Source organism: Lolium rigidum, chromosome 7 (assembly GCF_022539505.1).
Source record: "Lolium rigidum isolate FL_2022 chromosome 7, APGP_CSIRO_Lrig_0.1, whole genome shotgun sequence".
In the NCBI taxonomy this organism is placed as follows: Eukaryota; Viridiplantae; Streptophyta; class Magnoliopsida; order Poales; family Poaceae; genus Lolium; species Lolium rigidum.
In genome coordinates this window covers 295,927,168-295,999,256 of record NC_061514.1, presented here as the reverse complement: position 1 = coordinate 295,999,256, position 72,089 = coordinate 295,927,168, and the positions used below count along the sequence as shown (strand labels likewise).

The 72,089-nt window shown below is 45.0% G+C and overlaps 1 long non-coding RNA gene and 1 other non-coding gene across 2 annotated transcripts; both read left to right on the top strand.

Moving 5' to 3' along the window:
* The first annotated feature begins 49,059 nt into the window (after positions 1-49,059).
* On the top strand, positions 49,060-49,637 carry LOC124670424. The gene is made up of 3 exons (XR_006992521.1): positions 49,060-49,188; positions 49,418-49,513; positions 49,605-49,637. It is a non-coding gene; the product is annotated as an uncharacterized LOC124670424 (long non-coding RNA).
* On the top strand, positions 49,607-49,709 carry LOC124679998. The gene has a single exon (XR_006995405.1). It is a non-coding gene; the product is annotated as a small nucleolar RNA snoR103 (small nucleolar RNA).
* The last annotated feature ends 22,380 nt before the right edge of the window (positions 49,710-72,089 follow it).

Sequence of the window (72,089 nt, the reverse complement as noted above, 5' to 3'; positions counted from 1 at the left end):
ATAAATGGGTACGTATGGTAACTATATATAGACCACACAAACATGAGCCACTTTCGAAAAAGAAAGCATGGATGCATGTATTAAGCACATACTAGTTTGTGGACGTGACATGACACGTTCTCTCCACATGTATTTTCCATGGTGCAAGGCCTAACTTGCACGGATCCAGTCTCGGTAACGTTTCAACATGATCGATAGGCTGGGGAGGGGAAGTCCATCGCATGTTACCCACCAGTTCTGTGCACATGCAAGGATTGCAATGCATGTTTGCATGGTCCATCACAATCACACATATTGGTTCACATGGGGTACATGCATGAACAAATTACATACAGCTAAACTTTTGTTGGATAATTTGCACGTGGCAATCCATCGGGTGAATAATTTTCCACATAACTTCTATATTGTTGAAGAAAAATAAATATTTCTACGAACAATTACACTGCTCGACCACCCTAACATAGTAAGCTGCATCCAGTGGCGGAGCCACCTCCCGGCCCAGCCGCCCGGGCTCAGGCTAGGAATTTCACGTAACGTGTAGCAAAACTTGATAGCTTCACCGATGCTTTTCATGCGCAAATGCTACTTAGCTTGTTGTCTTTGCATTTTTTCCAGGGTCGGCTAGCTTCGCCACTGCGAAACTGTGAACTTCACCTTAAGACCCCCCCCCGCCACCCGCACACACACACCACCACCACCACCATATTAACAAAATGCGGGTGGTGACTGGCCATGGTTCTGTCGTCGTGGCGAACGAGCAGATGCCATAGGATGGCTTAGATTGGGGCCGAATGGACGCTAGAGGATTCGGGGGAGGGTTTGTGACTAGATGGGATGAACTTCTGGATGCTTTCCTCAAGAACACAACCAAAGGCCGGTATGCAAGAAGAGAGACAAGAGGAAGAACTCTTCACTAGATCGCTTGCTTCATTGATCTCAACATGGTTACAATTGCCTGAATACAAGTTCTATCGTCTAATCTCCTCTGTGGACACGCGCCTATATGAGGCAGTACCCCCTCTCCTTATATAGGGGAGAGGGTGGCTTACAGAACAAGAAACCCTAATGGCATCTTTGACTGGACAAACTACTTTACAAAGCTACTTTAATCACAGATGACGCCGGAGTCTTCTTTAATCGGGACGCCGACGTCCTCCGGCTTCTTTCAGCGTCATCTCTCTCTTTGGCGCCAGGGCTCTGATTAAAGCCGCTTTGCTTAGCTCATCCTTGTCTTCTTGCTCTGAAGAGAATCTTTGACCAGTCCTGCCGACAGGCCCTTCTCTCCGGTATCTTCTTTACCGGGTTCCGGCATACCCCCTTGGGGATACCGGCTTAGCTTCACTTAGCCCAAACTCCTACCTTTGTTTCCGGTAAGAATATTAAACCGGTATCTCGATGGCTCAAACCATCCGGTTTGGCATGCCTTTGGCATACCGGGGTTATCCCCCCAACATTAGTCCCCGAAGCTGGTATAGTCTGGCGGATTCTATCCTACAGACCATGCCAGGTTTTCATCTTTTTAGGATACCGGTTTAATCTCTCCGGCTTTGAGCTTGGATCCGGCATCTTTGCCCTTTTTTGTCTTCTCTCTCTTTGCAAGGCATCTCCCGGCATCTCTTTTCTCCGGTATCATTCGCATTTACTCTTTCCTCGGTGAAGTCGAGAATATTTCGGGCCCCGCGCCTGTCAGTGACATGCGCACTGTTAACTGTCGCGCCGGTGTCGCTTGTCACTTCGCTTCGACTCCCGCGCGCTCATTAAATGCACCACTGCGGATCCCACTAGCCACTTTGGATCCTGTGTGTGCCTCCGTGTGGCTTCTCACCTTCTCGCGTGTACTTCCTCGCCACGTGCCGGCCCGTGGTGCGAACCGTCGCGGGCCGCGAGGCGAACCGCCGCGGCCTGGCGGTTCTCGGCCCACCTCCTCTCTTCTTTATAAGGACAACTGCCCTTTCTTCTTCCTCTTCTCGCATTCCCCAACCTTCGCGCATAGTGCTCCTCGCCTCTGCGCCTTCGCCGCTCTTCGTCCGCCGTCGTTTGCTCGAGCTCCGTCGCCAGGCGAACTCACGCCGCGTTTCCGCCGGACCTTGTCGTGCGGAAATCTTCCGCTGCACCTTCGTCGCGCCCGCTGCATTCTTGCTTCTTCGCGTCCTTCTCCGCCTCGCCGTCGACGGTGCTCGTCGGCGACTGTAGGTCCGCTCCTTCACCGGCGAACGTCTTCCCCAGCGACTGCGCCGCTCGAGGTTAGTGCCAATCTCACTTTGCTTGCCATTTGCTTGCTTTCTAGATCTTGGGTCGATGGTGTTCTTATTTCCTCTTTTTCTTTGATTTTCTTCTTACTCGTAGATCTTCGCGCGGGGTTCAAGTGTGGGATTTCTGTTTTTTCGCCTCCCCAACCAATGTCTGGCGAGGAATCTTCCTCTGCTTCTTCTTCTTCCCTCTCCGTTAACCGTCGTAGACAATCTCCCGGCGAATCTACAGCTTCAGATCCGATGGATACCGATTCCGGCAATCAGCAGGGATCCGGTAGCCGTCAAGAGTCCGGTGGCCATCTAGAATCCGGTAGCTTTAGCCAAGCATCCGGTAGCCACTTAGAAACGAGTAGCTCTAGCGATTCATCCGGTGGAGAGCCCTCCCCCATCACTCGTGGAGCCTGGATGGGCTCCAATGTTACTGAATATGAGATCGATTGGTTATACCGGTCCCGCAGGATTCCGGAAGGAGTAACCTGCCGGATTCCCGGTGACGAAATTGAACCGGAGCCCCAGCCGGGTGAACATGTTGTTTTCCTTGCTCATTTTGAGCGTGGCTTCGGCCTTCCTGCCTCTCCTTTTTTCCGGGAGTTCTTAAATTTCTATGAACTCCAACCTCACCACCTTCCTGGCAATGCCATCTTTTACCTTTCCTGCTTCGCCACCTTCATGGAGGCCTACATTGGCATTCGTCCCACTCGTGAGACGTTTGCCCGCTTCTTTGCTCTGCGGATTAATTCCGTTCAGGGCAAGGAAATTCCTAAACCCAAGCCGCCCGTGGAGTGCGGGTCTTGCATCGTCGGCTCCCGCCAAGGGAGCACTTTCTTTAAGTTCGCCGGCCTCGAGTCCTGCCGCGCCTGGCAAGGAACTTTTTTCTATGTGAAGAACAATGGCCGCGCCAATCTCATCGATCTTCCGCCGTTCCAAGTGGGGCCTCCCAGTAGAGCCAATTGGAGCTATAACCCGAAGACGGATCATGCCGAAACCAACCGGGTGGTACGCTTCATGGCCTCTTTGAAGAAGGAGACCAACATCTGCTCGGATGATATCATCCGCACCTTTATTTCGCGCCGGGTGCTTCCTCTGAAGCGCCGTGTGCATAGGATGAGCGAGATGTACGGTCCTGGCGATCCCACCAAGATCACAGGCCGTCCCCTTAGCAAGAAGGATGTCGTCCGCAAGGCTAAGCAGATCTGCCAAACTGCTATGCCGTTTGAATGGGAATGGGGCCTCCTTCCCCTCAGCACTACTAACCCTCCGACCCAAGAAGTAAGAGATTACGCAATTGGGGTTAGTTTTGCCGGTAACTTTTTGCTCTTGTTAACCCTCTTTTTTCGTGTTTCAGGCCAAGGACCGCTTCCCCCTCATCCAAGCAGAGCGGCGTGGGATCTGCGTGAAGCGCGCCCTTGACTCCTTCGACCCAGATCCCTACATTCGTTGGAAGGATCTGAAGATGGGCAAGACTCCGGCTGCGCGCCTTGGCCGGTCTCCACCGAAGCCAACCGGGTCCTCCGATGACCTGTCCATGCTTGAGGTATTTTCTTTTCCGGTTTCTCATACTTCTCCGTTATTGCTTTCTTGCGAATTTTTTCTTAGCTATGTTTAACTTATAGATCCACGAGCACGCGCCGCCCTTGCGCGCTGAGGCCGGCCATGAGTTTGTGGACAAACTCATGGCCCAGGGCCAAAAGAACAAGCTGCCGGCATCTGACGCCGGTTCCAGCCAGGCCCCTCCCTCCAAGCGCTTCCGGACTGAGCCCTTGGGGGAGAAGGAAGTGGGCGTGCGCCGCTATGGGCGCAAGCAGATGCCGACTGCCTCCGGGTAAGTTTCTTACTTTCTTGCCTCTTTTTGCCAAGTTCTTTTTCCGGTTGCTTTTCTCCAGCTAACTTTCTTTCTTTCTCTCAGCCCCGCGCTCAAGCTTGGCTCAAGGCCATCGGGCTCTGAAGGTTCCGCAAGGACCTCAACCCCTCCTCCTCGCTCAAGCCCGGCACCATCTGGTGCCGGCAACACCTCTGCCTCCCTTCGGGGGCACAACAAGTTCGGGGCGTGCGGCCCCTTCATCATCAGATCACCGCACGGAGGAGGATCTTTCCTTCCTCCCAGAGAACCAGGATACCGGCGCCAGCAACATCGGCGCCGAGGAAAAAGCTACCGGGCGGGCGGAGCCTTCGGCTCCTCCCGTCCTCGAAAAGAAGACAACTTCCGCGCCGGAAACTTCCGCGCCGGAAGGTTCCAACCCGGGTGACGCGCCTAGCGCTCCCCCTTCTCCACGAACCATTCTAATGCCACCTCCAGATGCTCCTCGCACCAAGCCCTCCGGTGGCTGCTCCAACCTGCGCCGCCGCCCAAGATCTCCAAGCTCATCAAGGGGAAGGCGACGGCCTCCAGCCGCCCCTTCCGGCGGCCGCAGCCCTCGGTGCCGCACGTCTCCAAGGCCGCCAGGGATACCGCCACGAAGGCCACCGGCCTGCTTGGCCGTATCACCGAGTTCCAGCCGCGAGGGCCGGGACCTGGGGCATCTTCTGCCCTACGCCCAGAAGTGGAACGCCGCAGATATGACTCCGGCGACCCGCGGTTTGGGCAAGGACAGGCTGCCGGCGCCTGACCCTGTTGGGGACCGGTCTTCCGAGGAGCACTTCATGCAGCTTCGCAGCGCCGTGAAGGAGCTTGACAGCGCGTGGTACGATGCCACGAACAATTTGATGGTACGCTTTACTAACTCTTTTCAACTTTTACCGGTTTCCTTGCTTCCGGATTTTTTCTATCTTTTCTTTAGTTTCATGCCGGTTTCTCTCTTGTCTATCTTCCCAGTCCCCGAGTTTTGTGGTGAGAGCGCAGCTTTTAGCACAAAACATTAACTTAAAAACTTAGCGTGAAACCGGCACTGCCAGTCCCCGAGTTTTGGGTTAAGAACTTTGTTCTTAGGGCAAAACTGAGCTTAAAACGCGCGAAACTAGCACTGCCAGTCCCCGAGTTTCGGGTTAAGAACCTTGTTCTTAGCGCAAAACTTAGCTTAAAACGCGCGAAACTAGCACTGCCAGTCCCCGAGTTTCGGGTTAAGAACCTTGTTCTTAGCGCAAAACTTAGCTAACCTCTTTTTCTTGAATAGCTCACGGCTGACGCTCGGAAGGCCCTCTTTGAGGAGCTCCTATGGGAACACCGGGACCTCGCTGAGGCACATGACAAGCGCCAAGGTAATTTTTTGTACCACCGGCATCTTTTTACCGGAAACCTTTTTTCCTTCTAACATTTATAACTTTTGCTTAACAGTGATCCCGGAGGCTTCCATTGAGGCTCTCAAGGAGTAGCTCGCTGCCGCCCAACGTACAATTTTTTCCTTTCTCCTGTTAACTTGGTTTTCTTTTCATCTTTACCAGCACAATCTTGTTAACACCTTCTTTCTCGGGTTGCAGGGGAGAAGGACCAGCTCATCCGGCGGCATCAGGAGGAGCTGAGCGTCCAGAAGACCAGCTACCAGGAGCTCAAGTCCCAGCTCATCCAGCTGGGGCTTGATCATGCTAAGGCCCTCAAAGCTGCCGACACTGATGCAGCGGCCAAGATGAATGAAGCTCTTGAAGATGCCGGCAACGCCAACTCGGTGTTGCTAGCTGAGCTGGAGGAGCTGGCCAAAGCCCAGAAGGCTGCCGAGGGGAAAGCTGCACGGCTGGAGGAGGAGCAGAAGGAGTGCAACAGGCTAGTGTTGCAAACCGACACACTTGCCTATCGTAAGTCCTTTCCCTTTGCGCTTTCTGACTACTGCACATAAGCCTTTTTTCTTCCGATCACATTTTCTTTTTGGTATCTTTCCTTCCGGTTGTATTTTCTTTCGGATTCCTCTCCTTAGCCTTTTTCTTTCTTTGCACAGGCCTCTTTCCGGATTCTCAGAAGTATGCTGTCAAGAAAGTTGACGAGCGCCGCACTGCCCAGGGCCAAGCGAATCTTGCCGTGCCATGGACCCCCTATGACCATCTGGTCGCGCTGAACGCGCGGGTGTCTCACATGCGCGCCATAGATCGCAACTTATCTGACATTCCTGATGTAGAGGATGTGTCAGATCGCAACTTATCTGACACATGGCCTGGCGAGGAGGTGCCGGATACTTTCTCACTCATCAGCGACCGTCTCAAGGGCGTCGGCAAGAGGATCCGTGAGTGGCAGTGCTCTGCTGCCCGCGCCGGAGCAGACTCTGCCCTCCGCGTTGCTTGCTCCTGGTAACCGGAGCTGAACCTGGATGCCCTCACCGGAGTGCGCGAAGGCGCGGAAACCGATCTGGACCCGATTCTCACCGCTAAGCGGCAGGATCGCGCGTACCATATCGCGGAGTACGCCGACATGCACACCTTCATCCCTCCCCCTCCTGACGTCAAAGATTATCTCGACGAGGAGGAGGATGAAGCCGAGGAGGAGCCTCTGGGCGACGCTGGTGCTGGCGATGCCCCTCCTGAAGCCCCCGCTGCCTGACTATCTACCTGTCTGAAGATTTACTTGTGCCATGCTGTTTGGTCACCACAACTTCAAGAGTAGAAAGGACGCGACAGAGCTACGTTCCATGGACGCTTGCTTTCCTCTCCGGACCTGTCCGCCTTTCCTTTTTTCCACTCCTGTGCATCGATCAAGTAGTATGCATCATTGTGAAGCACCTTGCTTACAATGAAGGGACCTTCCCATGGTGGTAAGAGCTTATGCCGGCCTTCGCGTGCGCTGCACTAGGCGTAGCACCAGATCTCCTTCCCGGAAAACTCTCGGGTTAACCTTCCGGCTATGATAGCGTCTGAGGTTTTGCTGGTAAATGGCTGTTCTTGCCAAAGCCAGCTCTCTTGCTTCTTCTAGCAAGTCCACATCATTTTTTCTGGCCTCTTTGACCTCTTGCTCCGTATAGAGCTATACCCTCGGTGAATCATGAATGATGTCAGTTGGTATGACCGCTTCTGCTCCATAAACCATGAAGAATGGAGTGTATCCGGTAGACCGGTTTGGAGTTGTTCTTATACTCCACAGTACTGATGGTAGCTCATCGAGCCAACACCCCGGTGATTTTTTGCCATGGACCCCCTATGACCATCTGGTCGCGCTGAACGCGCGGGTGTCTCACATGCGCGCCATAGATCGCAACTAAGAGTTGAAGCAAAAGAGAGCATCAAGAAGCAAATTCAAAACAAATTTAAGCCTAACCCACTTTCTATGAAAAGGAATCTTGTAAATAAACAAGTCATGTACGCATAATGCAACAAGCATAGGAAAACTAGACAAGCGCAACTTCAAGATTTTCAGCATATAGAGAGGTGTTTTAATAACATGAAAATTTCTACAACCATATTTTCCTCTCTCATAATAATTTCCAGTGGCATCATGAACAAACTCAACAATATAAGTATCACATAAAGCATTCTTATTCACATGCATAAAAGTATCATTACTCTCCACATAAGCATAATCAGTTTTATTAGTTGTAGTGGGAGCAAATTCAACAAAGTAGCTATCATTATTATTCTCATCATCAAATATAGGAGGCGTAGTATAATCATAATTAAATTTACTCTCCATAGTAGGTGGCACCAAAATACCAGTATCATTATAATCATCATAAATAGGAGGCATATCATAATCAACATAAACTTTCTCCTCAATACCCGGAGGGCTAAAGAGATCATTCTCATCAAAACCGACCTCCCCAAGCTTAGAATTTTCTATATCATTATCAACAATGGTGTTCAAAGCGTTCATACTAATATTACTACCAGCATGCAAATAAGATTCCATAGGTTTTTTAATTTTCGCATTAAACCATTCATGTCTTGACTCACGAAATAGTACAAAAAGCTCACAGATGTTTTCCATTATGCCTTACTAGTGTTTAACAAGAAACAAAAAGATGCAATTGCAGGATCTAAAGGAAATAGCTTCGAGCACTCACACAATGGCGCCAGAAAAGTACTTTTACCTGGGACCGGAGTATTAGCTTCGAGCACTCACACAACCTCTCCTTATCTTTATTTTATTGCATTGTTGTGCCAAGTAAAGTCTTTGATAGTAGGGTTGATACTAGATTTGGATTACTGCGCAGAAACAGATTTCTTTCTGTCACAAATTTGGGTATGATTCTCTGGTAACTCAGAAAAATCTGCCAATTTACATGCGTGATCCCCAGATATATACGCAACTTTCATTCAATTTGAGAATTTTCATCTGAGCAAGTCTGGTGCCTCTTTAAAATTCGTCTTTACGGACTGTTCTGTTTTGACAGATTCTGCCTTTTATTTCGCATTGCCCCTTTTGCTGTGTTGGATGGATTTCTTTGTTCCATTAACTTCAAGTAGCTTTGAGAAATGTCCAGAAGTGTTTAAAATGATTGTGTCACCACTGGATATGTGAATTTTTGATTATGCACTAACCCTCTAATGAGTTTGTTTCGAGTTTGGTGTGGAGGAAGTTTTCAAGGGTCAAGAGAGGAGGATGATACAATATGATCAAGAAGAGTGAAAATTCTAAGCTTGGGGATGCCCCCGTGGTTCATCCCTGCATATTTCAAGAAGACTCAAGCATCTAAGCTTGGGGATGCCCAAGGCATCCCCTTCTTCATCGACAAATTATCAGGTTTCTTCTCTTGAAACTATATTTTTATTCGGTCACAACTTATGTACTTTACTTGGAGCGTCTGTTTGTTTTTGTTTTTGTTTTTTGTTTGAATAAAATATGATCCATCATGCTTGTGTGGGAGAGAGACACGCTCCGCTGGTTCATATGAACACATGTGTTCTTAGCTTTTAATGTTCATGGCGAAGGTTGAAACCGCTTCGTTCATTGTTATTTGGTTGGAAACAAAAAATGCTGCATGTGGTAAATGGTATAATGTCTTGAATAATGTGATACTTGGCAATTGTTGTGCTCATATAGATCATGTTTAAGCTCTTGCATCATGTACCTTGTACCCATTAATGAATAACTACATAGAGCTTGTTAAAATTTGGTTTGCATGATTAGTTTCTCTAGAGTCTAGATATTTTCTGGTTAAGGTGTTTGAACAACAAGGAGACAATATAAAGTCTTATAATGCTTGCAATATGTTCATATGTAAGTTTTGCTGCACCGTTTTATACTTGAGTTTGCTTCAAACAACCTTGCTATCCTAGCCTTGTATTGAGAGGAATTCTTCTCGTGCATCCAAATCCTTGAGCCAAATACTATGCCATTTGTGTCCACCATACCTACCTACTACATGGTATTTTTCTGCCATTCCAAGTAAATACTTCATGTGCTACCTTTAAACAATTCAAAACTTTATTACTCCTTATTTGTGTCAATGTTTTATAGCTCATGAGGAAGTATGTGGTGTTTTATCTTTCAACCTTGTCATTTACTCTTGACAGACTTTCACCAATGGACTAGTGGCTCATCCGCTTATCCAATAATTTTGCAAAAAGAGCTGGCAATGGGGTGCCCAGCCCTGATTAATTAACTTGCATTAATAATTCTCTTCACATGTTTTGCTCTGATTCATCAGTAAGCAACTTAATTTTGCAAATAGACACTCCTTCATGGTATGTGAATGTTGGAAGGCACCCGAGGATTCGGTTAGCCATGGCTTGTGTAAGCAAAAGGTTGGAAGGAGTGTCATCTATAAATAATGAAACTAAAATACATGTGTAAACAAAAGAGAAGAGGGATGATTTACCTTGCTGGTAGAGATAACGTCCTTCATGGGAGCCGCTCTTGAAAGTCTGGTTGATGAGGTAGTTAGAGTGCCTACTACCATTCGTTGACAACAACAAACACCTCTCAAAATTTTACTTTTATGCTCTCTATATGATTTCAAAACTTAAAAAGCTCTAGCACATGATTTAATCCCTGCTTCCCTCTGTGAAGGGCCATTCTTTTACTTTATGTTGAGTCAGTTTACCTATTCCTTCTTGTAGGGATTCGTTGCATAGAAAACAAAAAATTTCCTACCGCGAGAACGCAATCCAAGCCAAGATGTAATCTAGAAGACGGGAGCAACGAGGGGATGATCGAGACTCACCCTTGAAGATTTCCAAAGCCTACAAGAGTAAGGTCTTGTTGCTGCGGTAGACGATCACTTGCCGCTTGCAAAAGCGCGTAGAAGATCTTGATCACGGTGCCACAATCGGGCAGCACCTCCGTACTCGGTCACACGTTCGGTGTTGATGAAGACGACGTCCTTCTCCCCGTTCCAGCGGGCAGCGGAAGTAGTAGCTCCTCTTGAATCCGGCAGCACGACGGCGTGGTGGCGATAGTGGTGGAGAAACCCGGCGGAGCTTCGCTAAGCGTGCGGGAAGTGGTGGAGGAGAGAGGGCCGCTAGGGTTTGGGAGAGGGGGGCGCCGGCCATTATGGGGTGCGGCCACCTTGTGGTGTTTGGGGTGGCCGGCCCCCTCCCCTTGGACCTCATTATATAGGTGGAACACCCAAGAGTTGGTCTACAAGTCTTCGAACAAGACCCCAAACCAAAACCTTCCATATGACATGAAACCTACCCAAGCTAGGACTCCCACTAGAGGTGGGATTCCCACCTTCCCTTGGGAGGGGTGGCCGGCCACCTTAGGTGGAGTCCACACTGGGACTCCACCCCTAGGGTTGGCTGGCCATGGTGGTGGAGTCCCTTCGGGACTCCGCCTTCCAAGTGACTTTCTTCCGGAATATTCTAGAACCTTCTAGAACCTTCCATAAATGCACCGGATCATTTTCAAACTTATAAAATGACTTCCTATATATGAATCTTATTCTCCGGACCATTCCGAACTCCTCGTGATGTCCGGGATCTCATCCGGGACTTCGAACAAATCTTCGAACTCCATTCCATATTCAAGTTCTACCATTTCAACATCAAACCTTAAGTGTGTCACCCTACGGTTCGTGAACTATGCGGACATGGTTGAGTACTCTCTCCGACCAATAACCAATAGCGGAATCTGGAGATCCATAATGGCTCCCACATATTCAACGATGACTTTAGTGATCGAATGAACCATTCACATACGATACCAATTCCCTTTGTCACGCGATATTTTACTTGTCCGAGGTTTGATCATCGGTATCACTCTATACCTTGTTTAACCTCGTCTCTGACAAGTACTCTTTACTCGTACCGTGGTATGTGGTCTCTTATGAAATTATTCATATGCTTGCAAGACATTAGACGACATTCCACCGAGAGGGCCCGAGTATATCTATCCGTCATCGGGATGGACAAATCCCCTTGTTGATCCATATGCCTCAACTCATACTTTCCGGATACTTAATCCCACCTTTATAACCACCCATTTACGCAGTGGCGTTTGATGTAATCAAAGTACCTTTCCAGTATAAGTGATTTATATGATCTCATGGTCATAAGGACTAGGTAACTATGTATCGAAAGGTTATAGCAAATAACTTAATGACGTGATCTTATGCTACGCTTTAATTGGGTGTGTCCATTACATCATTCATATAATGATATAACCTTGTTATTAATAACATTCAATGTTCATGATTATGAAACTAATCATCCATTAATCAACAAGCTAGTTAAGAGGCATACTAGGGACTCTTTGTTGTTTACATATCACACATGTATCAATGTTTCGGTTAATACAATTATAGCATGGTGTATAAACATTTATCATAAACATAAAGATATATAATAACCACTTTTATTATTGCCTCTTGGGCATATCTCCAACAGTCTCCCACTTGCACTAGAGTCAATAATCTAGTTTACATTTGTAAAGATATAACACCTTGGCCTTCTGGTGTTTTATCATGTTTTGCTCACGGGAGAGGTTTTAGTCAACGGATCTGACATGCTCAGAACCGTATGTATTTTGTAATTCATTTGCTTCTCAATGCATCACTCATTTCCAAATGAGTCGGCATTAAATATGTTTGATCTTCTGGTGGAACCTTAATTCCGCGGTCTGAAATATGTCACTAATATTGTCACACACAATATAGCTTCAAAGTTCTGACTCTGTCGGAACTACACCAAGTTCTCAAAGAACCTCTTGATTTTAACATCCTTTGTCATTGTCAAAACAATGACATACTCTGCCTTCTTTTGTAGAATCCGTCACAATATTTAGAACTCTTCTAAATCTAGCATAGACAACTTCTATCTTATTGTGCTACCTTTTAATCAACACTTAGCCTAATTGAGATTGAAATTTATTTTTATATGCGACCAAACTAATATCGGTGCAACACATTACATCGATTTGTTTGTCATTACACCATATAAAATTATATACATATATATAGGAAGCCAGAATGGGGCACCATGGTGCCCATGCTCCATGCCTCTCCACCGTGAGATTGCATTTAGATATGTGCAGGTCGGACTCCCCTAGGAGCTATTGGGTCTACCCGTTAGCATTTTTGATTAGGAAACATCTGATGACTTCCTAATTAATGGATATGGAAACTGCTAATGAATTTGACCATCAACAATTCAATGAGATGCATGGTGCATGGCCGTTCACGCTAGACATTTAATCTCCATTGATTCTTGCCTTGCATGGAATATTTGCAACCTAGGTATGTCGTGCACGTGAGCTGAACTGGTATGTCTTTTCTACTTATTTCAGCAGTAGTGCATGGATCAAATTTTTGAGCAAATTGGGTTACAAGATTACAGGTTCTGGGTATGTGATATTTCTTGAACGTATGATACCCAGAATTTCGTGGTTACGAAATATACCTAAAAAAATCTTGGGTATGTACATACCTAGAAATTATAATTCGTCCAATCAAAAAAAAAGGCCGTACACACACCCTAAATATCTTAGGTATGCAATTGCCTCAAAAATATAGTTTAACTTACCCGTGAATAACTTAGGTATTTAGGCACCCATGAATTTCTTAGTGTGTACAATCCCTGGAAATGCAATTTAACATACACTGAAAATATAACAGGTATGTACCCAGAATATCTCATGTACCCGGTGAAAATTGTTTGGTATATGAAACCCGATGAAAATTGTTGGTTATACAATAGACGGTGAAAAAATTGGGAATATCATACCAGGTGAAAATAGTTGGTTATACGATACCCGGTGAAAATTGCCGGGTATATGATACCTAGTAAAAATTGTCGACCGGTGGAAAATCTTCGGGTATATACCTGGTGAAAATGTTAGTTATATGATACCCGGTGAAAATTGTTGGGTATAGGATACTGATACGTCTCCGACGTATCGATAATTTCTTATGTTCCATGCCACATTATTGATGATATCTACATGTTTTATGCATACTTTATGTCATTATTATGCGTTTTCCGGAACTAACCTATTGACGAGATGCCGAAGGGCCAGTTCCTGTTATCTGCTGTTTTTGGTTTCAGAAATCCTAGTAAGAAAATATTCTCGGAATCGGACGAAATCAACGCCGAAGATCTTAGAATCCCCGGAAGCATCCAGAACACCCGAGAGCCGCCAGAGGGGGGCCACAGGGGCCCCAGATGATAGGCCGGCGCGGCCCAGGCCCTGGCCGCGCCGCCCTATGGTGTCATCGCCTCGTCGCCCCTCCGACTCCGCCTCTTCGCCTATAAAAAGGTCCCTGACCTAAAACATCAATACGAAAAAGCCACGGTACGAGAAACCTTCCAGAGCCGCCGCCATCGCGAAGCCAAGATCTGGGGGACAGGAGTCTCTGTTCCGGCACGCCGCCGGGACGGGGAAGTGCCCCCGGAAGGCTTCTCCATCATCACCACCGCCATCTTCATCAACGCTGCTGTCTCCCATGAGGAGGGAGTAGTTCTCCATCGAGGCTCGGGGCTGTACCGGTAGCTATGTGGTTCATCTCTCTCCTATGTACTTCAATACAATAATCTCATGAGCTGCCTTACATGATTGAGATTCATATGATGATGCTTGTAATCTAGATGTCGTTATGCTAGTCAAGTGAATTTTACTTATGTGATCTCCGGAGACTCCTTGTCCCACGTGTGTAAAGGTGACGAGTGTGTGCACCGTGTGGGTCTCTTAGGCTATATTTCACAGAATACTTATTCACTGTTATGAGTGGCATAGTGAAGTGCTTATTTATATCTCTTTATGATTGCAATGTGTTTTGTATCACAATATATCTACATGCTACTCTAGTGATGTTATTAAAGTAGTTTTATTCCTCCTGCACGGTGTAATGGTGACAGTGTGTGCATCTGTGTTAGTACTTGGCGTAGGCTATGATTATGATCTCTTGTAGATTATGAAGTTAACTATTGCTATGATGGTATTGATGTGATCTATGCCTCCTTTCGTAGCGTGAAGGTGACGAGTGTGCATGCTACGTTAGTACTTGGTTTAGTTGTGTTGATCTGTCATGCACTCTAAGGTTATTTAAATATGAACATTGAATTGTGGAGCTTGTTAACTCCGGCATTGAGGGTTCGTGTAATCCTACGCAATGGTGTTCATCATCCACCAAGAGAGTGTAGAGTATGCATTTATCTATTCTGTTATGTGATCAAAGTTGAGAGTATCCACTAGTGAAAGTATGATCCCTAGGCCTTGTTCCTAAATACTGCTATCGCTGCTTATTCTTCGTTTTCTCGTGTTTCTACTGCTCTGCAATATTACCACCATCAACTACACGCCAGCAAGCACTTTTCTGGCACCGTTGCTACTGCTACTATTTATTCATACCACCTGTATTTCACTATCTCTTCGCCGAACTAGTGCACCTATTAGGTGTGTTGGGGACACAAGAGACTTCTTGCTTTGTGGTTGCAGGGTTGCATGAGAGGGATATCTTTGACCTCTTCCTCCTCGAGTTCGATAAACCTTGGGTGATCCACTTAAGGGAAACTTGCTGCTGTTCTACAAACCTCTCGCTCTTGGAGGCCCAACACTGTCTACATGAAAAGGAGGGGCGTAGACATCAAGCTATTTTCACGGCGCCGTTGTCAGGGAGGAAAGGTAAAAGGCACTCATACTCCGGTTCCAGGTAACAGTACTTTTCTGGCGCCATTGTGTTTGTGCTCGAAGCTATTTCCTTTAGATCCTGCAATTGCATCTTTTTTGTTTCTTGTTTACACTAGTTAGGCATAATGGAAAACAACAAAAATATGAGAGATCTTTATGAACTTTATCTTGAATTAGGACATGATGTGTTTGAAGAGAGAATTAAAAAACCCATGGAACTTTATATGCATGCTAATGGGAATGTTATTAATATGAATGTTTTGAACACTATTGTTGCTAATGCTATGGAAAATTCTAAGCTTGGGGAAGCTGGCTTTGATGAGCATGATCTTTTTAGTCCCCCAAGCATTGAGGAGGAAATTTACTTTGATGATACTTTACCTCCTATTTATGATGATTATAATGATAGTAATCTTTTGGTACCACCTGTTATGGAGGATAAATTTGATTATGATTACAATATGCCTCCTACACTTGATGAGAAGAATAATGATAGCTACTTTGTTGAATTTGCTCCCACTATTACTAATAAAATTGATTATGCTTATGTTGGGAGTAGTAATAATTTTATGCATGAGACTCATGATAAGAATGTTTTATGTGATAGTTATATTGTTGAGTTTGCTCATGATACTACTGAAAGTTATTATGAGAGAGGAAAATATGGTTGTAGAAATTTTCATGTTATTAAAATGCCTCTCTATGTGCTGAAATTTTTGAAGCTACACTTGTTTTATCTTCCTGTGCTTGTCACTTTGCTCTTCATGAACTTGTTTATTTACAAGATTCCTATGCATAGGAAGCATGTTAGACTTAAATGTGTTTTGAATTTGCCTCTTGATGCTCTCTTTTGCTTCAAATACTATTTCTTGCGAGTGCATCATTAAAACTGCTGAGCCCATCTTAATGGCTAAAAAGAAAGAACTTCTTGGGAGATAACCCATGTGTTATTTTGCTACAGTACTTTGTTTTATATTTGTGTCTTGGAAGTTGTTTACTACTGTAGCAACCTCTCCTTATCTTAGTTTTGTGTTTTGTTGTGCCAAGTAAAGTCGTTGATAGTAAGGTTCATACTAGATTTGGATTACTGCGCAGAAACAGATTTCTTTGCTGTCACGAATCTGGGCAAAATTATCTGCAGGTAACTCAGAAAATTATGCCAATTTACGTGAGTGATCCTCAGATATGTACGCAACTTTCATTCAATTTGAGAATTTTCATTTGAGCAAGTCTGGTGCCTCAATAAAATTCGTCAATACGAACTATTCTGTTTTGACAGATTCTGCCTTTTATTTCGCATTGCCAGTTTTGTTATGTTCGATGGATATTTCGATTCCATTGACTTTCAGTAGCTTTGTGCAATGTCCAGAAGTGTTAAGATTGATTGTGTCACCTCTGAACATGTGAGTTTTTGATTATGCACTAACCCTCTAATGAGTTTGTTTCGAGTTTGGTGTGGAGGAAGTTTTCAAGGGTCAAGAGAGGAGGATGATACACTATGATCAAGAAGAGTGAAAAGTCTAAGCTTGGGGATGCCCCGGTGGTTCATCCCTGCATATTTCAAGAAGACTCAAGCATCTAAGCTTGGGGATGCCCAAGGCATCCCCTTCTTCATCGACAAATTATCAGGTTCCTTCTCTTGAAACTATATTTTTATTCGGTCACATCTTATGTGCTTTACTTGGAGCGTCTGTTTGTTTGTTTCTATTTTTGTTTTTGTTTGAATAAATGCTTGTGTGGGAGAGAGACACGCTCCGCTAGTTCGTATGAACACATGTGTTCTTAGCTTTTAATGTTCATGGCGAAGGTTGAAACTGCTTCGTTAATTGTTATATGGTTGGAAACGGAAAATGCTACATGTAGTAATTGGTAGAATGTCTTGGATAATTTGATACTTGGCAATTGTTGTGCTCATGTTTAAGCTCTTGCATCATATACTTTGCACCTATTAATGAAGAAATACATAGAGCTTGCTAAAATTTGGTTTGCATAATTGGTCTCTCTAAGGTCTAGATAATTTCTAGTATTGAGTTTGAACAACAAGGAAGACGGTGTAGAGTCTTATAATGTTTACAATATGTCTTTTATGTGAGTTTTGCTGCACCGGTTCATCCTTGTGTTTGTTTCAAATAGCCTTGCTAGCCTAAACCTTGTATCGAGAGGGAGTACTTCTCATGCATCCAAATACTTGAGCCAACCACTATGCCTCTTGTGTCCACCATACCTACCTACTACATGGTATTTCTCCGCCATTCCAAAGTAAATTGCTTGAGTGCTACCTTTAAACAATTCAAAATTTATCACCTCTAATTTGTGTCAATGTTTTATAGCTCATGAGGAAGTATGTGGTGTTTATCTTTCAATCTTGTTGGGCAACTTTCACCAATGGACTAGTGGCTTCATCCGTTTATCCAATAATTTTGCAAAAAGAGTCGGCAATGGGATTCCCGGTCCCAAATTAATTAACAAAAATAGACACTCCTCCATGGTATGTGATTGTTGGACGGCACCCGAAGGATTCGGTTAGCCATGGCTTGTGTAAGCAAAGGTTGGGAGGAGTGTCATCATAATAAAACTAAAATAAAAAGGCACTCCTTCATGGTATGAGATTGTTGGCAGGCACCCGAGGATTCGGTTAGCCATGGTTTGTGAAAGAAAGGTTGGAAGGAGTGCCACACAAAAATAAAAATAAAATGGGAGCCGCTCTTTGAAGGTTTGTCTGGCAAGGGGGATTGAGTGCCCACTACCATTCGTTGACAACAACAAACACCTCTCAAAATTTTACTTTTATGCTCTCTTTATATTTTCAAAATCAAAGCTCTAGCACAAATATAGCAATCGATGCTTTCCTCTTTGAAGGACCATTCTTTTACTTTTATTGTTGAGTCAGTTCACCTATCTCTCCACCTCAAGAAGCAAACACTTGTGTGAACTGTGCATTGATTCCTACATACTTGCATATTGCACTTGTTATATTGCTTTGCATTGACAACTATCCATGAGATATACATGTTACAAGTTGAAAGCAACCGCTGAAACTTCATCTTCCTTTGTGTTGCTTCAATGCCTTTACTATGAATTATTGCTTTATGAGTTAACTCTTATGCAAGACTTATTGATGCTTGTCTTGAAAGTACTATTCATGAAAAGTCTTTGCTATATGATTCATTTGTTTACTTATGTCATTTACCATTGTCTTGGATTGCTGCATTCATTACATGTATTTACAATAGTATGATCAAGTTTATGATGGCATGTCACTCCAGAAATTATCTTTGTTATCGTTTACCTGCTCGGGACGAGCAGAAACTAAGCTTGGGGATGCTGATATGTCTCCGACGTATCAATAATTTCTTATGTTCCATGCCACATTATTGATGATATCTACATGTTTTATGCATACTTTATGTCATTATTATGCGTTTTCCGGAACTAACCTATTGACGAGATGCCGAAGGGCCAGTTCCTGTTTTCTGCTGTTTTTGGTTTCAGAAATCCTAGTAAGGAAATATTCTCGGAATCGGACGAAATCAACGCCGAAGATTTTAGAATCCCCGGAAGCATCCAGAACACCCGAGAGCCGCCAGAGGGGGGCCACAGGGGCCCCAGATGATAGGCCGGCGCGGCCCAGGCCCTGGCCGCGCCGCCCTATGGTGTCGTCGCCTCGTCGCCCCTCCGACTCCGCCTCTTCGCCTATAAAAAGGTCCCTGACCTAAAACATCGATACGAAAAAGCCACGGTACGAGAAACCTTCCAGAGCCGCCGCCATCGCGAAGCCAAGATCCGGGGGACAGGAGTCTCCGTTCCGGCACGCCGCCGGGACGGGGAAGTGCCCCGGAAGGCTTCTCCATCATCACCACCGCCATCTTCATCAACGCTGCTTGTCTCCCATGAGGAGGGAGTAGTTCTCCATCGAGGCTCGGGGCTGTACCGGTAGCTATGTGGTTCATCTCTCTCCTATGTACTTCAATACAATAATTTCATGAGCTGCCTTACATGATTGAGATTCATATGATGATGCTTATAATCTAGATGTCGTTATGCTAGTCAAGTGAATTTTACTTATGTGATCTCCGGAGACTCCTTGTCACACGTGTGTAAAGGTGACGAGTGTGTGCACCGTGTGGGTCTCTTAGGCTATATTTCACGAATACTTATTCACCGTTATGAGTGGCATAATGAAGTGCTTATTTATATCTCTTTATGATTGCAATGTGTTTTGTATCACAATATATCTACATGCTACTCTAGTGATGTTATTAAAGTAGTTTTATTCCTCCCGCACGGTGTAATGGTGACAAGTGTGTGCATCCGTGTTAGTACTTGGCGTAGGCTATGATTATGATCTCTTGTAGATTATGAAGTTAACTATTGCTATGATGGTATTGATGTGATCTATGCCTCCTTTCGTAGCGTGAAGGTGACAGTGTGCATGCTACGTTAGTACTTGGTTTAGTTGTGTTGATCTATCATGCACTCTAAGGTTATTTAAATATGAACATTGAATTGTGGAGCTTGTTAACTCCGGCATTGAGGGTTCGTGTAATCCTACGCAATGGTGTTCATCATCCAACAAGAGAGTGTAGAGTATGCATTTATCTATTCTGTTATGTGATCGAAGTTGAGAGTGTCCACTAGTGAAAGTATGATCCCTAGGCCTTGTTCCTAAATACTGCTACCGCTGCTTGTTTACTGTTTTACTGTGTTTCTACTGCCTGCAATATTACCACCATCAACTACACGCCAGCAAGCACTTTTCTGGCACCGTTGCTACTTCTACTATTTATTCATACCACCTGTATTTCACTATCTCTTCGCCGAACTAGTGCACCTATTAGGTGTGTTGGGGACACAAGAGACTTCTTGCTTTGTGGTTGCAGGGTTGCATGAGAGGGATATCTTTGACCTCTTCCTCCCTGAGTTCGATAAACCTTGGGTGATCCACTTAAGGGAAACTTGCTGCTGTTCTACAAACCTCTGCTCTTGGAGGCCCAACACTGTCTACAGGAAAAGGAGGGGGCGTAGACATCAGATACCCGGTGAAAATTGTTGGGTATACGATACCCGGTGAAAATTGTTGGGTATACGATACCCGGTGAAAAATTGTTGGGTATACGATACCACGTGAAAATAGCTGGTTATATGATACCAGGTGAAAATAATTGGGTACACGATACCCGGTGAAAATCGTTGGGTATATGACACCACCACGACCGCACCGCCTAGGTCGCTGGATCTACAACGCTCTAGGTCACCACACCGCGAGCTAACTCCCCAACCGTCGCCCGACCGCTGCAACCCTTCGCCATGACGGGTGCCGTGACTAGGCGTGTCAAGTTGCGCCGACCTGCCCCGCTACCGTCCAGGAAATTACATTGTTGACCCAACACTGCCTCCACGACCAACCCAAGAGGAGAGTCCGGTCGCCAATAGATTGACAGGCTTTGCTCGTGCGCCCTCTGCGGCGAGGTAGTGGATGGGGTGGAGGGGGCATCAAAGATGGCACCGACTAGGGGCTATATATATTGATTAGGTTCCCCATAGGTGTGCATGTATGTGTAATTGTTTTTAAGGTATGATACCTAACAATTGTATGGGTATATCATACCAGGTGAAAATATTTGGTTATACGATACCCGATGAAAATTGTCGGGTATATGATACCCAATGAAAATTGTCGACCGATTTAAAATCTTTGGGTATATACTTGGTGAAAATGTTAGGTATATGATACCCGGTGAAATTTTTTGGGTATACGATACCCGACGAAAAATTATTAGGTATACGATACCATGTGAAAATAGCTGGTTATATAATACCAGGTGAAAATAATTGGGTATACGATACCCGGTGAAAATCGTCGGGTATATGACACCACCGCGGCCGCACCGCCTAGGTCGATGGATCTACAACGCTCCAGGTCGCCCACACCGCGAGCTAACTCCCCAACCATTGCCCAACCGATGCAACCCTTCGCCATGGAGCGTGCCATGACTAGGCGTGTCAAGTTGCGCCGCTCTCTGACCTGCCCCGCTACCGGCCAGAAAATTACATTCTTGACCCAACACTGCCTCCGCGACCAACCCAAGAGGAGAGTCCGGTCACCAATAGATTGACGGGCTTTGCCCGTTTGCCCGCTACAGCGATGTAGAGGAGGGGGTGGAGAGGGGGATCAAAGTCGGCACTAGCTAGGGGCTATATTGATTAGGTTCCCCATAGGTATGCATGTATGTGTAATTGTTTTTAAGGTATGATACCTAACAATTATATGGGTATGTGGGTATGATAACAAAGGTATATACATAAATAATGCATGGATGGTACCTAACAATTGTATGGGTATGTGAATTTACCAGGTATATATGTACCTGAACTTTTTTTAAATGTATGTTTGAATTTTACGGGTATATGGGGTATGTACATACCTTTTTTTTGGCGGGCAAGGGTATGTACATACCTAGGAATTTATTTTAACACGGTTGAAAATTTCTTGGGAATCAAATACGTGAAAATTTAATTCATCATTCCCATGTGAATCTCAGACACATACAAACCTGATTTTAAAAAGATATGTGCATAAAATTTCTGGGTATGTGAAAATTCTTCTCTGTTTCATACATTTTTCTTCCTTAGATGCCATACCGTGAAATCCTCTGGTATGTACGCAGAAACGTAATCTAACATACCTGCAAATATCTTAGGTATACACGTTTCCAAAGTTTTGACCGCGTGCTCATACACTCCATCTCCTCTCGTAGATCGAATATTATTTTTGGAGTATCATACCTTTTAAATTCTTTTTTAAATGTCATACCTTGAAAATTTGTCTTACCCGATTCTTGGGTATGTACATAGCCTTTTTTTTGCGGGGAAGGGTATGTACATACCTAGAAATTTATTTTATCATGGTTGAAAAGTTCTTAGGTATACAAATACGTGAAAATTTAATTCATCGTACCCATAATAATATCAAGTACATACAAACCTGTTTTTTTAAAAGATATGTGCACAAAATTTCTCGGCATTTGAAAATTCTTCTCGGTGTCATAATTTTTCCTTCTTTATATGCCATACCTTGAAAATCCACTCGTATATTCACAGAAATCGTAATCTAACTTACTCAAATATATTAGGTCTACACATTTTCAAAGTTTTGAGGGTGTACTCATACACTCTATCTTCTCTTGTAGATCAAATATTATTTCATTCATATGTCGCCGTACTGACAGTAATATTACATCCCATTTACATATGAGTGAAAGTAGCATTTCGTATTGCACTCGAAAGTGCAAGCTGCAAGTATGGACAAGGAAAAGGATATTTATCGAATCACAGAATCAGACATCTCCTTGCATGCGCTTCCCCCATCGCAGGAGTAACTTACTTCGGAGCAAAATTTGGAGATAAGCCATTTGCTGGTAGATCTATCACCAAAAAACAATACGAAAATCAAGTTGCGATGAAAATAATAAGAATGGACAGATACCTAAGCTACTGAAAAAAGAAGCTTCAGAAATGAGCAAAGAAAAGTGTACGAAATCATTCAGAGAAATTATTCACGATCATTCACGATCATATGGTCTTCAAAGAAATTAACAAAGCAATATGTACCTTGCTGTAACCATTTGAATTAATCCAAATTTACATACATACGCGAAAGATCTGTACATTCAAACGAAAAACTTGGTGGAGAGCACAACAAAAATTGCAAGTTTCAGTTTTCAGATTTCTTTGCACAAACAATACATACCTCGCTCATCTTGTATGAAGGAAAAAAAATCTACAATCAGCCGTTCAGATTGATGACCAACAACGTATACCAGCATGTAGAGGTAGAAACTACGTTGATCGACCGGCCGGCCGTGACGTCCGCCAGGCCGGCGGCGTACGCTCTTCATCTCAGACCTCTACGCATATGCACACAAGCAAAAGTGGAATTGTGGGAGACCAAATAAAAGGAGGCAGCATGATGGTTTGATTAGGAAAGTATTCAAACTTTGATACAAGTTTCCATTCATGGGATGGCGTGGGTAAAGAAAAAAATAAGAAAACATATCAAATCTTTGTCTGCTCTTTCCTCAAATGGAACGTTCTAACGGGTTTGACCCGAATTCTATAGAAAAAATCCGAATTCATTTGTACATTTTCTGATTGAATCGAACGGCTCTGGGTCTTGGAGTCCAGGCTCCTTGGTGCCCCTCTTATTTTACCTATATATATATATATATATATATATATATATATCCTTGGATCTTCTAAAGTACTCAAGGATATTCCTACTGTTTGTCCAATAATCATCACATGAATTATTCTGGTATATGCTCCTAACTCTTTAGAGCACAGGACATCTGATTTTGTACATATTCTTCGTGATCTAAAATCACTCATGTGTTTTTACTCATCGAGTGTCAAATACACTCAAGTCTTGTTAAACCTTCATACGAAAATAACACCTTCTTAATATTTCTATATTGAACTACTTCAGTATCCATTTTATGTACTTTGACTTAAACCTATTTATGTGTTTTAATCTATCTTCATAGATCTTGACACTAAATATGTTTCAGTCCATATCCTTTCATTAAAGTTAATTTTCAATGAAACCTTTTAATCAAGTATATAATTACATCATTTATAACCAACTATATGTCATCTACATAAAGTATTATAAATATGTCTTAGCGCTCCCACTTAATTTCTTGCAAATGCAAGCCTCTTCATCGTCTCTGATGAAATCAAAAACTCTTTGACTATTTCATCTGGTGAAGATTCCAACTCCGCGATACTCACTTCATCCAATTGAAGTTTGTATACCTATCTAGTATTTCACGGACTAGCAAAACTCTTGGTTTGTATCTTGTATACACCTTTAATACACACTTCTGTTAAGTAATGTATTTTGCCATCCTACTAGCATATCTCATAAAAGAAATATCTAGTGATTACTAGAATTATCCACATAGACTATAAGCATTGCTACGGAAGATCTAATCTTATCGCAGTCAACTCTTTAAACATTGTCGTAAACAACTTTTCAATAAGTCGAGTTTCTTCAAGGATATTACATCCAAGTCCATCAATTTCATAGATCCATTTACTTTCAAAAAGTATTCATCTATCTTGGATTTCATGGCGTATAGCCATTTTAACGGAGTCAGGGCCCATCATAACTTCTTTGTTTGTAGTTGGTTTATCATTGTTCAAAATCAATCCTTTGTCAACAAATCATTTATTTGATCACAAAGTAAACCATACCTCCAAGGTTCAATATGTACTTCGATCTCCATGGCTAAAACACTTTGTAGTCATGGGAGCCATGATTGTCGTGGCCGCTTCCGGAACCATTTCCGATGTTGCGCTATTCTGATCATTATGCTCAGGTTCATAAACTTTATCAAGTTCTATTGTCCTCCCACTCAAATACTTCGCTAGAAACAATTTCTCGGAAATAAGAAACATTGACAAACATTTTTGTCTTTGTCTCGTGGGAAGAATTCCCAATCAATTTATGGGATAACCAACAAAGACATTTATCCGATTTTGGTTGTAAACTTATTTACTTATGCTATGCATATCAAAATTTAAGAAAAGACTATCAGGCTTCATACCCATGCCATAACTTGTATGGTGTTATTTCAACGGATCATGATGATGCTCTATTCATTGTAAAAGCGGTAGTCTCTAAAGCATAATCTACAAAAATATAATGGCATCAATATTTTATCATTGACCCAACAAGATTTGGATACATCTCTTGGATACTTCATCATCACTATGATACTCTAAGAAACGTGAGTTGTAGAACAATTTCATAACTCTCTTAGATGTTCGCTAAAACTCGTAATTCAAATATTTCTACCATGATTCAATCATAGATATTTGACGTTTCTATTACGATGATTTCCACTTCATGCTGAAATTTATTTGAATCCATTCAAATGTTTCAAACTTCTTCCTTATCGAATATATCCACATATATATAATCAATTCATTGTTGGAAGTTTTCATGAAGTAGAAGAATCTCCTGCACACAACTATGTCCAGTGAACCACATATATCATTATGTATGTTTTCACTAAGTTAGTTGCCCGTTCAACTCTTGGCCTATGAACGGTATTTTAGTCATTCTCTTTTAGAAAAGATCAAGCGCCAAACGATTCAAAAAATCAAATGACTCCAAAAATCCATTTGCATGGAGTTCATTCATGCGTTCCTTTCTAACATGACCTAAATGGCGGTTCCACAAATAAGTGGAATTCAAATCATTTGCCTTATGGCATTTTAGCATCAGTATTATGTGTGTGTGTTTCACCATTAAGATTTATAATAACTTATCCATCGTACATGGAGTAATGTCATAATTTGAACAACTCATTGTTTTTATTTGACCAGAGCAAAATAACAATTATTAAGTTCTTTATTATAAATTCTAAGGGCTAGATAGAATGCCAACGATGAACATAATAACACTTTATTTTTGTTCCGGACGTGCATTCCTATCATATTCCATGTCGAGTCACTTAGGCCATTGTATTCTTGTATTGCGTTGTTTTGTATGACACTTCATACCAACCAATATGGTACAAATACCCAAGAATTTCATTGTGTGACCAAACGAGGAATACATCCATAACATGTATATCATTTATATACACCTGAGCTAGACTTTCTAGTCTTTTCTTTGTTTTTGCCAATAATCTTTTGTAGTTTCTCTTTTAGCTTTCCTCATTATTCAGAAAAACACTTCAACATCAATAACTTCTAGGTTTGTTGGTCAAATACCAATAACCTTGAGGTTCTTATTTTGAAGTTGATCATCATATGACAAGTGTTCCGGATTTCACTATTAGTAACCTTGTAATATGATGAACAATTTCACTCATAATTTTATCCATTGTATCATGATGACTTTCTGAGACCATGTCTGTACATGCTAGGCTCATAAAGTTTAATCTTAGTATTCGCATGTGCAAATCTGGCTTGCACCCGTTGTATGCACACGTAGAATCTATAACACCCGACAATCACGTGATGCTTCGATACGACGAGTCTTAGCAACGGTGCATACTAAGGATGATAACTTCATGGATATGCGAATATTATTAGTGCCCCAATAGTTGGAGGATTGTGACGCCTGGCGTCTTCAACCTTCATACATTCCCATAAAACTTATGAGTTTATGTAGTCTCACCAAATTATATTCTATCATCTTGCAATAAGGTCTTAGATATCACACATATCTCATACCTTGATTATTTCTGAAAACTAAATTTTCAGCTCCTTACTTTTCAAACAGATTTGAAACGAAGACAAGATAACTTTAGGTATTAATTGAAAACATAGCTCTTTGAATCAACAATGTGAGGTTTACTAAAAGTTTGCAATAGGACTTAAACAATTCTTGATTCTTAACAATACGGTACCAATCCGTAAAGTTTCTTGTCAGATTTTAACAGTATTTCTATCTCAATTACAAGACTAGTGCATAGTAGTAAACGGATGCCAATACTACAAAATTAATTCAAAATACTACTCAGACTAAGTTTATGATAATTAGTTCATGTTTTAATCTAATTACTAATGAACTCCCACTTAATACAACATCCCTCATAGTTGTTAAGTGGTACACGATCCAAATCCACTACACCAAAATCGATCATCACGTGAGATGATGTAGCTTCAATGGTGAACATCAACATGTTGATGATATCATCCATATGACTCGTGTTCAACCTTTCGGTTTCCGTTGTCCCGAGGCCATGTCTGTACATGCTAGGCTCGTCAAGCAAACCCAAGTATTCCGCGTGTGCAACATTGCTTACACCCGTTGTTTGTGAACGTTGAGTCTATCACATCCGATCATCACGAGATGCTTCGAAATGACGAATTGTTACAACGGTGCATACGAGGGGATAACACTTTATTATCTTGATATTAATGTGAGGGATCATCTTATAATGCTACCGTCGCGTTCTAAGCAAAATAAGATGCATAAAGGATTAACATCACATGCAATTCATATGTGATATGATATGGCCTTTTAGTCCTTGCGCCTTTTGATCTTCATCTCCAAAGCACGGACATGATCTCCATCATCAACGGGCATGATCTCCATCATCGTCGGCGTAGCGTCAAGGTCCATGGCGCCGTCTTCATGGTTGTTCACCTCATGTAGCAACTATTACAACTACTTTGAAATACTACTCAACATGAAATTTAAAGACAACCATAAGGCTCCTGCCGGTTGCCACAATACAATAATGATCATCTCATACATATTCATCATCACATTATGGCCATATCACATCACCAAACCCTGCAAAAACAAGTTAGACGTCTCTAATTTGGTTTGCATATTTTACGTGGTTTAGGGTTTTCGAGAGAGATCTAATCTACCTACGAACATGAACCACAAGCTGTGATACTAATGTTGTCAATAGAAGAGTAAATTGAATCTTCACTATAGTAGGAGAGACAGACACCCGCAAAGCCTCTTATGCAATACAAGTTGCATGTCGAACGAGGAACAAGTCTCATGAACGCGGTCATGTAAAGTTAGTCCGAGCCGCTTCATCCCACTATGCCACAAAGATGCAAAGTACTCAAACTAAAGACAACAAGAGCATCAACGCCCACAAAACCATTGTGTTCTACTCGTGCAACCATCTATGCATAGACACGGCTGCGATACCACTCGTAGGGATTCGTTGCATAGAAAACAAAAAATTTCCTACCGCGAGAACGCAATCCAAGCCAAGATGCAATCTAGAAGACGGGAGCAACGAGGGGATGATCGAGACTCACCCTTGAAGATTTCCAAAGCCTACAAGAGTAGGCTCTTCTTGCTGCGGTAGACGATCACTTGCCGCTTGCAAAAGCGCATAGAAGATCTTGATCACGGTGCCACAATCGGGCAGCACCTCCGTACTCGGTCACACGTTCGGTGTTGATGAAGACGACGTCCTTCTCCCCGTTCCAGCGGGCAGCGGAAGTAGTAGCTCCTCTTGAATCCGGCAGCACGACGGAGTGGTGGCGATAGTGGTGGAGAAACCCGGCGGAGCTTCGCTAAGCATGCGGGAAGTGGTGGAGGAGAGAGGGCCGCTAGGGTTTGGGAGAGGGGGGCGCCGGCCACTATGGGGTGCGGCCACCTTGTGGTGTTTGGGGTGGCCGACCCCCTCCCCTTGGACCTCATTATATAGGTGGAACACCCAAGAGTTGGTCTACAAGTCTTCGAATAAGACCCCAAACCAAAACCTTCCATATGACATGAAACCTACCCAAGCTAAGACTCCCACTAGAGGTGGGATTCCCACCTTCCCTTGGGAGGGGGTGGCCGGCCACCTTAGGTGCAGTCCACCTGGGACTCCACCCCCTAGGGTTGGCCGGCCATGGTGGTGGAGTCCCTTCGGGACTCCGCCTTCCAAAGTGACTTTCTTCCGGAATATTCTAGAACCTTCTAGAACCTTCCATAAATGCACCGGATTATTTTCAAACTTATAAAATGACTTCCTATATATGAATCTTATTCTCCGGACCATTCCGGAACTCCTCGTGATGTCCGGGATCTCATCCGGGACTTTGAACAAATCTTCGAACTCCATTCCATATTCAAGTTCTACCATTTCAACATCAAACCTTAAGTGTGTCACCCTACGGTTCGTGAACTATGCGGACATGGTTGAGTACTCTCTCCGACCAATAACCAATAGCGGGATCTGGAGATCCATAATGGCTCCCACATATTCAACGATGACTTTAGTGATCGAATGAACCATTCACATACGATACCAATTCCCATTGTCACGCGATATTTTACTTGTCCGAGGTTTGATCATCGGTATCACTCTATACCTTGTTTAACCTCGTCTCCTGACAAGTACTCTTTACTCGTACCGTGGTATGTGGTCTCTTATGAACTTATTCATATGCTTGCAAGACATTAGACGACATTCCACCGAGAGGGCCCAGAGTATATCTATCCATCATCGGGATGGACAAATCCCACTTGTTGATCCATATGCCTCAACTCATACTTTCCGGATACTTAATCCCACCTTTATAACCACCCATTTACGCAGTGGCGTTTGATGTAATCAAAGTACCTTTCTAGTATAAGTGATTTATATGATCTCATGGTCATAAGGACTAGGTAACTATGTATCGAAAGCTTATAGCAAATAACTTAATGACGTGATCTTATGCTACGCTTTAATTGGGTGTGTCCATTACATCATTCATATAATGATATAACCTTGTTATTAATAACATCCAATGTTCATGATTATGAAACTAATCATCCATTAATCAACAAGCTAGTTAAGAGGCATACTAGGGACTCTTTGTTGTTTACATATCACACATGTATCAATGTTTCGGTTAATACAATTATAGCATGGTATATAAACATTTATCATAAACATAAAGATATATAATAACCACTTTTATTATTGCCTCTTGGGCATATCTCCAACACTTCTATCTTAGAAGCAAACACTTGTGTAAACTGTGTGCATTGATTCTTACATGTTTACTTATTGCACTTGTTATATTGCTTTATGTTGACAACTATCCATGAGATATACATGTTACAAGTTGAAAGCAATTGCTGAAACTTAATCATCCTTTGTGTTGCTTCAATGCCTTTTACTAAGAATCTATTGCTTTATGAGTAACTCTTATGCAAGTCTTATTGATGCTTGTCTTGAAAGTATTATTCATGAAAAGTCTTTGTTATATGGTTCAGATGTTTACTCATTGTCTTTACCATTGCTTTGAATCGCTGCATTCATCTCATATGCTTTACAATAGTATTGATCAAGATTATGATAGCATGTCACTTCAGAAATTATCCTTGTTATCGTTTATCTACCCGAGGGCGAGTAGGAACTAAGCTTGGGGATGCTTGATACGTCCCAAACGTATCTATAATTTCTTATGCTCCATGCTACTTTTATGACAATACTCACATGTTTTATATGCACTTTATATCATATTATGGCATTTATTGGACTAACCTATTAACAAGATGCCACGAGTGCCGGTTTCGTTTATTATGTCTCGTTTATTGCAGAAAAGGCCCAAAAACCAAAGTGCTCGGAAAAATCCAGAAAAATCACGAAAATTCTATTTCACCGGAAGACTCACGGAGCCAGAAGGGCCGGGCCAGAGGAGGCCCAGGGCCTCCTCACAATAGGCCGGCGCGGCCTGGAGGGTGGTCACCCCACCCTATTGTGCGGAGCCACCGCAGCCCTTCCGACGCCGCCTCTTCGCCTATATTATCCCTCGAGACCTAAAAACTCGACACGGATTGACGAAACTCCAGAAAGACTCCAGGGACGCCGCCGCCATCGCGAAACTCCAATTCGGGGGACAGAAGTCTCTGTTCCGGCACGCCGCCGGGACGGGGAATTGGCCCCGGAGTCGTCTCCACCGCCATCTCCACCGCCATCTTCACCGTCATCGCTGTCTCCATGATGAGGAGGGAGTAATTCACCCCGGGCTGAGGGCTCTGCTGTAGCTATGTGGTTCATCTCTCTCTTTGTGATCTAGTTGAATATCATCTATGTGCTACTCTAGTGATATTATTAAAGTAGACTATTCCTCCTCCATGATGTAATGGTGACGAGTGTGTGCATCGTGTAGTACTTGGCGTAGTTTATGATTGTGATCTCTTGTAGATTATGAAGTTAACTATTACTATGATGGTATTGATGCAATCTATTCCCCCTTTCATAGTTTGTCGGTGACGGTGTGCATGCTATGTTAGTACTCGGTGTAATTGCATTAGTCTATCATGCACTCTAAGGTTATTTAAATATGAATATCGAATGTTGTGGAGTTTGTTAACTCCGGCATTGAGGTGCTCTTGTAGCCCTACACAATTAGTGGTGTTCATCATCCAACAAGAGAGTGTAGAGTGGTTTTATTATGTGATCAATGTTGAGAGTGTCCACTAGTGAAAGTATGATCCCTAGGCCTTGTTTCCAAACATCGAATCTCCGTTTACTTACTGTTCTGTTGCATGTTTACTTGCTGCCATATTTTATTCAGATTGTTATTACCACTCATATCCATCCATATCACTTGTATTTCACTATCTCTTCGCCGAACTAGTGCACCTATACATCGACAAGTGTATTAGGTGTGTTGGGGACACAACGAGACTTCTTGTATCGTGATTGCAGGGTTGCTTGAGAGGGATATCTTTGACCTCTTCCTCCCTGAGTTCGATAAACCTTGGGTGATCCACTTAAGGGAAACTTGCTGCTGTTCTACAAACCTCTGCTCTTGGAGGCCCAACACTGTCTACAAGAATAGAAGCACCCGTAGACATCAGTCGCTTCCAAACAGTGTAGGAACGCTGCGATGTAGCCGCTATGATGAACTGGCCAATTTGTGATCTTCCTCTGCCGCTGCCTATCAAGCCTGCAAGAATCAAGAAGTTAGATTCTACCTCTTCTATCAAGAATCTTCCATCGCATGATTCCAGAAGTTTACCTATGAAGCGCCTTGTCCGTGTCTTGCCACTGAGGTGGGCACTCCTGATACAGTCCAAACTGTCTCATTGTTGGCGTCCGAAACCCACCGGCGAGCAACGGCTGGCAACACGAAGAGCCGGGAACAACCTAGGGCTGCGGCTGGCCCTGGTCCCTCCGAGCGACGGCCCGCAAAGCTCCTGGTACACACGTCCCGATGCTTGGTGCAGGGCGTGCCACCTGATCTATACCTGATCGGGAAGGTGATGGATTTGCTTCGCCTAGTTTCCTGCATGGCATACACGTAAACATTAAATACGAGCCTCGATCGGCTCTCGGGTTGTCTCGTGAATCGGCTCAAGGAGCCGATCCACCCATGACTCGTATGGGGTTTACGATTGCATGGTGGTCCTGCTTGATCAATATGTAGCTAAAACGACCTACAACGATTTAGGGTTCTCACCACATAATCGGAACATCCTACGCGTGATTGAGCACTGGCAGCCACGCACGGTGATAATAAACCAACCCTAGACAAGGCCTAAAAACCAACATTAAGTTGATCCCCGAAACATCTTGTCTAGGGTTAGCAAACTACACCCTACGTGCTACTGGATCATTCAATCCGTTTGTAAGGCCTAACTATGCAGATATTAAACTAATCCTTGAGGAATCAAGGAGCAATCATAACGGATTGGATCTACTAAACAAAGATCAAGCTAGGTGCCGCCCTTACACCTAAGATAGGTGTAAGGGCGGCTAGACGTCTAAGGGTTGCATGGACGAAAGCATGTATCGTGGTAAAATAATGCTAACCCTAACACATCTATGATAACTACGTTGCTCGCCATCAAAAAGGCTTCAGCACGAGCAACGCATGAACAACGAATAAACGTATCTCGCCTAGATCGCAAGATGCGATCTAGGCAGCATGATGCTTACCCGGAAGAAACCCTCGAAACAAGGGTCGGCGATGCGCCAAGATTGGTTTGTGATGAACGTTATTGTTGTTTTTCTCAATAACCCTAGATACATATTTATAGTCCGTAGACTTTCTAACGTGGGAATAATCCCAACCGTGCACGAGCCAAATTCTATCTAACCGACACGTATCCTACTATATTTACAGATACAAGGGCAAACTAGCCCAAACTTCGTGTACAAGGCCGGTTCACGTATTTCTTCCATGTATATTTCTTCAAGCCCAATCTTGATCGCGGCCCACCTCTGATCCGGTCAAATTCTGGTGATAACACATGCCCCCCTGGTTTTGGAATTGATAATTCCAAAATCACTCTGTTTTTTTCTTCGTCGGGTCATGTCATGGCAGAGCAAAACCGTCGCAGTATCCTTCATCATGATGCCTCGCCTTCTCAACTTCTCCGCGTGATTTGACCATTTTTTTTTCTCTTTGGGCACCACCTCCTCGGAAACTGCTGTGGCATTGAATCTCCACTATATCCCCTTTATTTAACCGCGCCGAACAGTTCGCCTCCTCATCCCCTTGCTATGTTCTGGCCATCGGCACCCAAAAAATTCCCCATCTCCCGTAGCCATGTCTTCCTCTTCTTCCTCCTCCGTCTCGTCGGATCTTTCTTCCTAGTCCTACTCCTCTTCGTCCTCCTCCAGCTCGTCGGTATTCTCCGATTCTTCCTCATCTCGTGAGCCGACGCCGGAGTGGGGCTCGCTGGCGGCGCATGACATCCTTGCCGCATCGGAGTGGGACAAGGAGGACCACGAGCCCTACGTCTGGTCCGAGGACGACAAGTCCCTGACCAGCGGCGACGACGACCTTCAGTTCCACGCCAATGGGGAGCTGGAAGCGACGAGCGAGGACGACTCGTTCTCCTGGGACGGCTACTCTTCCTCCGAAGAGGAGGAAGAAGAAGACGACGATGACTCCCTCGAGGACTATCCGCCGGCGAAGCGCTTCCGCGCCAGATCGGATGATGACGACGACGACGACAACGAGGAGGAGGAGGCTCCCATAGAGGGCTATGGGAGCAGCGACGAGGAGCTCGCCGGCAGCAGCGCCGACGAGAGCTCCGACGACGAGGGCAGCGACGGCCCGTAGAGTAGGGTCTACTAGTATAGGTCTAGTAATAGTAGTAGATCGGCCAACAGGCCCTTCTTTTGTTCTTCCTCCCCTGAGCAATCGGCTCTTTCTTTGTAAGAAATCCTTTATTAATGAAGAAATATTCCCCAATTAATTTTGCTTCTTTGTCGATTTTGCCGATTGTCAAACGAAGTCGATGCACAAAGAACCGATGGCAGGGCATCGGCTTATGCCATAAACATGCTTTAAGGCCATAACAGTTGCCTATTCACACGGTCGACAGATCCAATTCATGTCCACACCATCTCCCGATCTCAAACGCGCAGATTCAGCAAATCCAACGGGAGAATCATCTCATATGCCATGAGCTCTAGCATGAAACCAATCTGTTAACCTGCTCAATTTTCCTTTTGAGCTCGTTCTGCCTAGCGTTGATGACTACGCATCGGCTTTTTCATTATTCTAAAGTCGATGTCCATGCATCGGCTGTACTGGTATCCATATTTCTCAAGTCGATGTCTGCGCATCGGCTATGATTTGTATACAAAAAAAAAAATTTACTGGCCGATTTCATGAATCGGCCCCCAAATTTCATCGTTCGTCCTCCCACATGCTTGGGAAATATTTCTTGAGATGTTGGCCGTTGACAGCTACTGGGAACTTAGCGCCGTCCAGTTGCTCTAGCATGTATGCATTACCCTTCAATGCCTGGACGACTTTATATGGACCGTGCCAATTAGGAGACCATTTACCATACGCTTTATCCTTGGTTCCTAATGGCAACACAGACTTCCCATACTAGATCACCAACTTGAAACTCCTTTGGTCTCACCTTCTTATTGTATGCACGAGCTACCCTAGCTTTATTCTCTTTAATCTTTTCCAACGACCAAAGTCTAAGTTCCGTTGCATCCTCAATAGTGTCTAATCAGCCAACCTCGGAATGGCCAAGGCTTGATGATGGGATTCATTGCTGATGCGGGTACCATCTGAATCTTCCCGAACATCTGACACGCTTGGCATCCCTTGTAGTACTTGAAGCAATCTTCAAGCATAGTGGGCCAATAAAACCCTGATCGCCTAATCAGCCACTTCATCTTATGAGCCGATTGGTGAGTTCCACAGGCGCCTTCGTGCACCTCATGTAAGAGCCGATTAGACTCAGTTGGTCCCAGGCACTTGAGTAGTAACCCTTCCAACGTCCTGTAGAACATGTCATCTCCTATAAGGACATATTTCATAGCCTTGTATCTTATCCGTTTAGGTGCCCCCCGAGCCGAATCCTTCAAGTAATTGAAGATATCGGCTCTCCAGTCATCCTGTTCCAGGAAATGCACCTGAACTTCTGACCCATCTGGTATGTCCTTGTACCCTGACGCCATTTGCGCGAGATCATTGGCATTGGTATTCTGAGATCTTGGGACCCAATTGAAATTGATGTACCGAAAATGTGTCATCAGCTCACGACATTCCATCCAATATGGGAAGAGCGACTCACTCTCGCACTTGTATTCGTCCGTGAGCTGGGAAATCACCAACTTCGAGTCTCCAAAAAGCTCCACCGCTACGCCCGGCTTCCAGCAGCAACTCCGGTCCCTTGCGTACTGCCTCATACTCAGCGACATTGTTTGTGCAAGGGGTAGATAGTCTGATGGAGAAGGAGTATGTTGCCCCCCGAGGCGACACGAGCAGAATGCCGATGCCACAACCATCGTCACAAGCCGACCCATCGAAGAACATAGCCCATGCACGTATAGATAGTGCTGCTATATTAGTACTGATCCGTTCAGCTATGAGATCGGCCAACGCTTGTCCCTTGAGCTGCTTTTGCGAGCTGATACCGGAGATCAAACTCCGATAACGCAAACATCCACTTACCAAGTCGGCCTTTCAAAACAGGAGCCGACAGCATGTGCTTGACAACATCTGACTTGCATATGACGATGATTTCTGCTGTCAAAAGGATGTGATGGAGCTTGGTGCAGGTGAAGAACAGGCAGAGGCATAACTTCTCGACCTCAGGATATCTTGTCTCCGCATCCAACATCCTTCTCGCTGAGGTAGAATACAACCTTTTCAACGCCCTCGTAGAGTTGCACCACCACTGAAGCAATGGACGTGTCAGCTACTGATAGGTAGATATAGAACGGCCTGTCCTGCTGAGGCGGAACTAGCACAGGCGGTGTTGTTAGATACCGCTTAATCTCATCAAACGCCTGCTGTTGTTCTGCCCCCCAGTGAAACTCGTCATCAGATTTAATCTTGACCAACGCCATGAACGGCTCAATTCGTCCTGAGAGATTAGAGATGAATCGCCGGACGAAATTGATCTTGCCGATCAGACGTTGGAGCTCCTTCTTCGTGGTAGGCGGCTGCATGGTACGTACTGCCTCCTGACTTTTCAGGCCGATCTCAATTCCTCGTTCATGAACAAGAAAACCTAGGAACTGACCGGCCGTCACACCAAAGGCACACTTCTTTGGATTCATTCTGAGTCCGAACTTCCGAGTTCGGTCTAGGATGCGTCGTAAATCATCCAAGTGTCCTTCCATGGAGACAGACTTGACCACCATGTCATCGATGTAGATTTCCACCAACTTGCCGATCAGATCATGAAAAATATAATTCATGGCTCGTTGGTACGTTGCACCGGCATTCTTCAAACCAAAAGTCATGACCACATATTCAAACAAGCCCACTGATCCTGGTACTCGGAATGCAGTCTTGTGTATATCTTCTGGGGCCATGAAAATCTGGTTGTAGCCGGAATTGCCATCCATGAAACTCAACACCTTGTGGCCAGCAGCTGCGTTGATCAATGTTTCTGCCACAGGCATTGGATATTCATCCTTTGGCGTGGCTCTGTTGAGATCTCGGAAATCTATAGCCACACGCCATCGGCCGTCCTTTTTCTCCACATGTACAATACTGGAGATCCATTCAGCATACCTGCATGGCCTGATGAACCCGGTGGCTAACATTTTCTCGATCTCTTTCTTGACTTCTTCGAGAATTTCGGCCTTCATCTGACGTGCTCGTTGTTGGAATGGCCGAAATCCTTTCTTGAGAGGGAGCCGATGCTCAATGATGCTCCTGTCTAACCCGAGGCATCTCTGTGTAATCCCATGCAAAGCAATCCGGGTACTATTTTAATAGAGCTATCATCCGGCTCCCGAGATGGGGATCTAACTTCTTGCTGATGAAAGTTGGTCGTGGCTTATCCCCAGGACCAATGTCGACTTCTTCTAGCTCATCAGCCGATGTAAACCCATACCCTAGCTTTCCGTCACCTGTTAGATCGACGCTGAACACAGGCAAAACGCATGCAAGGATAATATGGGCCGATTGCTAGAATCGGCCCCCAACTTGATCGCATTGCTCAAAAGAGGTTTACATCTTGTTCGTGCTTCACTATGACTACGTGACATGCTTGAGACAAGATCATTACTTTTTATTTTTTGGGGCCGATCACAAGGATCGGCCTTCCCATGTGCGTTCATAGACTTTGCTCTTGTTACACGGTCAGGCCAGTGGATAAGACCAGCCTCACCCCATTTTTTGACACGTCGATGTACTCGCAGTCGTCCAAAGTGATGCCTGAGAGTGGCTCTTGGCCTTCCGTCTCCCAAACGTTCATGCCAGCCGTTGAAATCTCGGCTGTATCGTCTGCATGGACGACTTCTACTTCATCTCCATCCCACTGTATTAGGCATTGGTGCATCGTAGATGGAATGCAACAGTTGGCGTGGATCCAATCCCTCCCTAGCAGGACAGCGTAAGTGCTCTTGCTATCGACAATGAAGAATGTCGTAGGGATGGTTTTCCTCCCTACGGTCAGATCCACATTCAGAACACCTTGTGCATCAGATGCTTGGCCGTTGAAATCGCTCAGTGTAACGTTGGTCTTGATCAGATCCGAGCTAGAGCGTCCCAACCGATGTAGCATGGAGTATGGCATGATGTTGACCGCCGCTCCGGTGTCCACCAGCATCCTATTGACAGGCTGCCCATTGATATAACCTCGTAAGTACAGGGCCTTCAGGTGTCTGTAGCTTCTTTCACGTGGCTTCTCAAAGATAACCGGCCGTGGGCCGCAGTCAAGTTGTGCCACAGGCGCTTCGTCTAATCCTGGAGCACAAAACTCCGCTGGAAGAATGAACACCATGTTTGTACTAGCCGATGTCTCATCATCGGCTTTCCTTTGCTTGGGGCGCCACTCCATCTTTTGTGGTCGACCCTCTTCATCCAGGGTTCGTTGAATTTTCGCGGCCAGATCAGGCCGCGCCTTCCTTAGCGTGTGCAGGTATAACCTTTCGGCTTCCTCCAAGCCACGCAGTCGCTGAACCCTACGCTTTTGGGAACGGCTGAGTCCATCAGGGCACCACCTTGGCCGATGGTACTTGTCCTCTTCTTCTTCGTAGTCATCTTCTAACTCCTCGAGGTCTTCTTCCCGAGAGGACTCAGTTTGCTTGTTCCTAGATGGGAGAGGTCCTAGACGTTTGAACACTGACACGTCTGTTGCACCCTTCTTCTTCTGTCTACATTCACGGGCAGTTGCCGATTGTAGGCAATCGGCTCATTCCTGAATCCCAGCAGTGCTTGAAGAAAGGACAGTCCCAGTGCTTGTCCATGTCGTCTTGTTCTCTTGACCTTTCCTTGGCACGGTGCTCGTATCTCTCCTCATCGCGATCATGCCGACGATGTCTCCTGGCGTCCCTGCTAGCTAGACGATCCCTTTCATCGTCGCTGTTGTACCGCCGGCGCTGGTCGTACTGACTTACATATTTGTTGAGGAGATGATCAGAGAGAGGTCGTTGATACCGCACATTCTTCACTTCTCCCTCAGTGATGTAGCGTTTGCCATCGTGCCGGAGCCGATCGCGTGGAACGGCTTCCTCCTTATCCTTGCTACGAGAGCGGCTGCCCTCGCCTTTGTTCTTACCAGAGTGGTGCCCAGGCTCGACCATGTTAATGCTTAACGAGAAACCTGGTTGGCACCCCTCGGGGTAAGTGTATTCCACCGTGTTAACGGCGGGGAAGGGGTGTGTGTCGACTTTCATGGCGTGCGATTGAAAATTAGACGTCCTTGTTCTATCGCCATTTGGATCTGCCGACGCCACACCCTGCGGTCGTTGGTGGTATGGGAGAACGTGTTATGCCATTTGCAGTATGGCTTTCCGTTCAGCTCCTGTACCGTGGGGATTTTGAGGCCTTCGGGTAACTTCAGTTGCTTCTCCTTAAGTAAGAGGTCGAAAATTTGCTCAGCTTTAGTTACGTCAAAATCAAACCCTCTGGGCGGACCTTGTGGCTTAACCCACTTGCAGGACACGGGGGTTGCCCCCCGAGTCCATTCAGCCACTGCTACCTCTTGATCTCCCGCAGACCCTTCATCTTCCTCTGTCTCAACCAGGACTACTGCACGCTTGAATTTGTCCTGGTACAGCTCTGGGTGGCGCTGTTCATATAATGACAGTTTCTGAACCATGTGTGCCAGTGAAGGGTAGTCTGCCTGGGAAGCCATATCCTTGATAGGTGATGCGAGACCCACCACCGCCAACTTAACCGCTTCTTTTTCAGTCAAACGAGCCGAATAGCATCGGTTCCTAATGACATGGGCATACCCTTCGGGTACCCATTATTAGTATACCTGGCTCGGCCCAATATGGAGAAGACCAAATATGGAGAAGGCCCAACAAGGCAACCCGAAGAAGTAGTCGACTAGGATTCTTGTAAAACCCTAGGTTGGTTGCATATATAAAGCTAGCCAGGGCACCCGAAATAAGGAGGCCGACAGATAGACAGAATATAGACAACATAGCTCCGCTACGACGGCACCCTGTAAACACATCTATGATCATATATTGGATTGCTAGCAGCACGTAGGGATCCTCCACCGAGGGGACCCGAAGCTGGGTACGTCGTGTGCCTAATCTCGTCCCCGGAATCTCCATCGTCGCTCTCTCCCGAAACCCTAGTCTACAATACGTAGGCATTGATAAGTTAATACCTTGTCAATTGGCGCCGACCGTGGGGATTCGCGACGCTGGATTTCGTCATCCGGGCGGGATCCTACATCATCAACAAACAGCAAAATCAGATCTAGCCAACTCATCCGATTCATCCATGATACGGCTGATCCAGGCAATCAACAAAGCAGCGGCTGCGGAAACAAGATTGAACAAAAAATTGGAAAAGTATGCGCATAAACTAAAGTGCTACGTATTCGGGCTGTGATACGGTCCAGCAAGATTGGAGAAGAAAAAAGGTCTCAAGAAGAAAAAGCGATCTGTCAATGATCAGGAAAAAAGAATCAAGTACTAGTACTTCACGTCAGGGAAAAAGAAGAGGAATCGCGTTCTGGCTAGATCGCTTCTGGCCGCAACATGATTGATGGATCGACGCGTCAAGTTCGAAGAAAAAGTGTCCAAGCAAAATAAGCGATCTACGCTACACGGAAGATACCACGCGATATTAGGCAAACACCTAGTACTGCTTGCGTACGAATATTCATGGCAGGATTAAGCGCATATGGAAATAGAAAGCCATGACATACTGGGAGCTAATTCATTGTTGATGGCTACTTCACCGCGGACTATACCGAAAATTCCTCCGTTGACTTCTTTCGGCCACATGCCGCTCCACATCCGGCGCAAAGACTATCAGGTGCTATATTTTCAATTAATTACCGTTCATAGAATTTATTTCGCAAAATATTTTTCGGCTCGTACTATTATTTGCGCGCAGAATTTTACGCCACAATATAACTGCGGATGGAAACAAAGTTTCGACTACTCTGCTCGAACGACCGTGCAAGCCATCGTGTACTGATTGCACTTGGGACTTACCTAAACTTGGACCCGACATTGTGGACTCGATTTATTCGGGTGCTCACCCAGCACAAATTGTCCATATCAATTGCGTCCTCTTCATCGGCCACGACAGTCAGACACCGCATGGACTATCTTTGGTGGCGAAACTATTTCGACTGCGCCCTCTTCATCGACTACTTCCGGCCAGGCGCAGCGCGACTACATCGACTATGTCCGCTACATGACTTACTTCCACATCGGCTTCGCCGCGCCCGATAAAAAGCTAAGTGTTCCTCTTCCGAGAGTCAATTATTATTTACGATCGCCACACCCGAATACTTGAATACTCGGGTGTTGCACCATTACATTATTACAGAAAATTCACCCAACTGGGGCTACACTATTTCTTCGTTACCACATATATACTCGGTTACTTGGTGAATTTCTTTTCCTTCGGCTCTGGATATATTTTCTCCGGTTCAGTGGAATTACTTTCTTCGACTTAGTGGATTTATCTTCTTCGGCACAGTGGATTTATTTTCTTCGGCTTACTTGATTTATCTTCTTCGGGTTATTATTGGTTCACTCTTATACAATATTACCCGATGCGTTTCCGGGTCAATGGATTCATCTTCTATGGTTAATACTGGAATTATTTTCTTCGGTTCAGCGGATTCATCTTCTATGATTATTACTGGATTCTTCGGGCCAATGGATTCATCCTCTATGATATCGGCGGATTTCTCTTCAATATATACTCTATATTTAATGGCGTAATCTTCAATATGGATTCATCCCAAATACTTCATATGGGATTCATCTTCGTATATTATTGTCTATAGCTTCATCTTAAATGGCTTCACCAAATATGACGCCGTGACTCCATCAATTTATTTCGACATCATGGCTAAATACTTGGGGGCTTGATAGTGACTTTTCCCTGGGTTATAATTGTGGTACCGTGTCTAAGCAACAATCATGACATCACCCCAGCAGTGCTCGGGGGCTCGGCTATCTCTTCATCAACAATTTGGTGGTATCCACTTTCGCTAATTCGGTGTTTCTACTTCCGCTCAACTTTTTCGCTGCACTCAAAGACCTCATCGCGCATCGACTCCGTCGTGCCCAATAAGCTAATTGTTCCTTTATTTCACATAAAGTTGATTATCATTTAATTTCACCGCACCCGACACTCGGGGGCTGCGCGGTATATATTCACTCTACATATCATCGAATCCGAGCATCTGACACCGCATGCGAAAAAGAGAGTCAAGGAAAAGATAGAAAAAGTTTGTTTATTTGTGCAGGAGATAGCAAATTTCAAAGTATATAAGAGAGAACCCGATGAAATTGTTTTCAAGAGAGAACAGGACCCGACAAAATCTTCTTCAGGGAGGAACCCGACGAAATCAAAATAGCACCCGGCGAAATCTTCTTCAGGGAGGAACCCGATAAAATCGTGAGAGAACCCGACAAAATTTTCTTCAAAAGAGAACCCGACGAAATTTTATTCAAGGAGGACCCGAAGAATTATCAAGGAGGTGCCGAAGAATTATCTTCAAGGAGGTGCCGAAGAATTATCCTTAAGGAGGTGCCGAAGAATTATCCTTAAGGAGGTGCCGAAGAATTATCCTCAAGGAGGTGCCGAAGAATTATCAAGGAGGTGCCGAAGAATTATCTTCAAGGAGGTGCCGAAGAATTATCCTCAAGGAGGTGCCGAAGAATTATCTTCAAGGAGGTGCCGAAGAATTATCTTCAAGGAGGTCCCGAAAAATTACCTTCAAGGAGGTCCCGAAGAATTATCCTCAAGGTTGTCTCGAAGAATTATCTTCAGGGAGGACCCGAAATTTTTTTCTCAGGGAGGACCCGAAGAATTGTCCTCAAAGAGGACCCGAAGAAATTTTCCTGAAGGAGGAACTTGACGAAATTTTCATCAAGGAGGAACCAAAAAAAAAAAAAAAAAAAGGGGGGGGTGGACAAATCTTCGGGTCCATTGACTCGTCATATTATTCCGAGCAAGAGCATCGGTGATGTACCCGACATTATAGAATAACCAATATATTCGGCTGTCTCATCAAGCCCGAGAGAAAAATAGAAAAACCCGCAAAATGGGTCATTGCATCAGCCGAACAAGGCACTTGACAAAATATTCTCAGAACGCCAAAGTTGCGAACAATTTCGAATGCCGCAAAACTCGCGAAGGTAAGACCCCAGATCCGTTCTGTGTGGCGTGGCATCGCCAAAGACTGCGCTCTGCTACTTTTATCCGTATCAACAGATACGAAGAAAAATCCTAACGGACGCGTTAGGTACCCGATAAAATATGACTGGGACTCGACAGAATGGTAAGACCTTAAGCGGCACACGTCGAGTTAACACCAGTATCCCGAGATCATGTCCGGGGACGTGATCTTGAAGTAGGTTTTTGCGGATTGCCACTAGAGCAGTTAACTAGTACCTGATCCGTCAGATGAACTAGCCCCAATTACCATTATCCCTGTACAATATAGATATGGATGTCAAATAAAAATAGCAACGGCCTGGAGTCGATAAAAAGAGGGTCTGCACCAAGTTATTTATCGAGTAGTACAACTTGAGCCTATGCCTAGGTGCAAGTACCTGCTCATAGGCTCGGGGGCTACTCTTATCGAGAGTATTGTTCACCCTCCCGATAAGAAAGAGGAAAAATTGTGGAGTCAATTACAAGCAAGTTGAGCCTACACCCTAGTGCAAACACTTGACAGTAGCCTCGGGGGCTACTCCCATCGGGAGCGCTGGTCGCGCACCCGATAGAAAGATAACTTCGACAACATCTACGGCAATTAAGGTTTGTAGACTCAACTCGATTCTACGACTCGAGTGGAGCCTACTCCCATCGGGAGCACATGGATTTCATCAAGTCTTCCAGAAATATAGTTAAGTTCTTCATTGAGTAGTACAACTTGAGTCTATGCCCAAGTGCAAGCACTTGCCCATAGACTCGGGGGCTACTCCCATCGGGAGCGCTGTCGCGCACCCGATAATTTCAAGAATCGTCGACATCATCTACACATGATCTACGACATGGACCTCGCCTTGTATTTCTTCGACTTCGGAGATGGTTATGCTTGGAGTTTCTACGCAAGTCTTCGACTTCCCTATAAACTCGGGGGCTACTGACATGGGCATACCCTTCGGGTACCCATTATTAGTATACCTGGCTCGGCCCAATATGGAGAAGACCAAATATGGAGAAGGCCCAACAAGGCAACCCGAAGAAGTAGTCGACTAGGACTCTTGCAAAACCCTAGGCTGGTTGCATATGTAAAGCTAGCCAGGGCACCCGAAATAAGGAGGCCGACAGATAGACAGAATATAGACAACATAGCTCCGCTACGGCGGCACCCTGTAAACACATCTATGATCATATATTGGATTGCTAGCAGCACGTAGGGATCCTCCACCGAGGGGACCCGAAGCTGGGTACGTCGTGTGCCTAATCTCGTCCCCGGAATCTCCATCGTCGCTCTCTCCCGAAACCCTAGTCTACAATACGTAGGCATTGATAAGTTAATACCTTGTCACCTAACGGCCCTGAAGCGCTGGATGTATTCTGACACTGTTTCTCCGCGCTTCTGACGTACTTGTGCTAGATCGGCAATGCCAGCCTCGGAAGCTTCTGAGTGATACTGCATGTGGAATTGTTCCTCCAACTGCTTCCAAGTCCGGATCGAATCTGGTGGCAGTGATGTGTACCACCCAAAAGCCGATCCTGTGAGGGACTGTGCGAAGAACCTCACGCGTAGTGCATCTGCAGCTGAGATCGTGCCCAGCTGCGCCAAATATCGGCTTACATGCTCGATAGAGCTGGAGCCATCTGACCCACTAAACTTAGAGAATTCAGGGAGCCGATATTTGGGTGGTAGTGGGATCAAATCGTAGTCGTTGGGGTACGGCTTGGAATAGCCGATTGCCCTCCTTTTCGGCACCATGCCGAACTGGTCTCTCAAGATCGTGCTGATCTGATCCGCAGTGCTAGCTGCAGGAGTGGAGCTCTGAAGATTCGCTGGCGTGGCATACTTAGCTAGCCACGCTTGCTTCTCAAGATCTGAGCTAGCTACAGGAGTTGAGCTCTGGAGGTTCGTCGGAGTGGCATACTTAGCTAGCCACGTCTGCTTCTCAAGATCTGATCCAGAGGCTCCTCCTGCTGTTCCGGAAGTCCCCGCTGTTGCAGCCTGGTTCGTGAGTGCCCAGTTACTGCTGTCTGGCACATATGTGCACGTGTATCCGTGAGGGATCTCCTTAGGCGCCTCGTACAAGAACTGGTAATCGCTAGGATCGCCACCGATCTTGTAGACAACGAATGCCGGTGTACTCGGCACCTCTGGTGCTGCCAGCGCGAACGGCAGCGGTGGTCGGCTCTGTAGTGGTAGCTCTCCTTGGTGAGTCCCTAGAGCAGGTCCTGACGGAGAGTACTGATGCCTCAAGATTTCATGGAGCACCCGAAGGGCGACACGCTCCAAAGTGTTCACCAAGCTCTCGGAGTGGCGGTGTAGCGAATGAGCTACCATGAAATTGATCTCCTGACGCAAGGACCTGGTGTGTTCTTCTGAAGGGGTGGACAGGTCCACTCCATCGAGCGCGCCTTCAGGTGTGAACCCTCTCCACCTGATGCCGTGTGAGCGGGTCCTGTGGAAAGAGCCGATGAGTTCGGCTTCGAGGATAGCTTTGACATCGTCATACTTCTTCTTGAGCTCCTCGGGCAGATCCTCGTACGTGACTGGAGTACCTTCCGCCATCTCAGATGTAGATGGCGATGCAGTTGATGTCGAAGACTATCCCACCGGGCGTGCCAGAATGTGTTGGCGTCCGAAACCCACCGGCGAGCAACGGCTGGCAACACGAAGAGCCGGGAACAACCTAGGGCTGCGGCTGGCCCTGGTCCCTCCGAGCGACGGCCCGCAAAGCTCCTGGTACACACGTCCCGATGCTTGGTGCAGGGCGTGCCACCTGATCTATACCTGATCAGGAAGGTGATGGATTTGCTTCGCCTAGTTCCTGCATGGCATACACGTAAACATTAAATACGAGCCTCGATCGGCTCTCAGGTTGTCCTGTGAATCGGCTCAAGGAGCCGATCCACCCATGACTCGTATGGGGTTTACGATTGCATGGTGGTCCTGCTTGATCAATATGTAGCTAAAACGACCTACAACGATTTAGGGTTCTCACCACATAATCGGAACATCCTACGCGTGATTGAGCCTGGCAGCCACGCACGGTGATAATAAACCAACCCTAGACAAGGCCTAAAAACCAACATTAAGTTGATCCCCGAAACATCTTGTCTAGGGTTAGCAAACTACACCCTACGTGCTACTGGATCATTCAATCCGTTTGTAAGGCCTAACTATGCAGATATTAAACTAATCCTTGAGGAATCAAGGAGCAATCATAACGGATTGGATCTACTAAACAAAGATCAAGCTAGGTGCCGCCCTTACACCTAAGATAGGTGTAAGGGCGGCTAGACGTCTAAGGGTTGCATGGACGAAAGCATGTATCGTGGTAAAACAATGCTAACCCTAACACATCTATGATAACTACGTTGCTCGCCATCAAAAAGGCTTCAGCACGAGCAACGCATGAACAACGAATAAACGTATACTGCCTAGATCGCAAGATGCGATCTAGGCAGCATGATGCTTACCCGGAAGAAACCCTCGAAACAAGGGGTCGGCGATGCGCCAAGATTGGTTTGTGATGAACGTGATTGTTGTTTTTCTCAATAACCCTAGATACATATTTATAGTCCGTAGACTTTCTAACGTGGGAATAATCCCAACCGTGCACGAGCCAAATTCTATCTAACCGACACGTATCCTACTATATTTACAGATACAAGGGCAAACTAGCCCAAACTTCGTGTACAAGGCCGGTTCACGTATTTCTTCCATGTATATTTCTTCAAGCCCAATCTTGATCGCGGTCCACCTCTGATCCGGTCAAATTCTGGTGATAACACTCATCACTCTGTGCGGCTGGTGGTGTTCAACAAGCCACATGCATATGAGTGGGCAGCGCATACGCCAGAACCGCGCCTCCTCCGTGCACTTCTGGTTGAGGTCAGGCATCCCCGCGCCAATACGGTAGTAGGTACCATATGGCTCCCATTCCACCTGCAGCATATAAATATTTCAGAATTTACAACATGCCAGTAGAATCAATGAAAACTAGGATTGCAAAAGAGTGATCGGTTACCTGCTCAGCTGTAAGAGTGTCCAACTCCGCAGTGTACTGCCTGTACATGATCTTTGGATCGCTCGTCATCTCCGAGACATTGTCCCAAAGGTATGTCCAAGTCAGCTCCCGATCAAGGTTCTCATGGTGATGAGGCCATGGCCTCTCGGGGAGTGTCCTAGGCCGCCCAACTGATATGCGGTCCCAGCTCCATACGGTTATTGCTCCACAAATACATTCATATCTAGGGATAGAACACCATATGAGTTATTCCTCCATAAATCTAGGATACATACATATCTAGGGTTCCTACACATACACATTCAACACTTACATACCCATTTCAACACATACATAGCCATTTCAAATCTAGTTTCCATGTCTAGGGTTCATGTACAAATCTAGCAAAATTTAACATCTATGGTTCCAACAAATCTATGGTTCAAACACAAGCATACATTGAGGCTATCAATTTCTACACTACTTAAAAAGGAGGAACATGTTCCCTATTCTGCCACTACAACAATCCTTTCGTCGTTCCTTCGTCCAGCTTTTTTCACTCCCGCACGCGTTTAGATGGGCCAAGTGCCCAGGCCCAACTTCTCCCCTCTTGCCTGTGATATCGCGTCGCACGCCCGCGCCTGCCGCCACCCTGCGCCGCCGTCCTTCCCACGACGCCCTGGCCAGCAGGGGCCTCCCTTCTTTATCCGTGATGTTGCACCTTTCCTCCCATCTGGGCTCTTCTGAGATCCAGCCGATGGAATCGACGAGATCCCCTTCATAGACCTTCTCTCGCCTGAAGCAGAAGAACCACTGGGTGCGACGATGGCCGCCACTTCCTCCTTGCGCCACGGTTCGGGCCGCGCTTGGCCAAGACGGCACCGGATTGTTGGCCGTCATCAGCGTACCACACGTCGTCGCTGGCGACCAAAGAGTGACGGATCTAGCGGGTGGGGCTCAGATCATGAGCTCTTCGACCAGATCTGCTGTGTTGGTAGATTCAACGAGGATGAGGTGATTATTTGTCTGCTCGAATTAGACGGTTCTGAGATTGATGTGCTAACATCGTCCTTTCTGTTCTAGGTGAGGTATTTCTTCTATCAGATTACTTGTGGTGTTAGCTACTGCCACTTCATGGTGAGGATAGCAACGAGAACTCTTTTCATGAATAAATCTGAAAGTTGTTCTACTGATGAGGTGTGGAATCCTAAATTCGTTTGAGCTTTCAGCAAATTTGACACCGGGACATGGAATTGGGGAACACGTTACTGGATGGTAATCCAGCTCCATGTCTCAAGATCTGTGATTTTGTCTACTCCAAGGTACCAAATAGTATTTCCTTGCTCTTTCTTACGGCGTTCTCCTTCAAGGTGCCAACTCTGTCCAACTTTGAATGCTAGGAAAAATACCCTTTTTGCCAACTTTATTAGTGATGTTTCAAACAAATCGTTCAAAACCATATTTTTGCAAGCAAGTGAAAAAGACACCAGATAATAGTGATCTCTGAATCGAGAATAGTGATTGATAGCCCCTTCGATTTGTAGACCCATATATCTTCATCTCTTATTGTATAATACCTCTTATGGTATCCAGATGTTTTGGGTACAATGGGGATACTGCTGCATGTAATAAGATCATGCTATCATCTATCCACCTAAATAAAATAGGTTCTCTACATAGTTGCACGTTTTGATGGTAGGACAAAAGATCATCCACTTATAGGCTTATAGTAAATACTGTAGTAAAGACTGTTGCATAGCCATACACTTTTCTTAATTCTGATTTGATAGTAAATATGCATGAAAGGTGACTTGTATTTGGTATTACGTTTGTGTCTAGATCCAACAAGAGAGAAAATTGCCGAGATTACAACTGCTGGGTCACGCTATATAACTACTGTTTCGATCACATATATCTGCAGTCAGTAACCTCGTGCAGTATTAGCTTCAATTCACCTCCTTTCATTTATTCTTCTTCTTCTTCTTTCTATTGCTCCAGAAGAATAAACGAATCCACTATATTTTGTTTGTTGCATTCACCACATTACATATCAGGTGCTAATGGGTTCTACGTGTTCTAAAAAGGGGCAATTGCTTTGGTTTAGGTCATTTACTTGGAGTGCCAGTAGATGCAAATCAAAAATATTACACAAGCCTGCTTCTTTTCCTAACTGCTGTTGTAGTATGGTTAGATACCCGTGCTTGTGTATATGAGAGTTTGTGTATTTGTTGAATTCTCCTCTAGATTAAAATCGATGGAACCATGAAAATGATCACAAGGATGCAACAACATTATTTGACATAGAAAACATTACATGGAAGTTCGGGAATACATATGCTAAAGTTTCTTTGTGTTTTTATTGGCAGTCTGAACTGATATTGGGGACTTCAAAGCTTGCAATTATGCCCTATATATGTACCTGGACAAGACCTCCAATTCGTGACCTCCAACCAATTCAGTAAGTTGCACACTCACATATCCTTGCGGAGGTAAAGGTGCATGTGATTGTAAGTTTGTTTGAACTGTCAAAGGGATCAGGTGTCAGATGTCTGCAACGATATATCTATTTGCCCAGTTGAAAATAACTTGAAATCTGTAACCGCAATACCTGACAATTTAGTGTTAACATAATTTTGGGGAATGGTTACCATCAATTTGAAAACTAGTATTCTTTCATTTATCCACAGGTGAGCTATGTCAGAAATGAATATGAGTGAGGAGTGTTAGATGGACTGAAGAATTATCTATTGGCTGATTTAGCATTCGTTTAATGTACAACATGGGTAAAGTAGATTGCTAATTATGTTACAGATAATTCTATAATAATCAACTTACTTCTCTTATAGATAACAGTGTATCAACATTCTTTGCCAGGCACTCGAGTTGTGTTTTCCTGTAAATATGGACAAAGAGTAATGTTGATGGAATTTAGGTGAGTTATGTGAGTCATACATGTTCAGAAATTACTATTACACATGCATTCTTGGAAATGAGAAACAGTCAAAATATATTTCTGAACTACCGGTTTTATCACTTTCTAATGAGCACTTTCATTGGGAAACTCAAAACTGCATATCATCTTATTTTCAGATGTCCTACAACTCGTCCGCATTTGGTCCGTGATAGGGGAGTTGCTAGATTGGCCGTCCCATCTTCAATTCAGTAACTTCGTGCCTAGGTGCGTCACGGCAAATCTGAATTGTTTTTTCTCTGTTGTGGAGTTGATGTTGGTTGGTGGTCTCTTTGGACCATCAGAAATGCCTCTTGGTTTTCGAAAAGAAAATGGTGAGAAACCCAACTGACAGTTATGATTGTCCTCTTGACCTCCGTGATGATATGACCAAGTTTACATCACATGCTTTGGACCGAACTAAATTCTGAATACAATTCTTTTTTACAACAGCTGATCCTATCCTGAAATGTTGGCAGTTCCATGGGGTTTGACTTCAAAGACACCAGCTGATGTATGCTGTCTCACCAGCCTGTAGACTCCTGCTATCCCGAGCACACAAGTTTGTAGACTGCTGCTATCCTGAGCACACAAGTTTGGAACTAGACCTCAACGATACTCGCCTCGTATGACTATACCGAAACAACTCAAAATCTCCATGTGCATGACATGAAGTTCGTACTTGTTTTGTTCATACATCTTTATAGCTTCCCATCTAAGTTCAAAACCTCTTCTTTTGTTGCATCTATTTAATTGTTTTCAAATAAAATTATATGTGTTATATTGTTATCAATGTCACTCATATGGCCTTGAGAAAATAAATAAAATACTAGACTGCAATAATGATTGATTATTTACTTCTAGACATCCTTTTATGTGGCATTCAAAGACATTTTAATTTATCATATAAGAGGGATCGAGGCCTGGTTAGAAACCAATTGCGTTTTTGTAGTCGGTCTCGTTTGAAATGGATAAGGGACCAACCACTGATATGCTAAATATTAGTGGCTTCGTTAACAGTTCTTTATTTTTTAAATAGGTCTGATACACCAAAAAATTATTAGTGGCATATGTATTCATGTATAATTAAGCTAAATGAATGAATTATTAGGACGACAAAATGTACCCTAAGCAAATTAAATCAACCAATTTGGTATCTTCCAGGCTTCCACTGGTTTCCTTTTCCTGGAGATATTAGTAGTTGGTCTGCTTAAATGGTTCTGTAATGTGTTTCACCATTTAGGTTTAGAATGTTGACCCTCTAAAAATAGTAGAGTATACTAATATATGCCAGGGATACAGATGAGGGCCATATAAAGTACTCTGAGATTGAGGAAGCATGTGGATTTAAAAGGTCCATTTTTACTCTAATCTTCTTTGAATGCTATGGCAAGATTTTTACAAAATATTTCCAAAACTTATAAGGTATATTAAGGTAAAATTAGCAACTAATAGATATTATTGCACCGTGGTCATGTATATAGTTTAGCCAATACATATATTCACAGGCCTGGGTGAGTGGGTATTGGAAGCTAAAACTATGACAGGAAGTCATATGGGTGAACGTCTGTACATACCTAGAATTGTGCTGAATGCACCATCTACAAAATGGCCTTTCACGCTGCTGCGCCGGGGAAGTACCCAATCTGATTTTGCTATCCAATGATAATTTACAAAATTCAGGGTCCAAAGCTTGATAAGGTTGGCATCTATTTGTCAAAGACTATGTATTTGCACGGTCAGTACTATGTTGCCCCTCTCATGCTCTTGCCTTCTTGATATATGCATTTTGTATATTCAGTTGATTAATATTGTTCTTGATTGTTTCTTTTAACCAGGGTTCACTCTACTGAAAGCACCAAGCTTCCTGCTCTTGCGTTGGGATTTTTGATGCCAAAATGCTTAAGATAGCTGAGTCTGAAGTGCAAGTTTTTCCATTAGTTTATGTATAATTACATGGAGCTGTTTCATGTGTAACGCTTCAGCTTGAGCATGTCGATTTGGCCCAGTAGGTGTGTCAACTATTGAATTTATGAACATGCTACGGCTGTTTTATCTATATTTTCTACTCCAGTAGCCATTTCCATGCTATGCTATAGTCAGCCCTCTGCTTTCTATACTTCATGTTGTATATAGCTAGCTGCACTCATATATCGTTTCAATCAGTTTACTCGACAATGACATGACTATGGTCTCTGTGAAATTAGTTTTTTTCCTTTGCTTTTCTAAATTTTATTTATTTGTCAGACTACCGAAGATAAGCTTTAGCAGGTTAGGCAAACTAGGATAGAATTCATAATTTCTTTCTGTAACTTATACACTTAATTTTCTTCAGTACAAAAATTTCAGTTAACATGTGCACAGAACGCTTTAGTTATAACAAACACGAATAGCAGCATGGAATTGTTTTTCTACATGCAACATGGAATTATTTGTGTACTGTCGGAATAACTCTGATACTATCTAGCTTTCACTGCATATCTCAACATATATCGCTTCATAGTACATACGGAAGAAAGAAAACGTACCAGGAAGTGCCAAACCAGTTCGCATCCGCTCGAGCAGTCCTATTGACTACTAGACCATAAAAGCGCGCGTTGCCGCGCCCGTCCATCTTATATAAGAAAATAAATAGTAGAAATATTTGACAAATTTAGAACTGAATTAGCATAATAACATCTGTGAAATGCACACCTTGCTAGGCCCATACATTTGTAGAAAGAGCAAAAAATATTTATGAAGTATTGCATAAACTTAAGCATAAAATTACATGAAGCGGTAAACACATATACATGCATATAAAGGGGGGAACATACAAAGATGAACCGTCATACAACTTTTTTTATACAACAACAGGGATCGTTTGTTAATTTTGAGGGTAAGATTCAGCTTTATTACGATCACAGAACGTGTATTCTGCACCTTACAATTGGAAACTCTCGGGATAAAAAATCAGTAAGAGGAAAACAACCTACTAACTTAGCTCGTGAATGTTTGGTTCTCTCCTGCATTGGTTGATATCGAACCTGGAGAATCAAGTTTTGAGCTGTACTTTCACATCTTCTAATCGCAGACTTTGTGCTGCGAATCTATTTCATAGCAGACTTTGATTGTCTGAAATTCATCAGCTAGCCCAACAACTTCATTAGCGCAGACATTTCAGATCAGAAGGCATCTTGGAACCTTTCATTCCTACTATAGAGCAGCTACAACCTATTCCTTATCGTCATCGCAATTACACCCCAACCTGCCAAGGCATCCCTAGGAATGTAAGAGCCACTTACGTTAAATTTGAACGTCCATCAGCCACGGCTTTCACTGTTATCATCCTTTTGCATTCTTCTTGAAAAATTCTAGGTACTCGATTGAATAGCAGACCATCTTATGCATCACTTCATGTGTTGACATTGGTGTATCATCCCCTTGAATCTTGTTTCTTTTATTCCACTGGTGCCACCAGGAAAGACCTTAAAACATGTTAGTTCTGGCAATTTCCTGATTATATGCACGGTAGCCCATATCAATTGCATCTTTGCTAGCTCAGGTCTGCATTGATCAGTACAGAGTCCTCACCATGTTTCAGGTTTACACGCAGAGTCGGGAAATTGTGCGCTACTCTGTGAGCAAACATGAAGAATTTGGAAGGCCAAGACAACCTAGACGCAGCACCAGAAGCTGTCATCAAAGAATTCAATATTTTGCGGATTAATTGAGCTACTTCCTGCATGCAGCCCATGGTACTAATTTTGCAACTAAACCTGAATCTTGTAGGCTTGTTTAACAGAGTGTAGACCTTTGCTATTCTATTCAACTGCCACACCACCAAATCACCAGCTATTTTGGTATCTGAAGAATTCTATTCGCATCATCCTCTCAAAAGGTAACTGAAAAATTAGAAGGTCAAGGATCTTGCAAATAGGAGGATCACAATATACCCTGTTTCGTTTTTAGGCTAACAATAATAGTATGGTAGCTCCATTTATTGGGAAATTATAAAAAAAAAAAATCTATGCATCATTTGGCAGGACGATACTTTTCAAAAGGATCTGGAACTTGATGGTTTATTTATAACCTCTGTAGATTGTTTGAAATGTGATTTTGGGACTCCTTGATTTCTAGAACAAAGTCTGGATAACCACACACATGAAGGATCAGGCCCAAAATATACCTTGAGAGAGTAAAAACAAATTGTATGATCATCATTATCCAAGCAATGTTCCTTAATTATATGAACTTTCACCAGCATAACGCCCTTTCACATCACTGATCCCTAGAAAAGAATGATAGTTTTACGAGACCTGAGCATATAACTCTATGGAATCAAAATAATATATTCACCCGCGAAAAGAAAAAAAGGTATCCAGAACAGAATAATATATTCCGAGAAAGCAAAAACGAGAACACAATAATATTGCTTTGACTAAAATCAAAATAAACTGCATGGTACCTAGCAATGGATGTGGTGTTCTAATCCATCAATATGAGTATACATAATCTGCAAATGATTAAGGAAAATAACAATTAAATGAACTCATTACTTTTTCCTACATCAATCAAGTAATTCAATGGAATAGTTAAAGCCAAATACTTCATGCTTTCAGACAAAGGTATGAAATGGAATCACAAGGGTAGCTATGGATGTCCATATCAAAACAAATTAACTTCAGCAATTAGTATTGAATAATTGGATGTAACATATAGTTGCAAGTAGTGATGTTTGTTTGTGATATAAGCACGACCGAGTCCATCACCTAGGGAAAGAGTTAACTGAGCCATGCATAGGAGATCACATTGACTTGTAGCTGGCATTTTCCACTTTGCACACATCTAAAGGATGCAAGCAAAATCTTCATATTTTGCTCTTGGCTTTCATACATGATAAATCTCTCGCGCATGAATAAGTCCTCCACTGCACGTCCACTAAAATGATAATAACCCATTTTTATACCACAAATAAAATCAAAAAAAAATTATTTACTACTAAGGTCTCAAGCATTTTCTTTTGCCTGTAATAATGAAAAACTAACTACACTACACACAAGCAGGACCCAAGAGGTCAAACCTGCTTCTAGAAACAACTTTTATTAATATTGAACAAACATACTACCGTCTTCAAACTCAGATCAGGGACACGAAATATAAAGTATGTAAGGAGACAAAATCAGTTCAGGGACACGAACTCATCAATTCGAGGCTGAAAAAGGTGATACGTACCGTCTTCAAACTAAATGACTTGAAGGGGGTCCTTGGGTACAGACAACTCCTAAGAAAAACACATGTGCACAAATAAGAAAATACATCTCATCGATTAAGGTTTAGAGGAAGGAGGAGGAAAAGGGGGGCTTCTGCAGAAATAGAAGACAAGAGGACCATGGCCAGTGGCGACGGTAGCACAACATCTCTCCGTTCCCATCCCATTTCATAGGGTTAGTCGACCTGTTGGGAAGAAAACAAAATAAGGGCTAAAGTTATTGGGCTATCAGCCCCTGAGAAGTCTTTTCAGCCCGGTTGACCACGGAACGCCTAACTCGGCCTGCGGAGTAGCAGCCCAGCAATGTGTGTCGGCCCTTTTGACGGGAATCGCTGATGGGAAATGGTCTAGCCATGCTTCGGTCACGTTGGACAATCCTGAGCGTTCAAAAGCTGTATCTAACGGTTCAAAGCCTCAAATCGCTGTGTGAGGTCGTAGGTAGTTGCGTTATACTGTTACTCAATTTGTCTCATGCGGCTCTCCATACGCCGATGCCTGGTACCAATGAGACACTCCTCGTCGCTCAGGAACACGCCGGCTAGGTCGTCGACGCCGGCCGGCTGGATCTTGGCTTGCGGCAGAGCCCCATCGCCGTAAATGCCAAGAGAATTGCCACGGCCGGCAGAAGGAAGGTGCGAGGCTGGCCGGCCGGTAACACAAGGCGCGCGGAGCACAACAACGGCTTGACCCGCGCGCCGGCTAGCACGGCAAAGGATGAAGCGAGGCGGTGGCCGTGCATCGATCATCGGCGGTGGCGCCTCATGTCTCCTTGGTGCTTCATTCATTTCAGTCTCCAGTTACTTTGGTCGCCGGTGGTGACCACTTGCTCTGTCCACTTAGTTCTTTTTTTTTACCTCTTCAGCTTTTAGCAGCTTTAGAAGAAGAAGAAAATGGTAGGAAGCTAAAACTATGTTCAGTAACTTTTCATTCAACGGCTTAATTGTTTGGCTAATTGTTTGTATTGTGTTACTGCATAAATAGTTGCCTTTGTTACCTGGATACAGATCTTATTTTATGATTTAATATGAGGGATTATCCATACTTGTGAAGTAGTTGACGAGCATGGCTATAGAAATTGCCGAAGGAGACATATAGAAGTTGTATCGTACCACTTTGACAATGTTTTTGAAATTGAAGGTGAAGAAGAGGTGTCGAGCAATTGAAAGAATTCTTGGAGGATCTAGAGATAGTTTCATGCAGCGGCCTAAGGAGCGGCCTAAGGAGATTTTGTTAGAAACGAATATTTTTTTGTTGGTGTCATGGCTTGTGATAACCAATGATTTTAAATTAACACGAGAGATATACCTATAAGTAGTATTGATTTTTTAATGATTATAATTTATAATATCTCTAAATTTTTTGTTTTTTTTTTCATAAATGCATTATGAATTATATATGTGTGTTGTGAAATAAAATTTGAGGATCCGTGGCAACGCACGGGCATTTTAACTATCAATACATACACACCAATATAGATTCCAACAACAAACATTTCCAATCTAGGTTCCATGTCTAAATCGAATTAAATCGGAGCAAATCTTGGATGAATCGAAGGGGAACGAAGGGGAATACCTTGAGGATTGTATGGGGATGGATTTGGCCGGCCAGATCTGTCCAATCCGTGGAGGATTTGGTGGGGGGCGGAGGAGAGGCGGCCGGCGGCGGCAGTTGGAGGAGAGAAAGAAAGAAGAGAAAGAGAGGGTCGGGCTGGGGCGGGCGCGGGCGTGGGCGCCACACTTAAGTGGATGTGTGGCGCCCGTGGCATCGGCGCCACACATGCTAGTGTGGCGCCCGTGGCATCGGCGCCACACGTAGAGCCTCGCCAAAACGGCTAAGTCCCAGACATCCGGAGCCCCTGGATGTTTTCGACCCAACAGGTGATATAAGTTGGCATGTGTGGCGCCGATGGGAGGGGCGCCACACATGCTGCCACGTCGGATCGGCGGACCAGCTCAGCGTCGAGGGCGCCACGTCGGCTAGGCACAAAAGGGTTAGATGGGTGAAATAACTTCAGCGGAGGGTCAGTCTGTGCTTTTCTTTCACTTTTGGGTTATTTTTGTGCAAGATCGCGTTCTGTTTGCTATCGACCGTTCATTTTGCTTGTGAATCATGCCGTCCTGAAAGGTGAACTTTGTTCCTATGTCTTCCTGTGACGTCTAATCATGCATGTTACCTTCCGTCAAGAGATCGTCTGAGAGTTAGAAATCTACAAGAGAGAGGAAAACAAAAGGGCTATATAAATTCCCAATTTTTATTAAGTGCCTGGGCACGGTTTTGTCTTAGCCAGTGCTCCTTTTCCTCTCGATACGCATGAGGCTGTCGGTGGGAATAGTCAGTTGGGGCCCACCACCACCGTTATCTTCTGCTGGACTTTCTCCATACTTTCCGCTGCGTACCGATGCATCTCCACGAGCCCGATGCCGCCGGCCGCCACCTCCACGGGCGCGCCGCCGCCTGCCGCTAGCTTCGCGAGCGCGCCTCCGCCGGCCGCCACCTCCACCAACACCTCCGCCCGTCGGGAACGGCCCTCGCCTCGCCTTCTGGTGCGCCGCCGCCGTCCGGGACTCCACCAGCGCCGTCGCCCGTCGGGAAGGGACTTCGCCTCGCTGTCAGGCGTGCCGCCGCCGGCCGCCACCTCCACCAGCGCCGTCGCCCGTCGGGAGTGAAGGGACTTCGTCTCGCCCTCGGGCGCGCCGCTGATCCCCCTCAACTGGCGCCATCGGGAAGGACGAGCCAGCGCGCCGCTGATCCCCCTCAACTGGCGCCGCCGGGAAGGACGAGCCAGCACGCTGCTGTAGAAAAGGAAGAAAAGATACGGAGTACATCACCAGCGCGCTGTTGTTCGCTGGCACCGTTCCTCTCCCCGTCTCCTCCCAGGCTTCCTCACTTCTACATCCAGAAACATCAAAGGATGTAACAAAAGTATGCTCCCTACAATTTTAGTAGTATTTTTTTTTAAGCTAGATATATTTTTCGATTTTTTTTACATCCCAAATGATGGCAGTAGTGATGTATTTTTCTTCCTTTTCTACATCCAGGATTTGGTTCATCCCAGGTTTAGATGTAAGAATAGTAGGTTCACTCCACTATTTTACATCCCGAATAATTGCAGTGCTAGATGTATTTTCTTTCTTTTTTCTACATCCAGATCCAAAACCGTAACTTGTTCAGGTCGAGGGTAGAATAGAAGAAGCTGACAAATGCGTTTTTTTTTTGCGTAAATTTGCAACCACGTGATGTATTTATTTTACGCGATTAATCTTTATATTTTTTCTCTGAATAAACTTGGGACGGAACCGCAGTGGGAAATCGCTGATTTCGCACGTCTCCAGTTTCAAGTGCAGCAGCCATCCCAGACGGAAAGGAGGATATAAAACTTTCTATTTTTAGAAAGTGGAGAATGTTAGACTAGTTTATTTCTATTTTTGGGTGGGGCACTCCATAAGACTAACCAGTGCTAGGGCACTGTGTAGAAACGTCCATATAAATTCTAAAAAAAAGGACTATATAGCCCCCGACCAGCAACCACTACCCAGCACACGGTTGTGAAAAATAGAGAAAGTGCATGACATGACCCCAATTATTGGGAGAACAAAAAAACACTCATGCATGTAACCAGCACCACATCGAAAAAAACGAGTACGTACACCGGTTGGCGGTTGCATGCATGCAAGGATTTTTATGCAGCAACACGCACAGCCACCTGAGATCGAAAATGACGTACGGTTAGTACAGAAAATATGTTGAGGTCTCCCTTTCCATGTCCTCTAGCTGTTCAGACATCGAGCATCTGAATGTTCGTGCAGCTACCTTCTAATTTTTCAGAAAGAGCTAAATTGAGTTCGTTGCAGACATGGATGCACATGTATGCATGCTTATCTTGCTAGCTAGCCGTTGTTTGTGAAAACGTGTATAGTAGGGTAGAGTAATTGGGGGTAATGCCTTGCCTCGTACGGGCGGCTGTAACCTCTTTATATATGAAAGATACAAGGGTACAGATACATGGTATATACGTATACAACTATACATACTAGAAGTATACATGTAGTTTATCACCCTCCCTCAATCTCAGCCGAGCTATGAAGGTTGAGATTGCGCCTACAAGACTGGAATAATGGTAATGTAGAGGCTTAGTAAATATATCAGCTAACTGATCCTTGGAGGAGATAAACTTAATTTGGAGTAACTTCTGAGCAACCCTTTCTCGCACAAAATGATAATCCACCTCAATATGCTTTGTACGAGCATGAAAGACCGGATTTGAAGAGAGATACATTGCTCCAATATTGTCACACCATAGAATAGGTGGACGACTCTGAGAAACACCAAGTTCTCCAAGAAGTGCTTGTACCCAAATGAGTTCAGCAGTGGCATTAGCTATTGCTTTATATTCAGATTCTGTACTTGAGCGAGAGACAGTAGCCTGCTTTCTAGCACTCCAAGTGATGAGATTACCACCATAGAAGATAGCATAGCCCCCGGTTGATCGCCGATCATCAGAGTTGCCAGCCCAATCCGCATCAGAAAAAGCAGACAGGAGGTCAGGAGACATAGTAGGACGTCGCAACTGTAAGCCATCAGATAATGTAGCCTGAACATAGCGAAGAATGCGCTTAACTGCTGACCAATGTGTACACCGAGGGGCATGAAGATATTGACACACCTTATTCACCGCAAAAGATATGTCAGGGCGCGTCATGGTAAGGTACTGCAGACCACCAACAATACTGCGATACCTGGTAGATTCCTCGTCAGAAAGAGGAGTGCCATCAGTAGAAGATAGTTTCTCAGAAGAGATCATCGGTGTAGAAGATGGACCACACTTCAAGAGGCCAGCACGCCGTAACAACTCTGAGGCATACTTACGCTGAGTGAGAAGAAGACCACCATCCGATGACTGAACCTCAATACCAAGAAAGTAGTGTAGCTTGCCAAGGTCCTTAAGAGCAAATGAGCTGCGCAACTGATGAATAAGGCGGCCAATAGCAGCGTCTGAAGAGCTGACCACAATAATATCATCCACATAAATCAGAAGATAAAGTGTAATGTCAGGTCGCCGCAGGATGAAGAGAGAAGTGTCAGCCGTGGAGGATGTAAACCCAAGACCACCAAGTACAGTGCTAAGGCGTGCATGCCATGCCCGAGGAGCTTGTTTTAGTCCATAAAGGGCCTTATCAAGACGACACAAGTAATGTGGCTGACTACCATCTTCAAAACCAGGAGGCTGACGCATGAAAACTTCTTCCTCAAGAACTCCATGCAAAAAGGCATTCTGTATGTCCAACTGACGAAGATGCCAACCATGAGTAAGAGCCATCGATAACAATAAGCGAATAGTAGTAGGCTTGACAACTGGACAGAAAGTGTCTTCGTAATCAAGACCATATCGTTGTTTAAAACCCTTTGCAACAAGACGTGCTTTGTACCGCTCAATAGAGCCATCAGATTTTTGCTTCACCTTAAACACCCATTTGGAGTCAATGATATTCACACCCGGAACTGGAGGGACTAGGCACCACGTCTTGTTGGCTTGGAGAGCCGAGAATTCGGCTTCCATGGCATCACGCCAATGAGGACAAGCCATAGCTTCACGACAATCACGGGGCTCTGTCAAAGCAAGATCAGCTGTATGTGCCAAACGGAGTGTAGACCAAGCAATTGTACCATCTGTACGTTGCTTCGGATTGCGTATACCACGCTGCAGTCGTGTTGTAACTCCACCTGGGACGTGTACTGGTGCTGGTGACAGTGAATTAAGCAGCATGCAGTATCGGCGAGGAAGCAACTGGGTCAAGTGTTGGAGTGGAAGTTGAGACAGGAGTCACGCTCTCCATGCGGAGCAGTCTGCTCGGTCCAGATGAAGATGGACTGCTCGCAAGTGGGCTGCAAGGACGCACGCGCTGTGGCGTGACAAAATCACTAGCGTCAGCAGATTGGCCAGCATGCAGCTGTAGCTGCTCACCATGCATATTCACGTCAGGCTTGTGATTGACATCCCCAGCTATTGGAACATCATCAAGTAATTCCAGCCGTGCACCTTGATGGTTACCTGCACCATGGTTAGCTAAGAGCATAGGGGTATATGCAGCATCATCAAATTGGTCAGAACGAAGAGGAATTGTGGAGGAATTTGGTGGAGTGGAAATGGATGGTAGTTGTGAAAAAGGAAACACGTTCTCGTCAAAGACTACATCACGAGAAATATAAATACGATTTGTAGGAACATGGAGACATTTATAACCTTTGTGTAGTGAGCTATAGCCAAGGAAGACACATTTTTTTGGAGCGAAATTCAAGTTTGTGTTTGTTGTAGGGGCGAAGGTGAGGCCAACAAGCACACCCAAAAACCTTAAAAAAGGTATAATCAGGAACTTCGCCTAAGAGACGTTCAATGGGAGTTTGCATGGAAATAACACGACTAGGAAGCCTATTTATGAGAAAGCATGCAGTGGAGAACGCATCACTCCAAAAACGATATGGAACGGAGGCATGTGCAAGAAGAGTTAAACCGGTTTCAACTATGTGTCGATGTTTACGTTCAGCAGTGCCATTTTGTTGATGTGTATGGGGGCAAGACACGCGATGAGAGATACCAATGTCCTGGAAAAACTTATTAAGTCTATGATATTCGCCTCCCCAATCAGTTTGTACATGTAGTATCTTTCTACTCAAAAGGCGTTCAACATGTTGTTGAAACTGAAGAAATATATGGAAGACATCAGATTTACGCTTAAGGAGATAAAGCCATGTAAAACGACTATAAGCATCCACAAAGCTAACATAATATTCATGTCCACTAACAGAAGTTTGGGCAGGACCCCAAACATCAGAAAAAATGATCTCAAGTGGTGATGTAGTAACACGAGTAGAAAGAGAAAAGGGCAACTGGTGACTTTTGCCTTGCTGACACGCATCACAAATTACATCTTTATTAACTGACTCTGATGGAAGTTCATGACGATGTAAAATATGCTGGACTATCTGAGTAGCTGGATGACCTAAACGCGAGTGCCACCTCGAACGTGACACCTTGACACTGCTGAAAACATGCTTGAACGCAGAAGACACATCAAGATTATAGAGACCTCCACGGCATCCCCCTCTAAGAAGAACCTCCCTCGTATCTCGATCCTTAACAAAGAAATACCAAGGGTGAAACTCAAAGAAAACATTATTGTCAAGAGAGAACTTTTTAACAGATAAAAGATTGCGAGTGACAGATGGTACGTGGAGGACATCTTTTAAGTGTAGTGGGTGATGAGTTGTAGGAAGAGTAGAATGACCAACATGAGTAATGCGCATACCTGCTCCATTAGCTGTGTGAACATGATCCTTGCCATTGTATGGTTCCTTCATATCAAGCTTGTCGAGCTCATTAGTGAGGTGATCCGTCGCGCCGGTGTCAGCATACCAGCTAGGATCCACGGGAAAGGATGAAGTAGACCCGTGGTGAGTAGTCACGGAGAAAGCAGCCACTTGTTTCTCCATATAGCGTCCATCATTCCCGGCACCGAGGAAATTGCGATTAAAGCGCTTGAAACAACAGGAGGCAACATGCCCCACTTTCTCACATATCTGACACGTAGGTCCAGTGCCATTGCCACCACCAGTAGGGGCTCGACGGTCACTGGAACCACCATAGCTAGTGTTTGGCGATGAAGAGTAGTTTCCCGGCTTGGAGTATGCCGGTTTGCCCTGCTGCCTAGGGTCGGCCCTGTAGTTTTGCTGATAGCTTGGTTTACTGCCTTGAGGTGGAGTCCTGGAACCTGCATAATTGGCCGACATGTGCATGTCAGCATTAACTTCTGCCTTCCTCTCATCCATACGCTGTTCAGTGGCTAACATCTGCGCATATATATCTCGAAGAGGCATTGGATCGGTAAGTGAACGCGCTGACACAAGCTGCACCAGTGAATCGTAATCCTCGTTCAGTCCATGCATCAGGTAGCCGGTGAACTCTGCTGTGGTTAGAGGCTGTCCAATGGACATTAAGGTATCAGCTAATGTTTTCACCTTGTTGTAGTAAGCAGCAACAGAGGTGTCAAGCTTTTTGCACTTTTGAAGAGCACCATGGATCTGCATTGACCGAGCGGTAGACTGTGATGCAAAGCTTGCCTCAAGAGTGCTCCATGCGTCATGTGAGGAAGAGGCAAAGAGGATGAGTCCCTGGATTTCTTCAGTCGAGGTAGACATGATCGCTGAAAGTATTGCAGCATCCTGTTGATGCCAGGCAGTAAACTCTGGGTTGTACATCAGGGGAGGAGCTTTGGCATCAGTAGCCACCTGTGGATTCGGGACAGAATCTGACGGACACGGAAACGTACCATCGACGAAGCCGGTCAGCAGATGGCTCCGTAGGACCGTCGTCACCTGAGCTTTCCAGTATAGGTAGTTCCCAGGATTGAGGCGGATTGTGATCATAGGTGCAAAGTTGAAGGGGCCGGACGAGCCGCCTGACGACGAGGAAGAGCCGCCGCCGAAATTGAGTGTAGGGTTGGAGAGCTTGGACGTGGTAGACTTAGAGCCTACCGAGGACATGGACGACGGCGAGAAATTCGCCATCGCGTCGCAGCGGAGAAGAAGATGCCGAACGGATCTAGGTTTGCGCCGCCGGCTCTGATACCATGAAAACGTGTATAGTAGGGTAGAGTAATTGGGGGTAATGCCTTGCCTCGTACGGGCGGCTGTAACCTCTTTATATATGAAAGATACAAGGGTACAGATACATGGTATATACGTATACAACTATACAGACTAGAAGTATACATGTAGTTTATCAGTTTGCACGCATGCAGATGCAGCAATAGATACGTAGTAGTAGAGTGAGTCTCAGAGTTAATTAATACTCCCCCCAGTTCCATAATTATTTTTGCCATGATTGTAGTATTAGTTTAAATTTGAACTAATTAAAACCACGACAAGAATTGTAATGGATGGAGTAGTACTCATCCTGTTCGCAATTACCTTGTGTTCTGGGTTTAGTCAAAGTAAAAAAATTGAACAAATATTTAGAAAGAATATCAACATCTATAATATTGAATTTGTTGTATCAGAATCATAGTAAAGTATACTTTTAACTTATCTGCATTTGATATTATGAATGTTGATATTTTTTCTTCTATTTTTATTATAATTTTGACTTTGACTAAGTCCATAAGGTGCGGTAATTCTGAATGGAAGGAGTATAGTACACAAGATGAGCCGGCGGAAAACCAATGGTGGTGGAGAGAGAACGGATTGAATGGCAATGTTTATATCTCTGGTTATTATTTTGTTGGTGGTTCTCTAAGTCCCCATACTTATACCGACCGATCAATTGCTTATTGCTAGTTTGGGCTGCAGAGAAATGATGCAGATTGTAGCAAGTAGTGTTCATGGCGTTGAGCTAGAGATGTGAAAGAAAAGGTAGATTGAGTTGTTGTTGGTCAAATTTTGGATGGTGAGGTTGTGGAACTGCATGCTTTAGCCAATGCAACCAAAAGACCGATCCGATAAAAGAGACTAGACAATTATATTCAACACCTTCCCTCGTGTCTAGGCCAGTGTGCCTTTTTTTAGATCTCGCACCGGTCTTATACGTGTATCCTTGTATTTTTTAGGGAGGCCGAAAATATTTATTTAAAATACTGTGTTGGCTAGGATTGTAACCCATGAACTTGTAACTCTGATACCATGTGAAATTTGCATGCTCTAGCTAGTGCAACCAAAAGACCGATCGGATAGAAGTGACTAGAAAATTATATTAATTCAATAGAGGTAACATGAAAGGTGACTTCTTTCCTACTCTCCTAGCATGGATATATAACTGCCGGTCATCAGTGTGATATTATTAAATCCAAGACTCTACTCACTCAACCAAAAATGAGAGTAAAATGTTCTGAATCCGGTGATCGTTACACATGGCATGTTTGTCGAACATGCAAAACATGCACCTTTTGATTGGGTTGTTGAAGCCTACCTAGATATCAATACTGAGTTCATACTGTGAAAAGTAGGAGAAAATCCCATGAACAGAAAACAAATATTGGGAAAAGGACCCCTTTATGTAGTCTTTGCTGCTTCTCTAAGCGCCCTACTTTGTAGGTAGTCAGGGTAGCGAGACTTTGTTGCTAGCTTGGACTTTGTGAACAGCAAGAAACATTGCCGAGTATAGCAAGGACGGGTGACGATGGACGAGATGAAAGCTAGAAAGGCAACGGTGCGTTGGTAGTTTTTGGACACTTTTACGCGTGGGGGATTGGAGGTTGACTGCCCGCCAACTCACTAGCATGCAGGCAGGCAGCAACAAGCCAACGGCCGCTAACCGCCGTCGGATCGATTCGCTAACATAATTAAAAAGCTTGAACTCGACGAGTGCGACGTATGGCTAACTGTTTGATCGACCAATGCATGTCATGCGTGATACGTGCGTGCTAGCTAGCTGGGTCATCGATGATCACTAACGGTCACCCGCGTAACCACTGTGCTAGCTGTAGGTGAGAGTACTGTCACCTAGCTAGAACTTGGACGACTCTGAACGTCGGTTGTAAGTTCAGTTGCACAATCTACATCATGTTGGAGTTGGACACAGATCACATATTCACACTATGGTGGGCACTGGGCAGTACTACTATTACATTGACACAGGAGATTTTGAGTAGTTACATCATGTTCTCTCTGAGCTAGTTTGTGTTTAGACCATGTTAGACCATGCTGTCAGTCAGTCACAGGAATTACTTAGTCAGTCAGGCAGTCCGTCTCTCTGAGTAAACAAAAAACATAAGAGACAAAGGCATTAAGCTAAATATTATAAATTTATCTAAAGTTAGATATATGTAGACACTCACATCTGAATTGAACGAAACTTCGACATCCTTAGATATATGTTGTTATCATCAGAACCCAAGGTAGCTAGCCCCTCATGTCAAGCCGCTGATGAAACGAGGCGTGGTTCCCGTGAACAATATGCAGGGACAGTCTGATCCGATGGAGTCGAGTAGCTGTGTGGCGTGTTCGCGAAGATATATGCGCGTGTGTGGCTCCGTCGACCCGGCGTTAATTCCGGTTAATTGAAGTGGATTGCCACGCACTCATTGATCAGTCCTATATATGCATGATCATCCGCGATCCATCCATGAGCCAACAACGTGATGCGTATACGACAGATGGTGGCGAGTAAGGGCCTGTTTGGTTCCCGGAGTTTGGCAATTTGGCATGTGTTTGGTTCTTGCCACACTTTAGAGCTGCCACATATCACTATCCATATGGCCCACTTATCATAGAGTGAATTTTTGCCAAGTTTTGCCACACTTTGTGGCTTCCAAAATCCTAACCACACTTTTGTGGCTGCCACACTTGCCAAAATTAGACTTGGCAAAGTATGGCTGGGAACCAAACAGGCTCTAAGTTGTACGCCTACATCCCCTGACACAAGGGCCGGCCGCCGTTAGGGACGACCGCCTGCCTATGCGAACTGCCACCGGCATCGGCTGGTCAACCATTGCCCCCTGGATCCAACTCCAAGCATCCGTCCATATATCACGCGCTCGATCGGGCGTGTGTGTGTCGTCGGAAATTCCTTGGCTAAGAAAGAAAATATTCTCTCTGACCAATAATACTTGCCGCTCAAATGAGTGAAAAAAAACACTAAATTATATCTAGATTTATCCAATTCGGTGAAAACTATTATGAATCACATGTAGTACAGTACCACTTTTATGTCTATGGTATTTGTTGTTCAGTGAATGCTGAAATATCCAAGATAAACAAAACATATTAAGATATATAGATCTATCTAGAGATATTTAAAGGCACACGAACTCCATATCTATCTTTACTATTATATTCGAGTTGGTCGTAGGTCATACAACGCGTTTGGTGAAGGAGATTGGGAACATCTTGACCGTTCAATCTAATCTCACGGACTCCGCTTCATCCCTTCCTCCATCTAATTAGGAAACAATCTTAGACGTAGTATTAATCAATCCCGCACGCGCATTAAAATACTTGCCAAAAATTTCTCCATATCTATACTAGTATATTAGAGGATACACAAAGTGGAAACGAATGCACACTGCAACGCATCAAGCCAGTGACATATGAATCTACTAAAGCTTGCGGATTCAATTCAAAGGAGATTCAATTCAACGTATGGCTACCCACCAATGCCACAAACATGGTTTTCGGAATGCCCAAGTTATTGTCTAGATTGATCGAGTTCATTCATGTTTTCTAGTTAAAACTATAGTTATGTCCATGTGTTGTGTGAGAGTTAGAGCATCCCCACTCGTTGGCGCTCCCCACGCCCAAATCCGGCGAAATTTTCGTCCGGATTGGATGAAGTTTTGGCGTGGGGAGCGCTAGTTTCCCAGCCGCGTGCCCAGGCGAAGTCGACGATGCGAATTTAAAAAACGGAAACTTGACAAACTTCGGCTAAAATTCGGGTGAATATAGACTAAATTTAATGATATTTAGACTAAAACGGGCGGAGTTCATACATAGAGGCCGAACTCGACTATATTTCGAATTCGGCTAGGGGAATTCAAACGCTAATTTTAAAACACGGCGCTCTACATGCCCATCCGGCGGTAGAACACCGTGTAGTCGTCGCCGCCGTCGTCGGAGCCGTCGTCCTCGACCTTCGGCACCTTCGGCTGCGCGGCCTGGCTGCTTGCTGCCCCGGCCGGCGTCTCCCACCCCGGGGATGGCTTGTACCAGTCGTCGTCGGAGGACTCGAGGTCGACGACGGGGACAGCGACGCCGGATGGAGGTGTCGCAGGACGGCGGTACCGCGCGACATCATCGTTGGCGGTTGGAGCGGCGCGGGCGGCGAGTTGGCGTGCGGCGGCCAGGTCCAGCAGCCGCCGCTGCTGCTCCGCCTCCTGGCGCTGCCAGTCGCGCCTGGCACAGTCCAGTGCGGCGTCGTCCGCGCGCTTCTCCTCCTCCATGTCGGCAAGCGACCTGGCGATCGCCTCCGCCATCGCGGCCTCCTCCGCGCGCTTCGCCTCCTCCTCGGCGAGCTGGCTTGCGGCGGCCTCTTTCTTCGTCTTCTTCCGGCCGCTCTGCGGCGCGGAAGGCTGTTCTCGGATGACGAGGGCGCCGCTCGCTGCGCCCTCCGGTCGCCGGCGGAGACGCCGGCTCCTTCTTGACGCGCACCGGCGTCGAAGGCGACGTCGCCTCCTCCCTCTTCACCGGCGCCAAGGATGACCTTGACGCCGATCCGGAAGACGACGAGCTGGCAGCCATGCGCCGTGGCTGCCAGACGCTTCCCCGACGGCGGCTCGCCGATGCCCTCGATGCCGATAGAGGGGGCATCGTGAGCACCGGGGAGTTGCCGCCCTCGATGTGCTCGATGACGGCCTCGAGTGTCCGGCCCGGCGCGCCCCACCACCGTCGGCGGCCCGCGGCGTTGTTGCGCGCAGGCGGAGGCGGCGGGCCGTCGTAGGCCGCCAGCTCCCGCTCCCACCGCCGGAGGAAGTAGGAGTTCCACCGCGTGTAGTTGTCGGGGTGGTGGCGCGGGTCGGCGCGCTCCTCGTCGGTCATCGTCATCCTCGCCTCCTCGATGGCGACGTCGAGGGCATGGCCCCGCGGCGGCGGTGGGATTGGAACGCCGCCGGCACTTAGCCGCCGGCCGCCTCCGGGAGGCCTCGTGTCCGGCGGGCAGGGGTACCCCGCCTCGGTGGAGGAGGTGCCCCTCCCACGCGTGGAGAGACCGGCGGGCGAAGCCGTTGTTGGCTGCGCCGTCGTCGTCGTAGAACGCCATCTTGAGAGTAGAGGGAGAATGGAGGGAGAGTGGAGCACGGGGTACGCCTCGCGGCGAGCGGACCGGCGTATATAGGCGTGGCTGGCGCGGGGATTAAATGCCGCGTGGATCGCGGCGAGCTGACCGGCGGCAGCCTTTAGTGCGCGCGGAAGACGATGCGTGCGCGGAAGACGAAGACATTAACTCGCCGCGTGGCCGGCGAATGCATGCCGGCGGCAGGCTTTTACAGCGCGCGGAAGACGACGCCATTAACTCGCCGCGTGGCCGGCGAATGCAGACCGGCGGCGCGGAAGACGATGCGATGAGGACGACGATCGGTTTCTCTCGCCGACAAGTTGGGGCCACCAGACGCGCGGGAAGTTTCCTCGCCGTTTCGCGCGCTTTCGTTTCGTCCGGAGTCCCCGAGCGCTCCCGGGGGCCGGGGGGCGTGGGATCGCCGGATGAATTTAGGCCCAAATCCGGACGAAAACGAGGAACCGGGGGCGCGACTGGGCCGAATTTCGCCGTCCGGATGGAAAAAACGCTCGCCGGGGGCCTGTTCGGGGGGACGAGTGGAGATGCTCTTAGCAACATGGAACATTGCCATCTTATGTGGTTATTGCGCTATAGATCACAGAAAATGTACTAATTGAGCTATGTTGTTGACTAAGTAAATCTTATGTAAATAAAAAAGTTAAGTACAAGCTATCAATTGCAACATGAATTTGAGTGTTGTTAATCCACCATGGCGGATATGAAGTGGGTCTCACCATGGAGATGTTCGCGCAAGTTAACCACTTCCACACGAAATATAATGGCTCATATGTCAATTTTATAATTTATATGACTAATTGCTACTAGACTGTGTTTGTAGATATTAGGACTTGGATAGGGTGATTCAGATATTTTTTGCTCTGAAGCTATGACCACGTTGGTATCACTAATAATAATATGAAAAAAGTATTGTATCAAGATTTGCAAAAATTCACCCATGGTACCTCTCAAGGTGCAAATTTTCGCTCCCAATGGTACCTTTCAATGTGCAAACCGTTGTCCCTAGGATGCACCCTCTGATATCCGCATGGTGCCTCTTCCATAACTACAGATCCATCAGAAAACCAAATCGCGTGAAATTTTGCGCCTCCGGCAATTAAGGCTACACGACTAAAACGACTCATGCATAGACCACAACTACATAACAATCGGCTAGAACATTAACATCAAGTCCAACTCATGCAACAACTCACCGGCACCAATATCATTCAAAGCTATTGCGTTGTTACTTCCGGCCGTAACACTCTTCGAGACGCGGGAGGGAAGAGAGGAGAGACAAGTGAGGCACCAGAAGTGGACGCATTCACCGCTCTAGGTGTCATCCATCATAGACATAGTAGATGATGATGAAGCGGATAAGACGATTTAAGGGAAAGACTTCAAATCCAGTCACATGTTGGAGATATGCCCAAGAGGCAATAATAAAAGTGATTATTATATATCTTTATGTTTATGATAAATGTTTATATACCATGCTATTGTGACGCCCCAAAACCGGTACCATGAGGATCCCAGCGAATCCGCCGAAATCCACATGATATCGATTTTAGAAGATGCACCACCAAGCGCCTCGTACACGCCAAAGCATGCACGTGATGCGGGTGGAATCAATCACGAGCGGTAACATTACAACAGGATTACAATAGATCCCACAAGAAACAGAGATATTACAACAACGACTCCAACGAGTCAAGAATACAAATAGATACATACAAAGATCCAAATCATACAGAATATCAAATACATCCGAGTACGAACAAGATACAAATTTGGACTAAGTGTCCTGAAGATAAACGATGGCGTCCATAACCCTGCCCAGGCCAAGCCGAAAGGGTAACCTTGCTAACGTCGTCTTCTTCGAACATATCTTCATACCTGCCCGGTTATATCCCGTAGAAGCAGCAATAAGTACGGGTTCGTACTTAACAAGACTTCAAGACGTATAAGCATTCGTCAACCAGTCGTCCTTTGTACTTGAGGCATGCAGGGGACTTAGAGGACGCAAGAGGAACGTCATAGGCAATATGGTGGGGTTAAGCGGTAGCGCGCAAGCACTAAAACCTATAGAGACACTCTACAACATTCGTCTATCAGAGAAGATGAGAGAGCGCATAACTAACAGTTCTATACTCTGCAAACATAACACAGCCGATGTGTTCCCCCCTCGCAAGGAAGTACTTACAAGGGCACTCATACGGTTGACAAGTTTTAACCAGTTATTATTTAAGTTGTTCTATCTTACTACACAAGTTATTAGTAATGAAACAACAAGTGTAAGTTGTCTATGGTCGAGTCATACAGCTCCAAGTCGTCCATAACCGCGGACGCGGCTTATCGATAAGATGTACACCCTGCAGGGGTTGCCCAAATGTACCCACACGCACCGCTCGATCCACTTACGACAGGTGGATATCACGGCACGCACTCTCCTTCACGACAACAATGTCCAGGAAGCCACCTAACCAAGTTGAACCCGTATCGAAGTCCGGCCGTATCTCCGAAGCGGACTTAGCTATTGCGAGGACGGCTTCAGAGGGTCAAAACACACACTGGGGCGAATGACCCGCTTCGGCATGCGATAAATGCACGTGCCGCACCTATACGTGCATACCAGATAAGGGATACAAGGCACCTATACGTGCATACCAGATAAGGGATACAAGCTGGCATGCACGCAACAACAAATGGTAAAACATACGAAACTAGTTGTGGCCATTGGACAAAGCTGTAGATTCCGGCAGTGGTCAAGGGGAGACCCATAAGCATACCCACGTGTGGTTAGAGCGCTCAGTCTCGGAACAGATAACAGGAACTCGGGTCCTAAGCTTTAAAGAAACACAAGTGAGCTGTCACAAAACGAGCAGCTGACCCACCAATGCCTCCGCTAACAACTATTAGCAAGTAACCATGATATCCTGAACAGATATATCAATAAACCATGTGTCATGTTCCCCAACAGGTAACCCGATAAGATAGCGATAACGGTAACGAGATAAAACAACACTAGCATGCACTACAACTCGCAAGGCAGACCCGAAACCAAACAATAGTTGTAGGAGGTGGTGGTGGCAATATGGGCTGCTTGAGGTAACAAGTGAAAGGGACACGTGACAAGATCGCCATTTAAGGATAGCATGAGGGAGAAGGCAAAATAAAATAGGTGAGCGACTCCTGCAGGGATAGGAGTATAGGGAAAATGCTTGCCTGTTAAAGCTTGCCGAGGGACATTCGGAGAACTTGTCGTATCTCACCACACCACTTCGCGATCCTATCCGGGAAGAAGCAAATGCTGGACAAACAACGGATGCAAGTCTTACTACTACGGATAAAGAACATCCAGCATGATGAAGATGATATGCATGACATGGCAAAGATGATGCGATG